Source organism: Andrographis paniculata, unplaced genomic scaffold, assembly GCF_009805555.1.
Source record: "Andrographis paniculata isolate CXL003 unplaced genomic scaffold, ASM980555v1 Contig65END, whole genome shotgun sequence".
Taxonomy (NCBI): Eukaryota; Viridiplantae; Streptophyta; class Magnoliopsida; order Lamiales; family Acanthaceae; genus Andrographis; species Andrographis paniculata.
Genome location: NW_026137601.1, coordinates 3,638,267 through 3,710,355, shown reverse-complemented (window position 1 = coordinate 3,710,355; position 72,089 = coordinate 3,638,267). Strand labels below are relative to the sequence as shown.

At 30.1% G+C, this 72,089-nt stretch overlaps 3 protein-coding genes across 5 annotated transcripts; 2 read left to right on the top strand and 1 right to left on the bottom strand.

The window, feature by feature from the left end:
• The first annotated feature begins 21,766 nt into the window (after positions 1 to 21,766).
• Positions 21,767 to 43,140, top strand: LOC127262142 (DNA-directed RNA polymerase V subunit 1). Its single transcript, XM_051290679.1, has 21 exons — positions 21,767 to 22,138; positions 24,691 to 24,794; positions 27,990 to 28,172; positions 28,583 to 28,709; positions 28,845 to 28,960; positions 29,464 to 29,517; positions 30,510 to 30,680; positions 32,192 to 32,350; positions 32,431 to 32,586; positions 32,945 to 34,579; positions 34,676 to 34,855; positions 35,457 to 35,516; positions 35,612 to 35,736; positions 36,227 to 36,378; positions 37,429 to 37,703; positions 38,442 to 38,615; positions 38,695 to 38,835; positions 38,912 to 39,157; positions 39,589 to 41,273; positions 41,637 to 41,745; positions 42,455 to 43,140. Exons 3-21 carry the CDS (start codon positions 28,092 to 28,094, stop codon positions 42,917 to 42,919), a joined length of 6,111 nt encoding a protein of 2,036 aa, XP_051146636.1. The 5' UTR covers positions 21,767 to 22,138; positions 24,691 to 24,794; positions 27,990 to 28,091; the 3' UTR covers positions 42,920 to 43,140.
• A 13,794-nt stretch (positions 43,141 to 56,934) lies between these two features.
• On the top strand, positions 56,935 to 62,169 carry LOC127262573 (uncharacterized). 3 transcript variants are annotated; one of them, XM_051291316.1, is made up of 8 exons: positions 56,936 to 57,297; positions 57,843 to 58,127; positions 58,303 to 58,362; positions 58,451 to 58,660; positions 59,017 to 59,135; positions 61,117 to 61,214; positions 61,521 to 61,636; positions 61,749 to 62,169. In XM_051291316.1, exons 1-8 carry the CDS (start codon positions 57,067 to 57,069, stop codon positions 61,926 to 61,928), a joined length of 1,299 nt encoding a protein of 432 aa, XP_051147273.1. In that variant the 5' UTR covers positions 56,936 to 57,066; the 3' UTR covers positions 61,929 to 62,169. The 3 variants fall into 3 exon arrangements, with proteins under 3 accessions (XP_051147274.1, XP_051147273.1, XP_051147272.1); XM_051291315.1 differs by having other exon boundaries at positions 61,746 to 62,169; XM_051291317.1 differs by lacking the exon at positions 57,843 to 58,127 and having other exon boundaries at positions 56,935 to 57,297; positions 61,746 to 62,169.
• A 2,583-nt stretch (positions 62,170 to 64,752) lies between these two features.
• On the bottom strand, positions 64,753 to 67,063 carry LOC127262031 (NADPH:quinone oxidoreductase-like). Its single transcript, XM_051290511.1, has 3 exons — positions 66,864 to 67,063; positions 66,392 to 66,580; positions 64,753 to 65,305 (listed from the first exon to the last, which is right to left on the bottom strand). The coding sequence occupies exons 1-3, from the start codon at positions 66,961 to 66,963 to the stop codon at positions 65,001 to 65,003; spliced, it is 594 nt and encodes a 197-aa protein (XP_051146468.1). The 5' UTR covers positions 66,964 to 67,063; the 3' UTR covers positions 64,753 to 65,000.
• Between the last annotated feature and the right edge of the window lie 5,026 nt (positions 67,064 to 72,089).

The following is a 72,089-nucleotide window of genomic DNA, read 5'->3' as shown; positions in this document are numbered from 1 at the left end:
TTATAGACTCATCCCACAAGTCAACCTGAGTCCTTCCAACGCACTTCTATCCTCGTTTATGTGCACCCTGAGAGACTTTCCAATAGGGCACGCATTCTCAAATTACTCTAGGACAAGCACGCTTAACTCTAGAGTTCTTTCAGTAAGGATTCCGAAAAAGAATGTGCATATTGTTGACAGTAATAATCTATTCAATCTATTTAACATTTAATCAACTTCGAATAACCTAATACCTATTCATCCATAGATGGGAGTTGGCCAAACAACGGCCCAACTCTGGGGGGCATCACATACATGTAATTACCTTATCGATTAGAAGCATTTTCGTAACTTCTTTTGTGATTGATTATAATAGTTTTGTCAATAAATGTCCCGATTGCTCAATTCTTTAAATTTCTTTTGGCCGAAATATTTCTAGTAAAAGGGAATATTCGTGTTTTCTCATAAAATATGCAATTTTTGTTACAGTCATAGACAATTTTAGCCACGACATATGGAAACATCACCTTAATAATGAATCGTTTAGTTTGAAAAGTCATAAAAGGTTCTATCTCCTCCGAGTAGTATCTTTTTGTCCATTTAGATAGATTGAACAACTCCTCATCTATATATACAATAACCAATAATATACTCCGAAACTTAAAAACATTTTGCTCACTATTATATTCTAATCTTTTTAGGTTGAATCTCAATCGTCGAGTCTTCTTTTTTTGTTACTGAGATAGAGCTTGATGACATTCATGTGTAGTTTGATAAGCCCTTGTTTTGCCCAAGTTCTTACGATTGATTTACTCACATGTAACTCTTTTTTGCTAAATTCCTATATGTGTCTTTCTTGTATACATGAAGTTTAAAAATTGTCTCTGTCAAATGACTATGTGTTATTGTAGACAAACATCTGATTATTGATTCATTAACCGAATAGACTCATCTGTGTCTTGTATTATGCTCCTCCTACATGTTGTGCATTCAGTTTCGGTTTATGCATTTGTGTTGCTGCTCCAAACAGTGTTGTTCTTCGACATTAATGCAATCATGGTGTTTTTTTTATTGTGCAACATTTTGTCTACACTTCGATGTGATTAAAATTTGATTCATTGATTTTCTTCTCTACAAAAATTTCAATGTGAAAAAAGGAATAATTATTGTATTTTTTTAAAAAAAATATGTATTATTGTGATTTTATACCTTAACTAATTATTTGTTTTCATTGAGGATTAATAACAGGTTGGCAAGACCGTGTAACACGAATTACCCATGAAATATCAAATTTTCTATATTTCGTCCCGTGTTTCTTTTAATTTAGTTCAGTTATGTTAAATTTAGTGGTGGACAAAAAAAGTGAACCGAACCGAACCGAACCGAATTTTCGGTTAACTGAGCAAATTCGGTTCGAATACAAATACTGCATATTTGATATTTGTTCGGTTCGGTTCAGTTTCGGTTTTTGATATTTTTTTCGGTTCGATTTATATTTATATTATTATATTTTCAAAATTTATATTAATAATTATATGTGGTTCGATTTTGGTTCGGATATATGAATTTTTTAAATATTTTTTATTTAATTAAAACTTTAATTATTTTTTAATATATTTTTTCTTAATTTCGGTTCGGTTCGAGTTATTTGCAAATATTGCAAATATTTTCGGTTAACCGAAACTCTAAACCCTAAACCTAAAATTCGGTTAACCGAAATTTTCGATTCGAATACGGTTCGCAATTTTGGGTATTTGTTCGGTTCGATTCGGTTATCAAATACCTGCATATTTGCAAATAACCAAACAGTAGCCACCCCTAATTAAATTTAATGTTCTATAAAATAACATTTTATTTAATTTATGTTTTTTCTTATGCAGTTTTATTATCTGATATGTAATTTAATTATTTATGTAATTATCAAATAATTTTACCATTTTAATTCTATTAATTTTTAAATATCTCATTTAATTTAGAAAAAAAATACATTAATAGACCAAGAAACTATAAAGGCAAATTTGTTTATTAACTCAAAAATTCACCCATTATTATTATTATTATAAAATATATTTATTATTTTCAGTCATTATACTTAATATTAAAAATATTCATATATTTGTATAATTTTTTTGATTAAATATCATTATAATAGTATTATAAAACACTGTATTTTTGTTATTTTCTCTTAATTTATACTATATTTTTATATAATAATTAATATTTAAAGATCCATATGCAAAAATGTAAATAAGATCTTAGAGCCGAACGGAGGTAGTATATCATGAGCCAGTGCAAGAACACATTTAATTGTCAATGAAATAATCATTAATGTATGATGATAAACATGGATTAACTGCATTTTCCGCTATATTAATTCAAGGAGCTTGTTCATAAGAAATGCTCTAGTAGTGTGAAGTGAATTTGTAATCGTGAAGTCAAATATAATTTGTCTTATCAAACCTAATTTGCAGATTATTAGATTTTGTTGAAAATTACTCAAATCATACGCGAAAAATAAGTAGTGTTCCTATACTATTTGATTGCAAAAATAGTTTTTAATATAATACTCCCTCCGTCCCAGATACCATGTCCACGTTGCTGTTTCTGTTTGTCCCATATACCATGTCATTTTCTTTTTTGAAAAAATGATTACACATTTTAATCTCATTTTAAATTTTTTTATTTTTTTTAATTTTAATTAAACTAATTAGTTATCTTAATCTTAATTTATAATTATTTATCTTATATAATAATTATTTTCACTAATACATTCTTAATTATCTACTAATTACACCCCTCTTTAAACACCGTGTCTACAGTGTAGCAGACACGATATTTGGGACGGAGTGAGTATAAAAAATAAAAAATAGATATTTGATTTAAAATTTTTGAAAATAAATTAATTGAACAGTAAAAAATTCACAAAAAATACAACTTATTAATTAGTGATTTTATTAAAAAGTTTGTTTGCCCAAAAAAAAAAATGCTTGAGACACTATTCCCAATATAATAAAAATATATATATATATATATTTTCACAACAATTAATATTCAATACAGAATATTATATTTTATATTATCAACATAATTTTTTATACAATAAAAAAAAAAATAAAAAAATAAAAAAAACTTAAAACTAAAACACTAAACCAACGAACCCAAATTTGGTATTTTATTTGAATTATGATTTAAATGTGACATTTTATTAGAAAAGTTAACATATTTTTATAATGAATGTGGAAATGAAATAGTTGAAAAAAATGAAAAAAAAAAAAAAATTGTAAAAGGGGCATACCCTTAAAGTTATATTTTTATTTTATTAAATACTAATGGTTATGTTTAAATAAGAGTTTTTGGATAGTTTTGAAAATAATAAAAAAATTAAATACTTTGACATAATATAAATAATAAATATTGAATATAATAATTAATAAAAGAATATTTTTTATATAATATTATAAATAAAAATATATATATTTAGATTGAAAATGTCAAAATTTCATAAAAAATATCAACGCATATAGTCATCTTTTGCTCCTCTAGTTCATAACAGTGACGGACCTAGAATAAAATTTGAGGGCGGCAAAATTCTTTTAATTTACAAAGTAATTTTTTATTTATAAAATAATATATTTTTATTTTATTACAAAATAACAAACTAAAACAATATATTATATATTATACATATTCATTTTGTATTTTTTAAAAAACAGTTATTAAAAAATTATTAAAAAAATTTAACTTTATAGAAGTTTCTATTTCTTTTTTTTTTTTCGCTTATTTTCTATATTTTTATATATTATATATACATATTTTAAAAATAAATAAAATAAATAGGGTATGACAATGTCTAGAAAGTAATAATAAATTTTACGAACATATTTTAAGGATTTTTGATAAAAAGATAAAAGAATATAATGAAATGAAAAGTGGGTCCTGTTCATGTTCCAATTATAAAATCAGTTGCCCCTTTTATAATAATAATAATAATAATAATAATAATAATAATTTTTTTTTTTCAATTTTTAAATTTTTAATTTTTAATTTGGAGACAAGATAAGTATCCAATCTCCCAAACATCAGAACATCATCATCAGACAAACTTTGTTGGATGCTCTTGTGTCGCAGCAGCAACATCATATACATAATAAAATAAAATAAAATTTTAATTTTAATTATATATATATATACACTATTATTTATATATGTGTGTGGTTGTGCTTCAAAACTTAGAGATATATATCTTCTTTGCAACTTAACTTGAAGACTGTTAAATATATTTAGAAAATATATATAATATTTACGATGCTTATCTTATTTAAGAGATTCGTAAGATTTTTTGTTTATTTAGATAATTTGTATATCATTTATAAATATGTACGTATTCTTATAATTGAAATAGAGAATTAATATACAAATTGTCTAAATAAGGAAAAAATCCAACGAATCTTTTAAATAAGATAACTACCGTAAATATAATTATGGTCGTTCCTGACTTTCGTAGGGTCCGGGCGGAAATAAAAGTCAGGGGCCCTTAAATATATATATATATATATAATATTCTTTACCTATAATAAAATATAAGTAAAAAAATATTTTTTCTAGCATAAATTTAATTTCAAAAATTTTCACATACTTTACAAATTGCGTAATGTTTTCTTATATTTTAACAAACACTATATAAAACCCCTTCTATGCAAAAGAATATAAATGAAAGGTCATCTTTTCATCATAAAAAAATATATAGAAATAAGTTTCATGGAATATTTTTTTAAAGTATAAGGGGATTCATACAATTTTTAAAGTATATAGAGGATTTACACTGAGTTTCGAAATTATAAAGGAGTTATTGATAATTTTGTCTAATAATAATAATAATTGTCTAATATTTATTATTTTTTAGTGCAATAAAATAATTAAAATAAAAATACAAGATCCCTAAATATATATAAATGATTTACTCCGATTTTTTTTTACCTATAATAGAATATAAATTATTAAATTAAATAACTTATTTTTAGAATTTTTAGATAAAATATCAATAATAGTATTAATATTAAAAATTTTAAAACAAAATTAGGTGCCCCTAAATATGTATAAATAATGTATTTTTTATCAATAATAAAATATAAATAATTAAATAAATAAAAAATTTCCTAATATTTTTATATACAAAATATCAATAATACTATTAATATTAACTTTGTCTTTTTTTTTTAATGTATAAAAAAATATTTTTAAATTTTGAAGATACTTGAATTTGAACCCAAAACTTCTAATATAAATAAAACTTAACCACCAATCTATTCTTTTCTATTAATAAATAATGTCAAATAACTTATATATATAAATAATGTATATATAATATAATTAAATAATGGACCCAATTTAGATTGGGTCTAAGCGCTTTTCGTCCGAACCCAAGGACGGCCCTGATATAATATATTGCTTTTAAATATATTTTAACACAGACTCGCAGTCATGTGCTTAAATTAATACTCCCTCTGTCCCCAAACTAAGTATCCATTTGTTTTTTGCACGTAGTTTTAGAAATATTAGTATTATATTGAGATATAGTAGGAATAAAATAGAAATGACTAAAATAACCTTATTAGTATGTGTGATATAAAGGTAATGGCATTTGTGTAATATATTGTAAATTGTAAGGGTATTTGTAATGTTAGGTAGATAGTACAGTTACTAAAAAAAATGAAATAGATATTTTGTTATGGGACGAACAAAAATAAAAAAATAGATACTTGGGAATCGGAGAGTATTTCAAGTACCAAGTAGCAGTAACATTAATTTTAATAGTAATATGATTTGGAATTAATTAATTAATTAAGATCATGCAAATGGCACTGTTACGTTTATTTATTTATTTATTTATTTGAGTTTAGACGTTTTCAAACTAAAATACTTTGGAGAATGTAATTTTGTTTAATTTAAAGGAAAAAACAATGGAGGGAAACAAAATAAACTATATCCACCATCTTCGTTCTTCATCTTCAATCACTCTCAATTAAAATAAATAGGGTAAACTGTTTTTTTAATCCCGTAACTAGATCCTCTTATCATTTTAGTCTCGTAAGTGGAGCTTGTTACAAACTAGTCTCATAAGTAAAAAATTTTCGCTGTTTTAGTCATCCGGCGCCAGAGATGCCCGCGTGGCTCGTCGGAGGTGACGTGTCCGCTAGGTGTCGCTGACGGGCGGACAATAGTTGTCGTTTCTGTCCGTCCCACATAACATGTCACTTTCTTTTTTTGGAAAATGATTACACACTTTAATCTCATTTTAAATTTTTAAATTTTATTTTTTTAAATTTTAATTAAACTAATTAGTTATCTTAATCTTAATTTATAATTATTTATATTATAGAATAATTATTTTACTAATACATTTTTAATTATCTACTAATTACATCCCTCCTAAAATACTGTGTCTACAGTGTGGCAGACACGGTATCTGAGACGGAGGGGGTATAATTTAAAAAAAAAAAAAAAAAACTGAAGTGTGCAAATCTGATCGACATGAAGCAGGCATGATTGTAAGCCAAATTTGCTGTACACTTTCCAGATGCTTCCCACTATTTACAAACATCGAACATCTCTCCTTTCTAGAACAACCTTATATACATACATGAATATATATATATATATATATATATACCCTGCATTGCACATACACTGAACATGGCTACCATATTCTGAGTGAAGAAAATATAAAAATAAATTGGATTCATTCATTTAAATTATATAAATATATATAATAGAATGTGGATTGTGGGATATATGTATGCAGTATGTAATACTCCTTCCATCTATACACATTTCTATTTTGGGATGTCTAATTACAAAGTAAACATTTTATTAAATACCTCATTTTTTTCTACAAATACTCTTATTTTACATCACATCATTATTTTTATACCAAAAGGTAAGGGCAAAAATGTCATTATACTACTTTTAACTACCTACTATAATTAAAATACTATTATTTCTTAAATACCGCACCAAAAGTAAATGTATACTTTATCCGTGGACAGAGGGAGTATGTAATACTCTTTCGTCCATAAACTAATATCCTACTTTCCTATTTGGGACGTTCAACAACTATTGTTCTATTTTCTTTTTCAAACACAAATTTTACATTTTTACCCTTCAATCATTTATTACTTTTAATTTCTACCATATACTTAAGGGCAAATTTATCAATTTATAACAAAAAAACAATTACCTAAAAAATCATGTAAATATACTTTAGTACAATAGAAATTGGACTTATTAAATAACGTTGATAGACATGACCAATCAGATCAGACTCCAATTTTTGTGACTTCCAACTGATCAACATGATACAAGGAAAGGAAAGCACTATATATACATATATACAGTATATATTATATTATACCATATTATCATTTTTGTCATATATTTATCTCGCTAGCAAAATATATCCTACATGTTTGCAAAAGTTGTTATTTATGTCATTTGGCCGCGTGTGACAATCACACCTTGCGCGATCACTTGCAACTAATTAAATGATAGAAATAGCTACTTTTACAAATATTATAGGACAAAAGTGATAATGGGGTATACACGTAATATATTTTTTGCAATTTTCTCTTGCTACGTATACCAAATTATCCTCCATCGCACGTATATATTCTAAAACTATTACAAAAAAAACCAAAAAGTTGTTAATTAACTCTAAAGTTATTTCCAGCAAAAGCTTATTATTCTTACACAGTTGGGAGCTATCAGTGTCTGCCAGTGTGTAGGCAACACATAGAGACAATATATATATATATATATATGCAGCAACACACGCACAGATACGTGCGTATGTGTCTGTGTGTATGTTTAGAAATGATGGTGCAAGAAAATGCATGCATGGACATTAATTAATTAATTAATGTATGTCTAAGGGGGATGAAGATAGAACACTACTACTAGCTACTTGAGTCAAATACATGCATTGCATGAACCCTTGAGTTCATAATACATATATATATATATATGTATATAGTGAGTGGAGATCATATATGGATTCTTGCACCCACACTCACAACTTTATTTTTAGGAGAGACTCACTCCGTTCAGTTTTAAGGGTCTTATTAAAGCTGGCAAAAATTAATCCGACACGACAATTCGATACAAAATAATTGAGTTTGGGTTAAAAATTTCAACCCGATTATGTATACGGGTTGACACGAACCCGACACGATAATAAACGGGTCGGGTTAGGGTTGAGACTCTCAACTCGAACCCGACACGACAACCCGATTATAATATATTAATATTGATTAATATATTTATTATATATATAAAATAATCATAATTTAATAATTTTTTCATAAATTAATTTAAACTAAGTTTAATTTTAAATAATTCAACCTAATTTACGCCCAAACTAATAAAAACTAAAAAAAATTATTTAATTTGAATCAAGAAATTAGACTTAATTATGTATACGGGTCAACACGAGTCAACCCGAACCCGACACGATAATAAACGAGTCGAATTAGGGTTGAGTAATTTAACCCGTTTAAAGTAGTCAACCCGACACGAATCGACCCTTTGTCGGCTCTAGGTCTCATTTATCTTTTGCGTTATTGTATTTAATATTAAAAATATTTTTATATATGTATAATTTTTTGCACAAATATCATTATAATAATATTATAAAATATTAATAAAAATATTTTTATCATTTTCCATTAATTTATACTATATTTTTATATAATAATTAATATCCAAATATTAAAATACAAAATTAAATACGACCCTAAGAGATAAACGATGAAGTATATAATTAGGATTTGTTTACTACTTTTTACTATGTTTTTGTTTTGAAATAAATTAATGTTCTTTAATTACTACAGTGTATCATCACATCTCACGTCATTTTAGTTTTTTTTTTTAAGTAGAATTAATTTGTATTAAATGTTCAACACTATTGTACTCATATGTACTATTTATAATACCAAAGGCTAACATATTTTAAAATGTGTAGATTTATTTTATATTTTATGGTTCTCAATATTATACTTCATTCGTTCCAATACAATAGTTATGTTTATCATTTTTATCCGTTCCAAAATAATAGTCTTATTTTCATAAATAACTATATCACCATAAAACTATCTCTATTTTTTTTATTTTTATTACAAAATTGCCGCTACTTTTTACACTAATACACAGAAAAAATCTTTTATCTATACTTTTTACCAACTATCAATATAATATCAATATTCTTTAAATTTCGTACCCAACACAATTAAAACTATAATTTTGGGATGGAGGAAATAGTATTGTTGGATTTAATAAAAAAATAAATTAATTTTATATGTAAAACAGATCAATTCAATCATCATTTCACCTAAAAACAACAAAAATCTAAACCCATACAAAATGAAAACCAAGCACATCCTTGAGATGTATTCTTAAGGGTGTGTTTGTCTTGGGGGTTTGAATTTTGAGTTGAGATTTGAATAGTAAAAATTTTGAATTTGAATAGTTGTATAATGTGATATAAATAGACGTTGATGTGATGTTTTGAATGTAAAAGTGATTTTTAGTATAATATAAACAATAAAAAATAGGTGTTTGATTTGATATTTTTTTTGGGAAAAAATGAGATGAATAGTAGAAGACCTCCAAAATCCTTCGAACAAACAAGCTTCAAAAGAAAGTCTTATAAGTTTGGTATTTCGAGGCGCTCAGGGTGCTAACAAGGTCAAGTCAGCACGATGCTAATTTGACCAAGTTAGCAAATTAATATGAAACAATTAACAAGTTGTGACAAAGCAGATAATATAGCATATTAATTTAAAATAATTATATATATTAATATTTGTTACCTTTTTAATAGATATTTGCCCGAAGTGTCAAATTACTACTTTGCTATTCCATAATATATTTTATAGCATGTAATTATATAATACATTATTAAAATTTATGTTATATATTTGTTGTCGTGAAAAATCGCCACCAACAACTTAATCGAAAAAGTCTTTCGAAATTGATTTGTTTGAAGGGTTCTCCGGTCTCTTCAAGAAAATGATCCGAGATATATCGCGATAAACGAATAAATAAAAATTAAAAAAAAAAACAAAATAAGATTGATAAATAAGAAAGTAAGCTTGAAATTAAATTGGAATTAATGGAAGAAAATTGTAAAAATTTGAAAAAAAAAATTACATGAATTGAAATATTACAGAGAAAATAATGAAGAATAATGAAAGAAGATGATGAATTGATGGAATGGCATCCCTCTCTGCCTCTTGGATCTTGATTTTATTGTTTTTTTTTTTTTTTTAATTTATTTGGATAAGATCTTATTTCACTTTTTTCTCCAATCATTATAACAACTTTCTAACAACTTCTTTGACCTTATTGGACCTCCTTGAACGACGGGCTAGACGGGTCAACAGATCCATCTGCTACTTTGAGCCTTATGTTGGACCGCGAATGTCCTTGGGCTGCACATACGCTAAGACGACCTCAATTAATTATTTGAGTGTGTACAATATTATATTAATATTTGCTATTTTGTTTATAAATATTTTCCGAGCAAATCAAATTTATACCATACTGATTTGACTCAATTAACACAATAATGAGACCGTATATATAAATATTTTTTTTAGAATGTATTTTCATTCAAACAATTTTTAAATTAATGTGAATTATTAGTGATTTTTTTTTTCAATAAATTACTTATTTATATTTGTGTGTGACAATTCAATATACATTCAAACAACTCTTACAACTCAACCCAAACTAAAATAAATATAGAAATAAATCATAGGCATTGCTTGTTTGGAGCTCTTTATTTTTAATTATTTTATTAATATTTATTAATATTTTTTTAAAAAAAATCAAATTAAGACGTATTTTTTTATATTTTATATTATACTAAATTATTTTTATATTTAAAATAGGATCATATTAATCCACATTAAAAAATTAATCGATTTCAAATTTTAACATTCAAAACTTTTAAAACACACCACTATTTTATATCATGTCTCGAATCTGCCAAATTTACGTATATTTTTTACTTGGACCTTTAACAATTGACCTTTAACAATTGTATAATAAACAATAAATACTTTTCTAAATATATTTGAATATTATTTATATAGTCAGATCAATCTGCAGAACAAATTTAAATCGATGAATTTACAATTACAAATTCACTTCAATACGATTAGGTCACATCATTTTAATGTTTTATAAATATAAAATAATTTTTATATGTAAAAATTATATAAAACAAAAATATATAATAAACCCTTATTTATTTTGGGCTTTAGGCGGGCATTCTTCTCTGTCTGGATTTAAATTGATGAATTTACAATTACAAATTCACTTCAATACGATTAGGTCACATCATTTTAATGTTTTATAAATATAAAATAATTTTTATATGTAAAAATTATATAAAACAAAAATATATAATAAATCCTTATTTATTTTGGGCTTTAGGCGGGCATTTTTCTCTGTCCGGATTTAAAACCGGCCTTGATAATAGTCCCTCTATCATAAAAATTTATGCATTATAAAGTGGATATGAATATTAAAGAATAATGATATTTTAATATCAAAATAATATAGGTTAAAAAGTAAAGTAGGGATATAATGATAAATTTATTAAAAAGTTAATAAAAAAAATAGTATAAAAAGTAGAAAATGTAGTAGTAAGATTATTATTAAAGTTTTTTTTAAACATCGGTAATAAATAAGGATGTGTGTGTTTGTAAATGAAAAGGGATTGAGTACTATTTTTTAAAATCAAACACCCGTGCTGATAGTAAGTATGAAAATCATTCATGTTAATTTGGTTTATTAAATTATATAATTAATATAATTATATATAAATAACATTTACACTAGGGTGTGTCTGTTTGAAGGTTTGGATTTTGAGTTCGAGATTTTAATAGTAAAATTTTTAAATTTGAATAATTGTATGATGTGATATAAATATGTATTGATGTGATGTTTTGAATATAAAATTAATTTTTAATATAATATAAAAAATAAAAAATAGGTGTTTGATTTGATATTTTTGGATAAAAAAAAAAGAATGAATAATGTATTTAAAATCCAATCCTCAAACAAACATACCCAGTAGGTGCTAATTTGAAAAAATCAGCTCCTAATATATGTATGTATTTTATATGTAATATATAGAGAGGTGAGAGACGAGAGAGTGAGATCAAATTGAAATAAAAATGGAATCATATATCTCTTATTTCTTTTCAAAGTGCCTATTTATAGGCAACTAATCAAGTGATTAGTCATCACTTATAATTACACGGCATTAAAATAATATGACACCTACGTCTATTTTATTTGTGATGTGTCATAATACTCTTCCTTATGTGTCATTAATTGCAATGAATACATCTCGTTAAAACTTTATTAGTAAAAAAATTCAGTGGGACAAAAATATTAGTGAAGGAAAAAAGAGTACGTAATTCATGCATTAAAAATATTCTCTCTTGTGTGGACTTCACTTGCCTTTGATGTGAACATCACTTGAAATCTCGCAATCGACGCATCCCGATGTTCTTTATCAATTTTTCGAATGTTGCAGTCGGTAGAGCCTTGGTCAATAAATCTGCTAAATTATTATTGAATCAAATCTGCAGTACATCCATTTCACTATTTTTTATGAAAATCATGTATAAAGAAAAATTTAGGTGAAATATGTTTCATTCTATATCTCTTGATATATCATTCTTTCAGTTGCGATATACAAGCCGCATTATCTTTGTATAAAATAGTTAGGAAGATTATCATTTTCATATCTCAAACCAAAATTCTTTAAAATGTGGTGAGTTATTGATATCAACGAGACGCATTCTTGACTACTCTCATGAATTGCTATTATTTCAGCATGGTTCGAAGAAGCTGCGGTTAATGTTTGTTTAGTAGATTTCTAGGATATCATTGTATCGCCGCATGTAAATATATAGCCAATTTGAGACTTAGCTCTATGCGGGTAAGAGAGATACCCGACATCTGCATAACCAATCAATTCATGTCGAAAATTATTTGAATATAATAAACCGAGATCAATCGTTCACTGGAGATAACAAAAAATATGTTTAATGTCTTTCCAATGTCCTTGTGTTGCCATTACACTAAATCTTGCTAATAAATTTACAACAAATATTATGTTTGGTCTTGTGTTGTTAGCCAGATACATTAGTGCGTCAATAACACTTAAATATAGTACTTCAGGATCAAGTGCTTCCTCACTCTCCCATTTTGATCTAAAAAGGTCTTTGATATGATCGAGAGTTCTAACGACCATTGTAAATAAATAGTGGTTGAAAAAGAGAGAATCACATAAAACAAAAGCAAAACCTCGAATTGAACATGTTGCAGTTCGAATCAAGATAAGGTAACTGAAAACATCACATGTCCTCCACAAAAATAGAAGAAAATGACTTATCGAAAAGTCGCTTGAGGTCGATTTAATGAGAGGCTGAAGAGAATGGATTATAGAGAAAGAGTGGAGTGAGAGAGTGAGAATGGATCAATGATGGCATCTCTCTCTACAGCTATATATATATATATGTGTAGGGTTAAAACAAATCAAGGGCCAGCATTAAAGCCCTAGATCCAACGGTTCAAATGTAGCCTTATAAAAGGATGCAGATCGGGGCAACAACCGCGGGTCCAGATAAGTGAGTCATGGGCGCAAGTTGCGTTGGGTTGTGGATCATGGACCAAGACCAAGGTTTATCTAGATTACGATTTTTGGTGTATATGTGTTTAATTAGGGTGGATCCAATTGGACTTAAAAAAACCCAACAATAATTAATGGAATTTGGAAATCAAAACACAAACAAGCACTATTTTACTTCCCTGTTCGTTTGTTTGCATATAGGGGTGAGCATTCGGATTTTGCCAAATTCAAATCGATCTAAAAATTTAAATTTTTGGCAAAAATCAATCTGAACAAATTCAAAATAATCGGAATCCAAAAATCTAAAATTCGAATTAAAAGATCCGAACCAAATCAAATAATCAGAAATAATCCAAAATTCTATATTTTTTGTTATTTTTTAAAAAATTTAAATTTTTATTTAATATTTTTATAATATTAAATATATGTAATAAATAAATATAAGTATATTAAAGTATAATTAATATTTTTTAGTTTTTTTATTAAAATACTCAATATATATAAAAATAAAATATTATAATTCGGTTTTTCAAGTATATCGATTCGAAAATTCAAAATTTATAAAATATTCCATTCGAACCAATTTAAAAATCCAAAAAATCTGAACTAAATTTTAAATTTCGATGTAGTTCGGAACGAATTTTTGAATTTCGAATAGTTTGTTCACCCCTGCTTGCAACAATACTTTGAAAAGAACTCCAAATTAATTCCTCCCCTCATCCTCCACGAACGAAGACAACACGAATCCGCGACCGTCGACGTCTTAATGACCGGACATTATCAACAATTGGAGGTGGCAGCTCTTCAGACAACCAGCGGCGGACGGTGATGGCTCCGGTCTCCTCCGAAAACTGGCAGATCGGCAACAACAGTGACGGCACAGCCTTGGAGACTCTTTCCCGAATAGAATCGGACAGCATCAATGTCTAATTCTTGCCGGTCTTCTTCCATTCTTGTCGATTCTTCTTTCAACTTTCACCGGAGATAGGGATGATATATTTCGGCTCAGCCTATGGTGCGTAATAGTCTTTGGTAACCATGTCTTAGATTGGAGCTTGGCTCGTCACTCTAAACGTCAATATTTTCAAAAATTTTAGAGGAAATTAATGAGAATGTCTCTTTATCATCAAAATATCAAAACAGAGATCTATATATAGAAAATATAAACAGACTCGATAGAATCAATTTAAGTAATCTAATATATGGATAATATCAAATCTAAATATAAATATACTAAATGTAAAATTGAATATTTAAAATATCTCAACAAATATCCACTGTTATCAGTTATCGGAAAGTACTTTTAACCTCACCGGAATCACTCAGAAACTCACCAAATTTCTCAAAAGTTGTCTTCTCTCTCCCTCGCAGTCAGATGAAAAATTGTTCACTTCCAAAGACTCTCTAATTTTTATATCTCTGTTTCTTCGTGTATTGCACACTCCCCTAAACTCTTCAATTTGTATCTAATAACTTCTCCGAAACAACCTAAAATGGTTGATTTACTTGTAAAATTTTATCTCTGATTTTATTATCTAACTTTTTTCTCCCCAAACTATAAAGTTAAATAATTATTTTTTATTTATTATATTATACTAAAATTAAAGGGGTGTATTCATTATTAACGATTCCATCAAATTTTGTTGGATTTTAAAAATTTACGTGTATTTAGTTCAGATTTTTTAGAAGTTTTTTAAAATATAAAAGTATTCAATTTAAATTTGTAAAAATCTTTTAAAATTCCGAAGTATTTATTTCGGAATTTTAAAAGATTTTTAAGTATTTATTTCGGAATTTTATTTCGTTTTTTTTTTAAATCATCAACTATTCAATTTAATTGAATTTTAATAGATAATTATAAAAAATTTGTATAGTAAAAAATCTCCTATGATAAGAGAAATTTTAATGGATTATTATTATTATTATTGTTGTTGTTGGTGATGATGATGATATATAATTGATAAATGCTATGATGATATATATAAATATTATTATAAATATTTAATAAAAAATTATAATTTAAAATTAAAATATATTACCAAATTATTATCATTTTTTTTTAAAAAAAATATGTGTTTTTATATTATTAATAGTATAATATTTAAAAAATAATATTATCCTAATAAATATCTATTATTGTCTCATTTTCTTTTCAATTGTCGAATATACTATACCGTCCTTAAAGTTAACTAGATATATATATTTTCTTCGGTGAATCGTTAGTTATATTTATTTAATTTTTTAGTTTTTTTCAAATTTTTTTCAGAAATTCTAAATGTTGTTTTTTTATTGTATTTATAAATTTATTTTTTATGTAAAAAATTATATAAATAAGAATAATAATAATAACTAATAAAAAAATATATAAATATATTGATATATTGAATGATAATATAATAAAAACGATAAAATAAAAAAATATTAATATACAAAATAGTAGTATTATATATGTTACAATATTTCTACATCATTAATACTTATATATTATTTATTAATATTAAATTTATTTTATAAAAATATAATAATATATAATAATTTTAATTATAACTATATTCCATTTATAAAACATGTATTTACATAAGTTTATATAATTATATAAATTAATAAAAAAATTATTCTACAATTTTACAAAATTAGAAATTCAATCAAATTTATAAAAATTTATCTAAATTAATTAATAAAATTTATGAAAATCTGTGTGAACTTGTACATAAATTCATAAATTTTTTAAAATAAAAAAAATCCAATAAAAATCCAAATCAATACATACACCTTAAATTTATATTTAGAACATCGTATTAATACATATTTATATCACATCAAATAATTATTCAATTGAAAATTCTACTATTTAAAAAAGAAAAACAAAACTAATCATATAAGTAAACACACCCCAACTAAATAAAAAGTTTGGGCTTGGGGTTTTAGTTTGGATTAAAAAGTTTGGGCTAAAGAAATAGATTTGGGTCGAGTCCAGCAGTTGATCAGGTTAAAAAGTTGGTCAACTTTTATATTTTTAGTATATCACACGTTCATTTCTACTTTGGTAAAATTTTATACATATTTAATAAATATAAATAAATTAAATTAAATTAAATTTCAAATCTTTACACATGAAATTCATTCAAAACTCGTTTATTTCTACGTCTCTTTAATAAACAAATATTTTTATTTGTATTTAAAATTCTTCATTTTTAAAAAATTAGTTTATATTCATTATATATAGATAAATAAATATATTTATTTGTTTATATTCTATAACATTTTATTTTTTATATATCCATATTCTATATATTTTATTGAGATATAGTGTTCACAATATTTTAGATACTTATTTTAATTTTTTTTAATGATATATTAACTTTTATTTTTAAAATAATAACACCACTTATATAAGTTAATGCTCCCTCTGTCCGGCTATCGTACCCATTTACTGTAAACACGAGAATTTATAAGGGGTATAATTAGTAAATAATTAAGAATATATTAGTAAAAATAATAATTTTCGTATAATAAAAATAATTTTAGATTAATATTAAGATAACTAATTAGTATAATTAAAATTAAAAAAATTATAAAATAAAAAATTTAAAATGAGATTAAAGTGTACAATACTTTTTGAAAAAGAAAAGTGACAGAATAAATGAGACAAACGATAAATAAAAAGATAAACAAAATAAGTGGGACAGATGAAGTATTATAAACTTTAATCTTATTTTAAATTTTTTAATTTTAATTATACTAATAAGTTATCTTAATCTTAATTTAAAATTATTTTATTAAATTATAATTATTTTCACTAACACATTCTTAATTATTTACTAATTATATTCCTTCTAAATTTTTGTGTTTACGATAAATGGGACATCATATTTGGGACGATTGAAGCATTATAATTACTTAATTACCTATTAAATTACACTTATAATGCTCTGATTTTGGAGTGTATAAAATAATATTATTATAGCAAATAAATATTTTTATAATATTTTGGGATCAAGAAATTAATATTTCGTAATAAATTTTATTCTTATTTTATATATTGATTATAATTGAAAAGATGTTAAACAAATAAATATCAATAAGGATAAATATAAAATATAATATATAATATATATAATAAAAATATAAAGATAAGGATAATAATAACGTTACTAATAATAATAATAATAATATAATATGAAGCAAAAGAAATGCAGGAAAGAAGAAAAGAAGGAAGGAAAAAAAGAAAAAAAGAAAGAAAAAATTTAGCGGTTTGATTTTGATTCAGATTTTGGTATTATATTTCTTGTTATACTTATGGATTTTAATATAAATTTAGATATTGAAGATATTAAATTAGAAATTCTTCAAAAAAATTTAAATTAGCTATTTGGTTATTTAATCGGCAAATTTCTTTAGCTAATAGCCTATTCGTAATCCTAGCATTATATTTTGAGAATTTCGTATTGATTCGAGTCGAATTGAAAACGGCAGTGTACTACACCTACCTGTTTATTCATATCTTTAAGTATTTTTATTTAATAATCGGGCGATGTAAATATTATGAGGTATAAGAGTTTTATAGCTAGAATATTATATTCTACTAAATATAAAAGTTTGAAATTCAACGAGCTAATTATAGAAATTAATTTTTGAATAAGCAGGTAGCTCCTATGAATAAGCATATAGCTCATCTGATTTGAGTAAATAATGGGACATGTGTACGTTGGAAAAGATTTGGGTGAGATTGCAAAAGCTAGAGGGTGTCGATAAGAGATAAGCAGTAAGGAATTAAATCTAATTTTAAGAAATTAGGTATGTATGTTGCATGCGATTCTGATTAATATGCTAATGTGATATTAGGTGAATCATTTTGTTAGGGCATGTATATATTTATATATATGTGTGCGTATGCATGTGAGAGACTTCACGATTTATGATATTTGATATACGTATTTGATCGCGTTGGTGAATTTATGAAAAGAAGGATAGGTTCATTGTCTCACCGGCCATTTTCGGTAAATTCACTTATTTGACATGATGCACACATATTGCACGGTTTATCGGATATGTTTTATGGATATATCGTTTAGTTGCCGTGTGCGGTAGTACTAGGCGAGGGCATCATCTGGGGTTAGGATATTCGACCCCGATGTGCCGTAACACTTTGACGATAGTGGACGATAGTAGTCGGACAACTGGGTGACTTAGTCGTACGGTCATTCAGGGATTAGACCCATTGTAGTTGAGACGTATTCGGTCTAATCATTCGTGTTCGGTGTTGTTCCACTCATTGGAGTAGCTACTAGTGAGGTCTACCGATAGTTTAGGATCATATGCCAAACTCCAAACGTGATCCTGTTAGGGCGCGCGAGGAGGAGTAGAGTTTTCGAGTTTCCTTTGGGTGATTTCAGGTTGCACGGATTCTACTACAGTACACGGGATAGGGCTAGTCAATGGGAGTCCTATCTTTGCTATCACAGACTATGGGGCATCTTGTGGTTAATGGTGACAACGTTCGGCTATCCATGTATTGATTGTGGGAGTCGTATGGTGAGTATATGGAAGTGACCGGATGACCGTTATATTATTATGGGTTTATCAGGTCCTTCCCTGAGCCGATGATTTTCTGGCTATTTATTGATAATGGTCTAGTGAGCTTGTTATTACGGGGCCGATGGTATTCCGACTGCTCACTTAGACAGATGTAGTAAGCTTATGATTATAGAGCCGAGGTTATTCCGGTTGCTCACTTCGGCGGATGTATATATATATGTGCATTGTTGTCGAGTTTGATATCTGTGCTGCATCATTTCACTATTGGCGTGACATGACACGTATTTTATGATTAACGGAAATTAGACTTTATTTTAAAAAGGTATGAAATGACATATTTCACGTTAGTTTTTAAAATAGATTTAATTTTAGACTACTTTTAAGAAAAATTTGTTTGAGGTATGCCTGGCACATCTGAGACAGGGGACGTATTGGGATATAGAAAGACGGGCTGAGTGAGTGAACTTACGTCTATTGTATTATATGTAAATTTTTAACCTGAAAAACCTCTCGTTAAGGAGTGTGTTTTGTAAATATTTATAAATCAGATTATGTTATATAATAATGCGCTTTTATAGTTAATTTTAGCCTTGACACTGTATTGTGGGGCCCGAAGTAGGAGATGACGACCTCATGATGCAGTGTGGCGATGACATTTCTAGTATGAGCCAACTGTGGGGTGTTACAACACTACTTTCTCCTACATCCAAATTTATGCATATTTTTTTTATTGTCATAATATAATATTTTAATTTAATTTTTTAAGTAAAAAATAATAGTATTATTTTAACTGCAAAATGATTTTTTATCCATTTTTTAGCTCATGTCTCGTAAAATGAGCATAAATTTCGATTACGGCTATAGAGTTTGTTTCTTGGGTTAATTATATTGTGTAATATTTCTTGTGTTAATATAAAGTTTGTAGAATTTTTTACATTGTTTAAAATTGATGTTTGGTTATAAATAAAGATATAATTGCGCAAATTTTATACAAATAAAAAAGATAAAATATTTTAAATATTTTTTTAATAAATTAAATAATAAATAATTGATCAATTATTTATTTTTATATATTTTTTTTAAAAATAAGATAACAATTTATCTAAAAAAAAACAATAAAACGAATGATTAATCAATTATTTATTTATTTATTTTATTAAAAAATTATTTAAGATATTTATATTTTTATTTATATAAAATTTGCGTAATTTAGATTTTTATTTAGAGCCAAATATCAGTTTTGGACAAGGAGGGTGTTTCGTGCAAATTTTACGTTAACATAAAGAGGTTTCACACAAAAAATAAAATACATAGTATTTTGTGCATTTTTACTAAAAATACAAGGGGTGTTATATCATTTACCTTTGTTTCTTTTGTCAATATTTTTCAACATATTTTTTCAAAACAAATTAATAGATTTCGTAAGCTTATTATTTATATATAACATACATAAGTTCCTATACCTCATATAAATTTTTTTCTTTCAAATCAAATCAAAACACAAAACAAACACTCCAATAGTTAAATATTACGAGTCATCCAATCATGTACTCAAATATTTGAACATAAATTTTAATAAAATAAATAATTATTATTTTTGTATACTAAAAGATACTCTCTCTCGTGCTAATTCAATTCAAAATATTATTTTTATCATTTTCGTCCGTTCTATTTTAAAGTATCTCTTTTTTATTTTAAAAAAATAATTATATACTAATATTAAAATACATTTCATTTTTACTTAAATTATAAACATACAATTACATATACTATATAAAGTTAAAGGAAGAAAATATCAAAACTTCATACATACTTATACTATTATTTTTTATTTACCATAAAATTCTAAAAAAAATCCCATTAAAATAGACCTAAAGGAAAACAAAAAAAATATATTATTTTATTAAAAAAATAAAAATAATTTTAATAATAATAATAAAAAAAGCGAGTATACAAAAATTATTGAATTAAAAAATTTAAATTCAATCAAAACTCTAACCTACTCCTATATTTTTATTCTGTAAATATTGCGAATATTTAAAGCATTTCCAACCCAACGCTATGAATTTAGCGTCGGTTTGCACCATATTTTGGCGTTGCTACGGTGCAACGCCAATTTTGGTGTTGCAATGTAGCAATGCCAAAAATATAAAGTTGCTTTTTTTTTTTAATTTAATTTAATTTTTCTAATTTTTTTTAAGAAAATATTTTAAATTGTAAATATAAAAAATTATTTAAAATAATAAAAAATAAAATATCTAAAGAATATTAGTGAAAAATAAAATTATAATTTAAATAAAAATACTGTAATATATTTGGAGTAAAAAATAGTATAAATGGAACATATAGACCAAGGCTACTCAAAATGACATCACATCAGCAGCTGCAGTACTCTACCACTTGGACATGGAAACTTTCTCAAATCTGCCCTTCACATTTGGGGCGCCACATCGCATCTCCAAAGGACAGAAAAGTAAATCCAGAACGTACCGTTCCAGTGAATTGACGAATATGCCCCGTACTGCAGGACCTGCTCTTTCCACCGCACCGCAGTTGTACATTTGGGGAGAGAAAGTTCTTTCGAATCAGAGTGCGTGTGGGAAGAAGTGCGGGGCTTGTGGTAGAGTGGAGGCACCTCAAATCACTTTCTACTACTGCATGCAGAAGGCACCAAGTGCACCAGTCAACAGTCTCGAAACCCCACTCTCTCTCACTCGCCGTCGTTTTCTCTCTCTACACAGGAGAGATGGGAAAGAAAAAACTTTGAAAAAAATTGGCGGACTAATTTTAGGAAAAGAGGCATTAGGTTCTATACGTTTTGCCTTTCTTGGAAACGCCGTCGTTCCGAATCCGTACCCCCATTTCGGATTTCTGGGTGCTTGAGGTCTCTATACTAATTGTAGTTGAAAGCATTAGGTATGATTCTTGTGTTTTATTTTTTTTGGTAGTTTTTATTTTGATTTCTTAGTCAAACTTTGGAACGAGGGTTTTTGGATTTCTGGAATTTTGTCTCTGCTTTAGTTTTACCTGGTATTTGTTATATTACGTGTTTGGTTTCTTGGGAGCCGAGAAGAGGAAGGGCTTTTTGAGTTTTTTCTTTATATTTTTGTATATATATTTTATTTGGGGGCATTGTTCTGAGTTGCTTGTGCTTGCTGAAGAATGCCATGAATTTCTGGTTTGTAGTCATCTCTTGCTCTTGCTTAGTAAGAGGGGGAAGCGGTAGAAAACTTCAGTTTGACTGCGGTAAAAATAGACATGCAAATTGTGGCTGTGTGTGTCGGTGAATTGCTCTTTTGAGTTTGTGAATTTGATCTATTTGCTGTGTTACACGTGCAGTTCTGTCTGTTCTCCATTAATTCTTGTTTGACTGTCTTGATTTATTTTATTTTATTTTTGGGATTCCATTTCTGCATCAGTTCGTGGAAGTTCCACTGCAGATTTTCTTATCTTTCTATTTCCCTTGTATGTTCTGTTTTTCCATAATTAGTGAATGAGGTGGTGTTAGGCATTCTTAAGGATAAGTTTGTGTTTTGTGTTTTTGCTTGTTTCATGTTTTGCCATTATTGAGCACAGGATTAATGGGTGATTTTAAGTAGCTCAAGGGTTTTATGCAAATATGTTCTGTTTCTGTTATTCATGGATACAAGGAGGTCGATTAAAATAGGGTTCAGTAGGCACGAGCTCACAGTGTTCATGCTATGTGTTTTATGTTCCAATTTCTGTAATTTATGAATGAGAGGTCACTAATTATTATAAAAATAAATATAGCATACAATGGAGAAGATGGGAGAGAGAGCATAAAGATATCAAACGCCAATAGAGGAACTAATTAAATAGCTCTAATCCATTTTCTGTCATTAATGATTGAGTAGTCTTTAGGCATTGCAGTTGTGAGCTCGTGCCTGTTAATGTCATGCATTTGTCTGTTTGAGTTGTTGTTAAGTGTTAACTATGGACATACGACTGTTAATGTTAGGCATTTATTTGTTCTAGTTGTCAAACATTGCTAATTATCAGTTCATGTGTGCAATGTATTTGTATGTTCGTCTCTCAACAGGGTTGTCAGTAATTGTTAAGTGTGAGCTCATGGGAGTTAATGTATTTAGTTTTTTCTTTAATTTATTTAGCAATTTTTTTGTCCACTTCGAGCTGTATTTATTGAGGATAAGCTTTTTAATACTTGGCGGTGCTTGTCATATATTAATGGAGATGATTTTTTTTACTCACTGTATGATGAATTTTGTGAAATGTTGATGGATGCTAGTGAGTTTTCTTAATTTGGCCTTGCATGCATAGAACTTCTTGTAGAAATTGAATCCATGTATTCATTAGTCCAGGAAAAATTTAGTCATAAGGATTTTCACCATCTGCTGCAAGCTGTTCATTTTTCTATCCCAGTCTCTTAGTTATCTTTGCTTTGTTAAGATTGGAAAAACAGGTTTCTTGATTCATTAGATATGCAAATTTTTTTAATAGTGATAGGCCCTAAGGGAGAGAATACAATACAATACAACATGAGGGTCAATCTAACAGCAGAAAGAACTGGAATCCTGTTTACTCCGCAGGGATTATGACCTAACTAGTTTTTCTTTGTTTCCCAGAGTACCCTGTTTTGCAAAATAGTTGGCTGTTTGATTTGCACTTGGAGAGATATGTTGAAAAGTAATGCAGGGAATCCTAGTAAAGTTGGCCATTTCATTTCACCTAGGTTCTCAGATGTCAAACTAATAAAATTTGATAAATGTGCATCGTAGTATCATGGGTGTCTTCTATCTCAGTTTCATGTGCTTTCATTTCTTTTTAGTTTGTTATTGTGCTAAAAACAGGTGGAAATTTGATGATATTGGTTATTATGTAAATTTGGTGCTTTTTGACTTGTTATTATTATTATTATTATTATTATTTTAAGATTTGGGAAACATAAAATTCTTGTTTTTGATTGAGTTGCATGAGATGAAAGTCTCATTTACAGATCTTAGCAGAAGATTTACATAGGGTGTGTTTGTTTGAGCGTTTGGATTTTAAGTTGGGATTTGAATAGTAAAAGTTTGAATTGAAATAGTTGTATGATGTAATATAAATAGGTGATGATGTGATGTTTTGAAATTTTTTTATGATGAATAGTATAAATTCAGGGAAATATGTTAAATGAACATCCATAATCTTTCTGAGAAAGTGTCTTCAGCATGGAATGATGATTCTTGATTGTTGTTCCATTATTTGATGTCTCAAGGGCAATAGCTCTAAAACAGACAATTGATTCCCAAAATTTAATCAATCCTGTGTGCTTATCTTTGTTGTGAATGTGAATGAGCCTTTTGATTTGATATTCGGTTGGGTACTTCTGAATTTGTTATTGGTTAACTCAGTTAACAATTACTTGGGTTGAGCCACCTATTATGCCTTGAGAGAAATATTTTGATTTGTAATCTTTGACATGAGACCTATTTCCATGGTTATGACAGGATGATACTTAATTTAAAGTTTTCTTCCTAAGTATTCTGTGGCGTTCTTTCTCCACCTCACATGATGGGATCAGATGAAAAGGGATATGCTACGATCATGACAGGTATGCTTTCTCAAGTGGGGGTTTATAGCATTTGCAACAAAGAAACCCTACTGCAATTTCTCCAACATTCCACACAACCTTCTCTTTGCCACTGCAGCAAGTATATATATTTTATATTTCCATAAAAATTATTGATTTAAAATAAATTTAATATAAGTATATTAATATATATTGTTTTGTAGAAAATGAATTTTTTATAAAATACAAAATAAATAAAAATAGATTTAATTACTACAAATGTATTTAATAAAGGTTTAGGGGGCAAGATGGGTTCCCTTTCAGAGAAATCATTTTGATTTTCAAATAATACTGACATGGGCAGAAACCCCATTGTGGATGGCCTTAGAGTTCTTTTAAATTTTTTTGTATCAATTCCCTGCAGATAATATTAAGTAGGCTTAGTAATCATATTTGTATGTTTGCAGCATTTGATGTCTAAAGCTCTCTTAAATTAATTTTGAAACTTTTATAGCAGTGCAGAGTTTGCTTCTAATTATTAGTTTCTCTTCTTCTTCTTCTTTTTATTTATTGTTTTATTTTTTTGTGTTGCATCTCTATAAGCATTCATTTTCTGCTTTGTTTGCCCTTCGCCTTGTTTGATTGTTCAGTGTCTATTCCCGTTGTACGAGCTTTAGTTTTCTTCTCTGGAAGTTATTCTTAAATGCTGTCATATCATTCCCACAATAGGTGAATGTTAATAAATCCAAACTGATTTAGTTTTATTATTATTATTATTATTATCATTATTATTATTACTCCCTCCGTCCCAAACAAGGTGCTTACATTTAAGTTGGGCATGGGATTTTAGGTGAGAAGTGTTAAGTAGGATAATTGAGTAATTAGGTGATGTGATGAAGAGAGAAGTGTATATTTTATTTTTTTATTAGAGGGATGTGATGGGATAAAGTGTGGGGATATAGATTAAATATAATTAATTATTTCCTAATTTAGAAATGTTGCACGGTGTTTGGGACGGAGGGAGTACTATTTTTGGTACCTAGTAAACTTGGGTACTCAATGAAGCTTTTTTTTTTTTGGGTCTTTCACAACTTCTGCTTGACTGTTCATGTTTTTGTTCGATTCAAATCTTCGGTGATACATGCAGTTTATTTTCATTTCCCATTTCTGCTATTGATGTGCTTGGAGTACCTATGACATTCCTTTGCCATTCTTGATCATTAAAGGAAACAAATTTTTAATTTTAAAGGGAAGCATATTGTTAAAATTCTTTCTTTCTATAGCTCTTTTTATTTCCTTTGACAATTTTCAGGTCTTTCTTTTTTTTTTTTTTTTTAAAACACTAAAACTAAAAATCATTTTATTGTAATTTTCCTTCTTTATTTGGGTGAGGTTTTTGGTACCTAGTAAACTTGGGTACTCAATGAAGCCTTTTTTGTTTTTGGGTCTTTCACAACTTCTGCTTGATTGTTCATGTTTTTTTTCGATTCAAATCTTTGGTGATACATGCAATTTATTTTCATTTCCCATTTCTGCTATTGATTTGCTTGGAGTACCTATGACATTCCTTTGCAATTCTTGATCATAAAAGGAAACAAATTTTTAATTTTAAAGGGAAGCATATGGTTAAAATTCTTTCTTTCTATAGCTCTTTCTCTTTCCTTTGACAATTTTCAGGTCTTTCTTTTTTTTTAAAAAAAACTAAAAATCATTTTATTGTATTTTCCTTCTTTATTTTGGTGAGGTTATATTCATACTCCTATTGTCTTTCCCCTTTCATCTAATAGGACAACCTCTAGTTATTTATTTATTTTATCTTTTGGGTTCATTTTCATTTTGGGCTTTTCTTTTTACTCAATTAAAAAGGATATGGAAAGCTTTTATTTACCATTCTTCACAAGTTTCTTCAACTCATTGCCGCTGTCATCAGCCCTCCCGTTTTTCATATCTCCTTTTTGCTTCTCACTTCTTTTCGAACTGCACTGCACCACCGGTCTTCTGCCAGGTAAGGCAGCCTGCAGTGCTGTTTCAGTTTTTCTTTTCTTTTTTTTTTTTTTTTTCCGGAGGGGGGGGTGTATTTTCAGGTTAGGGTTTGTGTAAGCTTTTATAGATGTTTTAGTTCTTTTTTTCTTCATGTATTTAGAATCTATACATCAAAGTTCAATCTTGACCTGTAAATTTCTTTTGGAGAGTAAAGTGATTTTATTGATAATAAAGAAGGCATAGAAACAATACAACATAATAGTAAGAAAGGAAGGGAAGAAGCTAAAACCAAACAGATAAATCAACATGTCCTCTAGCGCCATGCTTCCAAATAGTCGTCTTGATCGATATTATTTGTATTTAGTTATGTTCGTAGGGTTCGGAGAGTGGAAGTTTCTTTGAAAGTGTTAAATTGATTGTCTATGCATTTGTGTATTATGTATATTAGAAATCTATTTATAATTGTGCAGTGCTGTGTCATGTACCATTTACAACTATGCGTGCTTTTCCTTTTTTATGCCTTCCTGGAGATTTTCTTATTTCTTACCCATCCGTTTCTTTTTTTTTCTTTCTTTAGTATATGTTAAATTTTATATACCATCAAATTGCCTAGAGTTTTAAACATATTTGAAATTTTGCTAAATAGTGAAATGTGCCCTGTTTCTGGGTTTTTACGGTTTGGTTGAATTCTGAGATCAAAATGCATAACACTTTTTATTTTTTTTGTGCTTTTTGGCCGAGTGACACCTGTTATTTATTTATTTGTCTGTTTTTTATTAAAAAAAAAAAAGAATTCATACCAAGTCTAATTTGTAATGTACTTTCTAGCAAAACAAAATCCATAGGTTAATGCCTTTATATCTTTTATTATAATATGGACTTTGCTCATGTTATATTTTTATGAAAATGTTAACAATAGAATGAATTCCCTCCCTCCTCAATTGTTATCAACTTGTCATGCCTCACCATTGTGTGCTTCTTACACAGCATCTCTTTAGGGCCTTTGCTTCATGGTGCGCTATGCACTAAATGTTACTATCTTGATTTCAGTTGTGTGAAATTGTGTGGTTAGATGTTTCTCCTATGGTGGATTCATCATTTAATGAGTGGGGATGCAGTTAAACCATCCTACAACCGAGATACGTAGCTTAGAGTAATTGTATGCAATTTTTGTAGTGCACAATCTGCATTTGCCTAAGCTCTGATACTTCTTTGGTAATTAACTGTTTTCACCTCTTGGATACTTGTTTATAGCCGATTACTAGAGCGGCAAGCCATCCCCTTCCAGACCAGTCCTTGTTGAGCTTGTAGCAGATTGTAGACCACATTTGATCTTATTAGTCCAAGGGGTGACAAATGGAGGGTTCCTTATTTACCCCAGCTTTTGAGGCAAAGATAGAAAGAATAAGATTTAGCTTGGCAACTCATCAAGAAATTGTAAGTATAGAATCTCAACTTTCAGCTCTCAATGTTTATATGGGATCATTTTAGTTTATTTTATTTTTTATTTTGAAAAATTAAGGCTCCTCAGAAACAATCTTAATTCTTATTTGAATTTTAAAATTTTGAACAACTTGATTCCCACTCTACACTGCAGAAAGAATTTTGATCACAGTAAGTTTTTGTCTTGTATATGATTGTGGTGAGGTTTAGATCATTTTTATTAATAAATATTATGTTAGAAAATAGAAATAGGGACTTTCTCTTCCCCTTACTCTTCCATCAATCCTTCTAGCCAAAAGAATAAGGAAAACGGTAAATAGATGAAAGAAAATTGTAGAATATCCGGGGTAGTACCTTTTTTCTTTTAGTTGAAGAATGTTGATTGACTCCATACTTTTGATCAGTGTAAAGCATCAATCAGTGACTGTCCTATCAGTCATGCTAGTCAACTTTGCAATCCATTTCTTGGGTTGCCCCTTGATGTCGGCAAATGCGAGTCCTGTGGTGCTGGTGAGCCTGGGCAATGTGAAGGTATGCACATCTATTTTTCAATTCCAGTGTTTTACAGTATAGTAAAAACAAAAGCATGAATGATGTATGATAATATCTTCCTTGGTTTAACTTGTATAATTTCTTTCAGTATCACCTTACTTGCTAACATTTCAGGTCACTTTGGATACATTGAATTACCCACTCCAATTTACCACCCTGACCATGTTGCGGAGCTTAAAAGAATGCTTAATCTGTTGTGCTTGAAGTGTTTAAAGCTTAAAAACAGAAGGGTAATATCCCATGAGATAAGTGTATTTGGATATTTAGAATAAGTTGTTTCTTGAAAAGTTTTATTATATTTCTTGGTAATGCTGTTTCCCAAGCAAAGTTCCATTGTCTCCCTGCACCAATGTTCATGCCTACGGTTTCTTATTTGGTGATCGTTTAGTCAAAAGAATAAAAATCATATTGAAGTTCATTCTATTTGCTGCCTATCAAGATATAGATATCCTATTATTAAGGTTATCTTATTTTGAAGCACCAAGAGTAAGCTAAAATTTCTCCTGTCTTGATGGATTAACTGAAACTAAATGCAGCATAGGGAAATTATGTATAATCCTGCTCGAGCTATACTATCCCCATCCTTTCTATAGTATAAAAGTGGCCCTGCATAGATTAATTGTTGTTGGATTTCTGGAATTTTAGTGTTGGTTCTCCTTCGTGTACAAGTGCCACTGATATACTACTGGAAATAATTATTTCTTTAATTGCATTCCTCTGTTGGTTACTCCAGCTTCCAGCAAAGAGTGGTGGAATCATTGAACGGGTGCTATCTGCATGCTGTGAGGTATTTATATTTACCCATTTGATTCATCTGTTGTTGATGCATGATTAAAACATCTGTTTCGAGAAACATGTGATGGCTTATTATTTACATTTCATTTTGTTTCTTTTTCCTCGTGTGTAAATTGTATTTTTTGGTTCTTTAAACATTCCACTAGCAATGTAAGCAATCCGATGGCTGAATGTAGTGAACAAATCTTTCTTCCCATATATTCTCACTGGAAAAAGTAAAGAGCTTGATACTTCACAGGGCCATATAAGGTTATTTTAATTCCATATATTCATTTGTCTCAGATTTTTAATTTTTGCTTATAAACCTGAAGCTTAACACAAGCTGTGTTATGTAATGGCAACATTTTATATGTTGGGGTAAATAATGGAACAATCCTATCCTGCAAAGCAAGCATACGTAATGTTTGACGATTGTGTTTATCTATGAAGATGCATTGGTAGCTGCAACGTGTGAAATCTTGTCCAATGAAAAATATTACCGCAACTAAAAACTGCTCAACTGGTCCAACAACCTTGTACTACTTTCTTGTCTTTTAACAGTTTAACCATATTGAATATAATTGTCATTTTTAATTGAAATTATCTGCTTAGATATGTAAAAGTTTAGGAATTCAACTTTTCTGTTTCATGTTCCCTAGTTAAAATCTTTCCATGTTATGCACTATTGTGTAGTCTGCTTCTTGTTCCACTTTGATCTATATTTTTACTTTTATATCTGCATGCGAAGATTTCGTATGAAGGCACAATCCACTATATCCCCTAATTTTACGTCAGTTGCAAAAGAATTTTTTTCTAATTTGGAAGATTCTCTAATCTCAATGACCTGGACATGGTTCTGTTGAAGTTGAAACCATAATGTATGGGGCAATCAAACTAATTTACCTGTTAAATTGGTTTGGATTGCAGTATGTATCATTTGGAGATGAATGTTGAACTCTTTGAGACAATTGCTGCTATACTATAATTGTTTTGTCAAACATGCAGGAGACTACACTAATATCCATCAATGAAGTGAAGACCACTGATGGGGCCTGTTATTTGGAATTAAAAGTGCCAGGAAGATCAAAACCTGAAGATGATCGCTGGAACTTTTTGGAAAAATATGGGTTTCGGTATGGAGGTCATTCACGTTCTAGACCATTGCTTCCTTCGGAGGTACTATTGAGCACACTTCATTTTGAACATTGATTCAATCTGCCATTCTTAAAATCTGTATGAAAAAGGAACTCTATAGTCTCTTATGAACCCCCCCTCCCACCCCCCCTCCCCCTCTTTTTTTTTTAGGGTATCAATAACCTATTTATATGACTTGATTTTATACCGAACCATTCCATACATCATTGTGTTTAAGCTTATATTTAAAGGTGTCTTTGGTTAGCGGTTGATATTTTGAGTTGGAAGTTGGGTTGGAAGTAATTTATTTAATTAATATTTGATTTATGATGTAATATATATAAGATTAAAAAAATTTAAAATGTGTATTTAATTATTTTAATGACTTAATTTTTAATAAATATATACGATATGAATATCATTTTGTAGAGAATAAAACTTTCTATAATACAAATAAAAAATATATATAAATATTTATTTATAATTAAAATAAAATAATTTTACAAATAATTAAGGAATTTATTTATTGAAGAGAGACATAGAAAAAAAAAATTGAATAGATTTTGAATGGGTCCCATGTGATATAATATTTTAGAAAAATAATTAGGAGCATAGTACCAACCCACCATGAGATGCTAACCAAACACACCTCTAGTGTCTTGAGTTTGGTGTAGTATGTAGTCTGTCAACCAACCTATATAAAAAGATGGCTGCCTAGAGACAGGATCAGCTAAAATATGGTTCCTTGCAGACATGCTGCATGCAGATATCAAGTAGATCATTCTATTTTTTAACCCCGAGGTGTATTTCTATGATTTTGTATTTAGGGTGTGTTTGTTTGAAGGATTTTGGTGGATTTCCACTATTCATCCAATTTTTTCCCCCAAAAACATCAAATCAAACACCTATTTTTCATTTTTTATATTATACTAAAAATCAATTTTACATTCAAAACATCACATCAAACCCTATTTATATCACATCATACAACTATTCAAATTCAAAATTTTTACTATTCAAATCCCAACTCAAAATCCAAACCCCCAAACAAACACACCCTTAATGTAAACTTAGTTTAGAAAAGGATGTAACTTGTTTGAAGTATATTGTAATGTTGAACAACTTAATACATTTGAAGTGTCATAAGTTTGACCTTTATACCATCTGGGTTTGATTTGCACATCCTGTTATGTTGCTTTTACTCCTCTGCAAGACTTGTTGCATTCTCTATGTTAGTTCTTAGTTTATTTTTAGTGTTCAAATATTTGGGAACCATGTCAAACTGATGATTGCTTGCCTCTTTTTTGATTCTTCATTGTGTGTCTGGTTAGAATGCACCTAAAAATGTACCTTTCCTGGGTTTCGCTCAGTATATTTCTGCCAGAAATAGGACACAGAAAGTAATGCATATAATTGGAGCTGTTAATTTTTTCCTTCGATAGAAGTTATTTGTGCTATGCTGTTTGTTGTTTGCTTGGTATACAAATTCTTGTATTGCAGTGTGCTTTTTTACTCTTAAATTAATTTCTGTTTTCCTTCCTTGCATTCACAAGGTGATGGAAATGTTAAGAAAACTTCCTCAAGACACCAAGAAAAAGCTATCTGCAAAAGGTTACTTCCCTCAGGATGGATATCTCATCAAATACTTACCTGTTCCTCCAAACTGTTTGTCAGTGCCTGATATTTCTGATGGAATCAGTACAATGTCTACAGTAAGACATGTTATAAAGTCCAACTCTATATCTATGATTTTGTCTTTATCAGCATGCTGATGCACTCCTGTTGATTCCAGGACCATTCTATATCACTGCTTAAAAAGGTGTTGAGACAGGTAGAGATTATAAAAAATTCAAGATCTGGGAAGCCAAATTTTGCATCACAAGAAATTGAAGCCAATGATTTACAAGCAGCTGCCGTACAGTATCTTCAATTTAGGGGTACTGGCAAGGTATTTATTGTTTCTGTGCGCTCCACTCATTTCTGGGGGAAGATTCTGGAATTCATTATTATCTTGGGTGTGCACAACTGTTGCAACTTCCTATGTTTTCATCTTTTGTAATTATTGTTCTTATCAATCACTGGTGGGTGATTGATAGTGTGCGTCTGTATGGCGTGCTTCCTTTCATTTTCTGCATCTTAAATTCTGTTTTGTCTATTACCCTTGTGGTTATAGCTAGCAGATGTTATGTCTAGTGTTCATTTTTTTTCTATGATTAATTTTTCACATCTTGAACTGTATAAATTTTATCTGACTCTGAAATTTTGGCTGTCTATTATGCTCCTCTACTTTGGTTTTTCTTTATTAGGCTACCCGCGATGTGGATAATCGTTTCGGCGTGAATAAAGAAGTAAATGCATCATCTACGAAAGCCTGGCTTGAGAAAATGAAGACACTATTCATCAGGAAGGGGTCTGGCTTTTCTTCCCGGAGTGTGATCACAGGTGATCCATTTAAGGAAGTGTCGGCAATCGGACTTCCATTTGAAATAGCCCAGAAAATCACATATGAAGAGCGAGTAAATGATCACAACCGTGAGTTTTTACAGAAGTTGGTGGATGAAAAACTTTGTTTGACTTATAAGGATGGGATGTCAACCTATTCATTGAGAGAAGGTTCTAAAGGGCATACATTTTTGAAGCCTGGTCAGGTAGTGCATCGGAGAATAATGGATGGTGACATTGTATTCATAAATAGACCGCCAACTACACACAAGCATTCCCTGCAAGCCTTGTCCGTGTATGTTCATGATGATCATACGGTCAAAATCAATCCCCTCATTTGTGGTCCACTTAGTGCAGATTTCGATGGAGATTGTATTCATTTGTTCTATCCACAGTCACTTGAAGCTAAAGCTGAGGCAATGGAGCTTTTCGCGGTGGAGAAACAGCTGCTTAGCTCTCACACTGGAAATTTCAACTTACAGCTGGGAACTGACTCTCTTTTGTCACTTAAACTTCTTTTCAGTAAGTGTCTTTTGAGAAGAGCAGCAGCAGAACAGTTGGCCATGTTTGTGCCCAATGTGCTGTCTAAACCTGCAGTACTGAAGTCAGACGTTGGTCCCCTTTGGACTGCATCACAGATTTTGGAGATATGCCTACCCCCATGCTTTGATTCTTCTGGAGAGAGGCATTCTATTTCAAGAAGTGAGGTATTAAGGGTGGACTATAGCAGGGATTCGATGGCATCAATTGTCAATGACTTAGTGACCTCTCTGTTCTTTTTGAAGGGACCAAAAGAGGTATTAAGATTTTTTAATTCCATACAGCCTCTATTGATGGAAAGTCTTTATTCACAAGGATTTAGTGTCAGCTTAAGAGACTTTTTCATACCTTGGGATGTGGACAGTACTCTTGAAATTAGGCAGAAAATTTGTACTAATTTCATACAGAAGTCTTCAGCAATTGGCTATCTAATTGATTCAAAAAGTGAATCTGCCCTGAACAAGGTGATCCAGCAAATTGGTTACTTGGGGCTGCAGATATCAGATAAAGGAAAGTTCTACACTGAAGCACTGGTGAAGGACATGTCCTCGATGTTCGTTAAGAAATATCCATGTGATAATTATCCAATTGAAGGCTTTGGCTTGATTGATAGACCTCTTTTTCGTGGATTAGATCCATATCAAGAGATGGTGCACTCTATCTCAAGCAGAGAAGTAATTGTTCGGTCAAGCCGAGGACTGACAGAACCTGGGACGTTGTTCAAAAATCTGATGGCCATTCTTAGAGATGTTGTAATGTGTCAGGATGGGACTGTACGAAATATGTGCAGCAATTCAATTATCCAATTTGAATATGGTATCAACAGTTCGAATGTTGCAAGTGAATTTTGTGCTGGTGATCCTGTTGGAGTCTTAGCTGCAACTGCCATGTCCAATCCTGCTTATAAGGCTGTACTAGATTCTTCCCCTAGCAGCAACAACTCATGGGAGATGATGAAGGTTGCCAATGTTTTTTAAATATATGATCCGTTTCTTCAAAATTTTGCCAAATTTGCTTCTATATACTTACCTATCTTGCCCTTTATTCAAATTCAGGAGATACTGCTTTCTGGAGTCAACTTCAAGAATGCTGTTTCTGATCGCAGACTAATTTTGTATCTTAATAGTTGTAATTGTGGGCAGAAGGATTGCCAAGACAATGCTGCAGTCTTAGTTCAGAATCAGTTGAAGAAAATCACCCTGAAGGATGTAACCCATGAGTTCCTGATAGAGTACCTTCCTTTCTCTCTTTTTATTTTTCAGAAGCAATAGCACAGTACACGTTTGAATCAATCTTACCGTTATTCTGAGATTCTTTTGCAATGAACATTAATGCTTTAATGTTGTGGTGAGGGCACTTGGAGACTTACGTAATTCTATGATTCCAATTGTAGAAATATATTGTAAGTAGTATGCTTTTAATTGACTGCTTGATTCCATAGACATTGTTTGTTGATATCCTTGTTTCCACACATTTTATAAAATTATCCTCACCAAAATTGAAATTATTAGTTCTTTCTTTGTGCCCCACACAAGTAAAGAAGGGGGGGGGGGGGGTTGAAATTGAAAGGATGAATGGTGATTGAGGACTTGAATGTTGGTCGATTGGGTCTTTTTGGTTCATAAGGACCTTGATGAAGGGAGTTTATATCAACCTATCTATGTATGGACAACCTTTTATCAGCAAATTTAATTTTTGCTTCATTCATTGCACGATTCCTTGTCAATGTCAAGTTAAATTGTTTGAATGCCGATTCTAGGCAATATAATTGTGTTCCTAGAGACTATAGAATATGCAAATGGCATAAAACTCATTATTCTCACTTTGTGCAGGTACAGGTCGCCTGATAGTTTTGACGCCAATCCTGGTCTTGTTGGTCATATTCATCTAAATAAGGTGGTTGTATTTTCTTGAGAACTTTTAAATTTGACCCTAGCTTGTTTCAGAACTTTTGTACTGATTTTTCATTCTAATGTTGTCTGGTTGTACAGAGACAACTTCAACAATTAAATATTAGCATGGATGTCATTCTGGGAAAATGTGAAGAGAAACTCAGTCTTCATCAAAAGAAGAAGAAAAAAGATGGGATCTTTAAGGGAATATTTTTATCGTCCAGGTTAGGTTTGATGTTCAAGATGAACGTTAATTCTGTCACTTATATAATTTAGTGATGCTGCTTTTTCCTACTTAATGATTCTAGGAAGGGGCTTGTCTAAATCAGAACTTTATCCATTGGTATTGTTGTGCCATATCTGTAAGAAGATTATAAGCTTGTAGTATTTCTCTATTTATGATACATGTGTTGTCACATACAGTGGCCTGGTAATGTTATGCTTGCATGCATATTAAGGATTGGGGCTTTCTTGAATTGCTTAACATCAAGTTGAATGTTTGGTGGCTTTTGTCATTGTTGTGATATACATGCTGTATGCTACATTATAATTGTTTTTGACCACATGGTGTAATCATTGAAGTGATAAAGTTCTAGACTAGACACTTCAATTTATTTGTAAATGCATTAGTATTATAAAGTTGTTTGCATAATGTTCATGTTGAATAATATCATTTTGTGAAATATATTTATGTTCTTTTCCATATTCTTGCAGCGACTGTTCTTTTTGTCTATCCTCGAAAAGTGAAGGGCCCGATACTCCATGCATCCAGTTTTTTTGGCAAGGGGCAATTGATGATCTTTCAAAGAGGGCTTCCCAGCTAGTTGATACAGTTTCTCCAGTGATATTCCAGACAGTCATTAAAGGTAAACATATATTTTATTTTTGGAGAATCAAATAATTTTATTGATATGAAGAAATTTTTTTAGCTACTTAGACGAAAGACCTGAAAAAAACCTAAAGGTAGACATTGTTTCCTGCTTGAATTATAGCTTGACAATAGTATTAACCTTTTCTCACTCCAATTTTTTATAATTAAATTTTTACTCCCAAATAGTGTTGCTTTATTAGTCTTTGCTTTCTTTTTCCATTCTACATCTTGTTACTTAATCAAAATTCTAGAGAGCAAATAGGGTAAGCTAAACCCTGTAATTTTGATATCTAATACCTAACTCAGGGATTCACGTTAATAATAAAATATTGTATCATATCTGTAAAAGTTGAATCTATTCGCACAAAATTTTTGATTACACAAAACCTTACATAATATACAATAAATACCTGAAATACCATGAACAAAGTTGAATCTATTCACACAAAAATTTTTTTACACAAAACCCTGCATAATATACAATAAATATCTAAAATGCCCCTACACTACACTTTAAAATACGAAAAATCTCTATACAATATTTCTAACACTATCACTTCCTCTCAGGCTGGGTCATAGATATTAAGCATGCCAAATGTAACACAAGTAGGCAACCTGTCACTGATTTTAGTTTTTTGACGAAACCCTTTGGAAATTAGGTTAAGTTGTATTTTTTCAAGGACAGAGTGGTAGCCAGCATTTTCAACTGCAAACAAATGTGTTTTACGAGTACTTTGAGATGCCTGTATACCAAGGTCTTTTGTCTGAAACTGGTCTATGCAACTTATAAAACTTATCATCAGAAAATGCTTACTGCCACTTCAGAAATACAGGTATTTCGAAGTAGAGGAATCTATATACCAGTTATAAGAAATGCTTCAAACACACCAAGGTCTCATAATCCCTATAGCCTGGGATTTACAGTATACAAAATATTATCATAATGCTTCTATTGTTGTGGATTGTGGAGTAAGTACTGGATAATTAAGGTGCTACCGTGGATTCTCTATTCTGAGAAGGCTATATGTTATCTTGTGATGTATAGGTGATCCTAGAGTTTCTAGTGCAAATAAAGTTTGGGTAAGTCCCCAGACGGAGAACTGGATCAGGAGCCCATACACGAGCTCAAAAGGTGAGTGGGTACTGGATGTTATCCTTGAGAAAGAAGCTGTGAAGAAGAGTGGGGATGCATGGAGAATAGTGATGGATTCCTGCATTCCAGTCATCCACTTGATAGATACTCAACGTTCGGTCCCATATGGTATAAAAGAAATACAAGAACTGCTGGGTATCTCTTGCACATTTGAGCAGGCTGTTCAGGTATTAAATTTTTTATAATTATGAATATTTGCTGCTGCTTTCTGGTGCTCTATATTTGTTTTGTTCTTCCTATTTATTTGAAGTGGCTACTTGTTGAGGCCAATCTCCTTTTCTCTGCCTAAAGGTCTATGTATTTATCGATTTACACATTGACTTATAGTTTAACAGAAATGCATTCTTTTTCTATGCTGGTGTTGTGTGCTAAAAGTATGGACTTAGAACCTGAAATTAACAGGATACGTTGACCATGTTGACTGATTTAATTGTTTTAAAATTTTCTCTTCTACATGAGTTTCGTGCTTATTGCACTGTGAATGGTGCCTTATGGGTTTGTTCTTGTTATAGAGATAATTAGTCTATCAAACTGTGTCTTGTGTTGCCATATGATTAGAAGAGATTTTTGAAGGCTACAATCGTAGGAGTGACAGTTGCATATCTATATTCTGATTTTCTGATATTGATACATTTTAAAATTGCACTCGGATAATAAGGATGGCAATGATCATTCTGTTTTGTTTTTATTCCATATATTGGTGTGGGAAAGGCCATTCTTCCTGTAATTGATTTTAACTTTGAATGTTGTTTGTGTAATTGTCAATTTTCCTAGTATATACCTGCAGAGGTTCTTAGCTTCAGCTACTTGATGCATGCAATATTAATTATTGCTAGTCAGTAGTCACCTTATTTAAAGGTTATTTTTTTGAGGGGACAAGATACTAACATTTCAAACTGCTGCAGCGTTTGACAACTTCGGTGACAATGGTAACAAAAGGTGTTCTAAAGGACCACCTCCTGCTATTGGGTAATAACATGACTTGCACGGGAACATTGATTGGATTTAATGCTGGTGGCATCAAGCACTTGTCAAAATCTCTTGATGTTCAAGTGCCGTTCATGAGTGCAACTCTGTCTGTAAGTAGTTGCATCCACTCTATTACCTGATAGAATGTATTGCATTTCAATCTTACCTTTTGTTTTTCTTTTCTTAAAGACCCCTAGAAAGTGCTTTGAGAGAGCTGCTGAAAAATGCCATGTTGACAATTTATCGAGTATTGTGGCGTCTTGTGCCTGGGGAAAGCATGTTTCCGTAGGTACTGGATCTCCATTTGAGATTCTTTGGGACACCAAAAAGGTATTTGTTGCTTGAAATCTTTGTGGAACATTTGATTATTACACATTAATTTGGATACCTTCTTATAATACCTTAGGCGGAGTTGAACTCTGAGAAGGAAATTGATGTCTATGATTTCCTTCGAGATATGAGCTGTGGATTAAACCTGGAAGGAGACACTGGTTGCTTGGGTGCAGAAATTGAAGATTTGGACCAAGCAGATGAATTTATGGAATTTGGCTTGTCGCCAGAGAGAGAACCTGGCCAAGATAAACCAACTTTTGAAGATGGACCTGAAATTGGGGTCATTGATGGATGGGATACTAATGGTTTATCCAAAGAGGTAACATATATTTTTTTTTGTCAAGTTTTATGTTTATGATCAGGATGAGAGTCATTCCTCATATCCAACATTTTAGCAGATCTCTGTCTTTTTTTGTTCATTCTTCCATCAGTCACTTTGAATATAAGTAATCGTATGCAGTTTTTTTGCAGCTACTTTTATTGAAAAATCCTCCCAAGTATTGAGATTGAATTTTTCATTGTCATTTTTAGTCTTTTGCATGAAAAGAACTGCAAGAGTGAACGACATTAATTGGCCTGATGCTCCAACACTTCTCATCCAAGAATTTCTTAGTATTTGATGTTGCTGTGACATTTTTGAAGTGATTTGCTCATGCTTTATATTTTGCAGCTTGTAATTTTACCCAGTTATGGACAATGGTTGTATCATTATTTTCTTTTTTGTTAATTTTGCATTATTTTTGTGCATAGGATGCTGGTTGGTCTTCTTGGGGTAAAAAGGATGATTCCCAAGTCGATGATTGGATAAATAAGCAGGAGCAAAGCGCTTGGGATAAAAAAGCCAATTTCGAAGAAAGTGATTGGGGGAAAAAGGCTGAGGGAAGTGATTGGGGGAAAAAGAGTGAAGAGAATACTTGGGATAAGAAAGTAAATTCTGAGGAAGGTGACTGGGGGAAAAAGGCTGAAGATAATACTTGGGGTAAGAAAGTCAACTCTGAGGAAAGTGATTGGGGTAAGAAAGTCAATTCTGAGGGAAGTGATTGGGGAAAAAAGGCTGAAGAGAGTACTTGGGGCAAGAAAGTCAATTCCGAGGGAAGTGATTGGGGTAAGAAAGTCAATTCCGAGGGAAGTGATTGGGGTAAGAAAGTCAATTCTGAGGGAAGTGATTGGGGGAAAAAGGCTGAAGAGAGTACTTGGGGTAAGAAAGTTAATTCTGAGGGAAGTGATTGGGGGAAAAAGGATGAAGAGAGTACTTGGGGGAAGAAAGTCAATTCTGAGGAAAGTGAACGGGGGAAAAAGGGTGAAGAGAGTAGTTGGGGTAAGAAAGTCGGTTCTGAGAAAAGTGATTGGGGGAAAAAGGGTGAAGAGAGTAGCTGGGGTAAGAAAGTCACTTCCGAGGAAAATGATTGGACGAAAACGGGTGGAGAGAGTAGTTGGGGTAAGAAAGGCAGTTCTGAGAAAAATAATTGGGGTGATGAGGATACTTGGGGCAAGAAAGGCAATTCAATTTCGAAGGAAAGTAGTAGTTGGGGTGAAAAGAGCAAGTCAAAGGAAAATGAATGGGGGGTTAAAAATGCTGTTTCTGAGGAAACAAAAAGCAGTGATGAAAACACTTGGGATAAAAAGAAAAAATGGGAGGGAAATGCTTCCAAGGAAGATGCCTGGGGGAAAAAGGTTAGTTCTGAGGGAGGGGGAGGAGGACCCGAATGGGGTAAAATGGCTGAGTCTGATCATGGGGATGATAGTGGATGGGGTAAGAATGCTACTTCTCAGGAAAACAACAGTTGGATGAAAAAGGCCGACTCTGCTGCTGATGCTGCTTGGGGTAACAAGTCTGCGTCAAGCACTTGGGGGCCTAAAAACGATAGTGATTGGGGAAAGAAACCTGAGCAGCAGAGCACTCGAAAAGATGCGTCTGCTGCAAAAACTCAAGATGGTGATCCATGGTCAGCTACTGGAACTCAGAACAGTCTGGATGCTTCAGACAATCCTTGGGACTCCAAACTGACGACTCAAGCAACACCTTCTAATACTTGGGGGGGCTCGTCTAATGACTGGAGTAAATTTGATTCGCAGTCTTCCCCTGGGAAAAATAATAAAGAGTTTTCATCTGATGGTTGGGGTTCTAGTCAGAAACAATCTGATGATAATCAAGGTGATAATGATTCACGTCCTCAGTGGGGTCGTGGTAGGGGTAGGGGTCGAGGTCGAGGATGGGGGCGTGGTGGTGGTGGACGCTCTAGAGATGGTTCTCAAGGGAGGGGTGATGGAGAAAGGAAACCTTGGAGACCCCGTCCTACAGATGATCCCAGTGCCGCAGGACTTTTCTCAGCAACAAAGAAGCGCCTGGATTCATTCACAGCGGAGGAACAAGATGTTCTTTCTGAAACTGAATCCATAATGAAAACAATAAGAAGAATAATGAATCAGTCGGGGTTAGTTATTTTCTCTGTCTCTGAAATATTTCATCTTAGACAGCTATATCTAGTTTAGTGAGTGTACAAGTTACAAGTAGATAATCGAAAATTAATCATCTTATCAATCATGGATAGGGTAATACTGCTTGTCATGTTGTTATCATGTCTGCTTTAAGTAAATTTGTAGCAATTTATGTGCATTTAGAAGTTCCTACCGATGCCCGTAATTTTTTAACGGTGCATTGGTATGATATCACAACTTTCTAATACTTATAATCTTGCTGGCAATGAAATATTAAAGGCATTTCTATGCTGGTGCTTGTTGGCTTTCATTTCTGGTGGGGCAGTGACTTATTTGGTTTTTGTGTGAATATTATACAGTGATGGCGATCCCTTGTCAGCTGATGATCAGAATTACATAATTGAGAATGTGTTGAACTATCACTCGGACAAGGCTGTGAAGATCGGAGCAGGAATCAAGCACATTATGGTAAGTATATACATCTCTTTCTTTCTCTCTCTCTACCAATGTGATAATCTGGCATTGGAGAAACCACTCTACTATAGCTTTCAAACCAACAATTCTTGCTTCATCCTTATAAATCCACATGCTTTTGACTTCCTGTTATAGGTAGGTTGTTGTAAGTCTTATTAAATAAAACATCACATTGATGGTGGGTGTTTCTAAACCAACATTTCAAAATAGGCTTTGGTATAGAAAATAAGTTGATGGAATATTTTATATGACATTTAGGGTGTGTTTGTTTGTGTGTTTTAGTTTTTGGGTTTGGATTTTTGAATAGTAAAAAGTTGAATTTGAATAGTTGTTCAATGTGATATAAATAGAGGTTGATATGATTTTTGAATGTAACATAAATTTGTAGTATAGTATAAAAAAAGAATAGTAATTGTTTGATGTAACATTTTTTAAGGGAAAAAGGAATTTGGATAGTAAAAACCTGTAGTAAAACGCACAAAAGAACACAACTTGGTTTTGTTTAGATAAGAGTCTTGTAAGTTTTGGGGCTTTGGAAAATGTCTAGAATAGTAAAAAGTAGGTATTTGATTCCATATTTTGTTAGAGAAATGAATAGTGTCGAAAGTGATTTGAAAATATATGTATACACGGCGGAGACTATGCTTTCAGAGAAAGGTTTTAGCCCTGACACCCAATGCAATCCTTTTCTTTTTGTCCACAGGTTACTAAGCACGAGCTCTTCCAAGATAGTAGGTGCTTCTACGTTGTCACCGTGGATGACACCAAGAACGATTTCTCCTACCGTAAATGCCTGGAAAATCTAATCCGTGAAAAATTCCCCGACAAGGCCGAAACATTCATCTCCAAATATTTCCGAAGGCCACAACCTCGCCAGGGCTGGACTCGCGACCCATCCCAAAATGATGCTGCAAAACCCGGGTGGCAAAGCGACTCCGCCCCTACTCCCAATGATGGCGCAAAATCCGGGTGGCAAAGCGACTCCGCCCCTACTCCCAATGATGGCGCAAAATCCGGGTGGCAAAGCGATTCCGCCCCTACTCCCACTCCCACTCCCGGTGATTCTGCAAAACCCGGGTGGCAAAGCGACTGGGCCCCTACACCCAATGATGCTGGTACCCCAAGCTGTCCCGGCCCGGACGACGCCGGAACTCCCGGGTGGAATTAGCCCCAAGATGAAGTGCAGTGTGCAGCTCTCAGGTAATTTTCCATGTAAGTCAAGTGATGTCATTTGTCTTGAATGAATTAATATAATATTAGTTAGGTTGGATCTTCTGGACTGGATTGGATTCACGCAATGGGATCAAGAATTTGGTTACATTTGTAGTAGTAGTAGTAGTAGTAATGAAATATGCAGTAAGTAATACTTGGGGGAAGGTTTCTCTTTAAGCAGTAGCTGCATTTCATTCTACTTTGCTGCTGTGTTTATTTGAGGCATTCTAAAAGATTTTTACTGTTCAATCAATTTTATTTATTTTTTTCTTCAAAAAATTAAATTGAATGTTTATTTTTTCGGCAAATGATTTTAAATCCCTCCATAAAAATGATTTATGCTCGGTGCCTGCATTTTCTTATCTCCGATGAATACACAACTTATGGGATTGAGTCAACTCAATATTGTCTGTTTTGGGCTCAATTTGCACGAATTTGTTTTTCAATTTCTTTAAAATGATTTCATAATATTGGAGTTTATATGTACTTCCAAGGCGATAGATGGGACTTGGGGTTTCCACCCAACAAAAACAAGAAATCTCAATGTTCTAGCATTTTGAAAAGTTTGTTTCTAGCATTTTCAAGGTATTGTGGAGTGTCCAAACAATTTCCTTGTTTTTTTTTTTTTTTTTTTTTTTTTCTTTTAAAATCTTTCCTATCAAATGGTGAATGAATTAGTTGTTTTTTTTTTTTTTGTTTTGGAAATAATATAATGTTAAAGGAAAAGATTTCTAAAGTATATAATTGATTTATGGCAAAACAGAAAAAAAAAAAAAAAAAAAGAACCCGTGGTTTACCAAATATACTGAAAATCCCCTGTAGTCCTAAAATTTCAAAAAATTTACTTGTGGTTTGTAAAATGTTGCATACTCGCCCCTCTTTTAAATCACACTGGCGTCGTTAAATTTTAGCTTTATCAAACCGTTATGCCCTGTGGTTTCTCTCTCTTATGTTCTTTCTTCTTGTCCACAACTTCTTTCTTCTATTTTCTTTTCTTCCCCAAATTCTTCTTTCACACATTTTTTTTTTCAACTTTTCTCTTCTTCTTCTCTAATTCTTTTTCAGGTCATAGCAGTTCTACCCACTTCTTTCTTTTCTTCTTTTTCCTAAATTTTTCTCTTCTTCTTCTCCAATTCTTTTCCAGGCCATAACAGTTCCAACCGTTTTAACCGTTTTTTTTTTTCTTCTTTTTCCCCTAATTTTTTTTTCTTCTTCTTCATCTCTAATTGTTTTTTAAGAATGAAGAATTACAAAAGAATAAGAAGAGAAAGACGATGACGAACAGAAATGGCCGGAACAGGGAAGAAGAAAGGAAGAAAAGAAAGAGAATAAAGAAGAGAAGGGAAAGAAGAAGAGTAGAAAGAAGGGGTTGGACATCAATGTTTTTTTTTTCTTCAATTTTATTTTTCTTTTTCTATCTCTTTTTCCCCAATTTTCTTTCTTCTTTATTTTCGTACATGGTTGCAACCAGCAGCAAGTTCTTTCTTTCTTCTTAAATTGATTTCAAATCTTGATGTCAAATTGAATTTTTAGATTTCTGGATTTGATAAAAACAGAAGAATAAGTATTTCTGGGTTTGGTAAAACAGAAGAAGAAATCGACGGTGAATAATAACTTACGCATTCTCATCTTCATCTCCATGTCCGGTCAATTAATTGTGATAAATTTGGTAAAATTTATGTTGTGTTTAGCGAATTTAAAATAAAAAAAAAATGAATGAGGAAGAAGAAGAAAGAAGAAAAATAAGGAAGAAGAAGAACGAGGAAGAAGTTGTAAAAAGTAGTCAATAAGGGTATTTTAGTAATTTTATACAGAAATATATCACTTTATGGATAAAAATCGCATTTTAGGCGTGTGATATACAACATTTTATAAACCACGAGTAGGTTTTTTGGAGTTTTAGAACTACGGAGGATTTTCAGCAGATTTGGTAAATCACGGGAGAGTTTTTTGTTGTTTTGCCTTGATTTATTGTGAAAAGTTTTGCGCCTAGATTAATATTGATTATTAATTTGTAGCTTGTTTTATATAATAATAATATAATATTGGTAAGTATAATATATATATATATGTGTATGTGTGTGCTTGGCGTAATGTTATGTATTTATGTATGTAAGTATGTATGTCATAATATGTATATAAATATATATACTAATATATTGATGTATATAAGAGAGAGAAAAATGAGATAGAGAGGGGATGAAGTATATGAATGAATTGACTGTTGTTTACTGTAAATTATAGTCTATATTTATAGGCATTTGAGAGTACAAATTGTGGCACCGAAATAGGCCAAGTTGCATCCACAACACTAACTACACAATATATACGTGTACATTAGTTGTACTGTAGCTTGTTATCATTTTAATTGTGCAGCATATATTAATAATACATTTGTGTGAATCCACTATTGATTAGAAAATAAAATTTTAGATAATTGGTAAACATGATTTGTGAGGTGATGATACATTGAATTGATTCTATTTGACTAATTGTCTAATAAGGTATTGTTTGATAGCTTCAATTGTTTTGAAGTAAGCTACAATCGAGCTCGAATATTATAATAAAATTGTTTTATTTTTGTAAAAACAAATGTTTGGTTATGTTATGTAGATCTTTTTCAATTGGGATGCAATTAGTTCTTTATTGCATATTTAGTTTTTGTTTGGTTTGTGAAAGTCTTTTATTTTGGATAAGTGAAGGAATGCAGTTGGTTTGACATAGTTAAGTTATTCTAGATTTAAAACTGGTAATATGACGAAATTTTAGTCAACAAATCAAAATTCAGATTTTAACTAACTTTTATTTTGCGAACGAAGCGATTTCCTTGAAGCGATTTTAGAGCTACCACCGATTGCCTCCCAGTAAAGTTTTCAGGGGATATTTTGATTGCAGAGAAAAAAAATTTGATTTTTGGAAGAACTTGCAAATGAAAAAAAAAAAAAAAAAAAAACAAAACAAAATTGTCCATAACTCCCTCGTGATTTCGAAACTCAGCGTAAATTCTCCCTCTACTTTAAAAATTGCATAACGCCCCCTTATACTTTAAAAAAATGTTGCATGAAACCACTTTATGGTTTCAAAACTTAGCATAAATCCTCATTTTACTTTAAAAAATTGCATGACGCTCACTTATACTTTCAAAAATATTGCATAAAACCCCTCTGCCATGCAAAATATATAGATAGAAAATCATTTTCTTATCACACGAGGAAAGTTTCATGGTGGTGGGGTTTCATGCAACGTTTTTTAAAGTATAAGGGGGTACCATGCAATTTTTAAAATATAGGGAGATTTCACGCTGAATTTCAAAACCATAGGAGAGTTATAAGCAATTTTACCAAAAAAAAAATTGTAGAGTTCCTGTATCTCCTTTTGAAAGCTAATTGAGATATATATTTTTAGAAAAAAAAAAACAATTAGGATTTTATTTTATATTTTAATCTATTGAGGTGTCTCTCCCACTTAATCTACTCCCACCTTCCACACTTATGTGTCCGTTCTTGTCCGCTACGATCTCTTCCGTCACCTTGTTGACTCCGTTTTTTATGAGTCTCACGTCATCTTCTTTAAACTCTCGGAACATCCTCTTCGGGCCCGTCCACGTCTTCACTCCTTGTTGAGATTTTTCTAGGTTGGATATGACGACTCCTACACGACCTTGCCAATGTGTTGAAGTTAGTTGCAACGTATTTATTTTATTTGATAATTGATTTTAATACGTCAATTATCAAAATTAGGTCAAAATGATTTCTTTTTTCCTTCTTTCGTTATTAGGCTGAGCCCACGAGCCCAAGGGCCAAGCCCATCTTTGATATATATATATATATATCAAACATCCAAGCCCAAGCATGCATATCCAAGCCATGCAAGCCTAAGTCCAATTTTTCATTTAATATGGAAGGACCACATAATCTATATAAAGTTGAGTAAAATGTATTAAGTTTCCAATGTGGGATACTTGGTACTTTATCTTCTTTCATCTTTTGAAATACAAACCAAGAAATCCTCACATGAAAGAGGAAAAAACGAAGACTTGATGAAAGAAGAGAGAATTCTGCATAGGATAAATATGTATGTTTTTGAATTTTCCTTTGAACAATATGCAATATTTACCAACTATCCAGTGGACGCTTTGTCTTTGGACTATTTAGTTTCTTAGTAAATGAATTACATGCCAACACATAATCCTTGTTCTTTGTTCGGTTCTCATAGTTTGGTTTGTTTTGGCTATGGAGTCTGTCATGGTTTTGCAAGAGTTTCTAAAGAACTGTGCCTAAACAGTTGTCCTTTGAAGCGGCCCAATTTCTCTCTCACATAGATAATTTTTCTAAGTTTATGAGTGATACAATACTTACTTAAAGATCATTAAAGCAATTATTTGGTATTCTCCTTACTCTGTCACCGTTTGTTGACATGAATGAATAGAGGTTGTTAGCCCCCACAGGGACACACATAAGTCTTATAGTCAGGTTGTTCTATTGAACCTAGTTATTGAGATCTTCAGTCTTTCTAGGTTTGGATTTTCCTTTATAAAACTTATTTTTCAGCAGACTTAATTCTCATTCCTCTTGTCAGTTTATAAACTGTATCAGGGTTTAACCCTTTGGTTAGCAGATTCGCTAGGTTATCCTTTAACGCAACATGGTCTATGACAAGAACCTTAGTCTTGATCATTTGTCTTATGGAATTGTGTCGACGACGAATATGTCGACTCTTACCATTATACATTGTACTTTCTGCTCTACCAATAGTAGATTTACTATTACATTAGAGGGTAATAGAAGATACGTGTTTATCCAAATTTAGAATATCTGGATGAAGTGGTGTATCCATTCCGCCTCTTCTCCAACTTTATCTAACATAATAAACTCAAATTCTATTGTGGATTTAACAATAATTATTTGTTTCGAGGATTTCCAAGAGATTGTTGCACCAAGTGTAAACACATATCCATTAGTTGATCTTGAATTAAGAGTATCAGATATCCAATTTGCGCCTGAGTAGCCTTCTACTACATCTGGATGTCTGCTATAGTGCAGTTCGTAATCTCGAGTGTATAGTAAGTACCTAAGTATGCAAACAATGGCTTTCCAGTGCTTGCGACTAGGATTACTTGTATACGTGCTAAACTTGCTTATTGCATTATGTCAGGACTGGTACAACTCATTAGGTACATCAAATTTTCAATTATTCTAGCGTATTCAATTTGGGATACTTCATCTCCAAGATTCTTGGATAAATGAATGCTTGTGCCCAATGGGGTTTTCGCTATTCCCGTGTCATCTTTACTGAATCTTTCAAGAATTTTGTCTACATAATGAGTTTGACTTAAAATTAGACTATTTTCAGTTCTTTTGATCTTAATTCCTAAGATTACATCAGCAAGACCCATGTCTTTCATGTCAAATTTAGAATTTAACATGTCTTTAGTGGATTTAACGATGTTGTCGTTGCTACCAACAATAAGTATATCGGCTACGTAAAGAAATATAATCATATAACCTAACACAATGGTCTTTACGTATATACATTTATCGCATTAATTGATTTTAAAACCACTCTCCATCATGGTATGATCAAATTTCTCATGCCATTTATTTGCAGATTTTAAGTCCGTACAATGATTTCACAAGTCTACAAATCTTATTTTCTTTTCCTGCAACTGTAAATTCTTTCGGTTGTTTCATGTAGATCTTTTCATCAAGATATCCATTTAAGAAGGTTGTTTTTACATCCATTTAATGTACTTTAAGATTCCGCAGAGCGGCTATCGCTAGAATCATTCTAATTGATGTTATTCTCGTGACAGAAGAATATATATCAAAGTAATATAGGCCTTCTCGTTGTCTGTAACCTTTGATAACAAGTTTGGCCTTGTACTTTTCTATTGTGCCATCCGATTTTAATTTCCTCTTGAAGATCCACTTTTATCCGAGAGGTTTTGAGCCAGGTGAGAGATCCACAAGTTCCCAAGTGTGATTCTGGAGAATAGAATTATTTTCACTTTTTATGGCTTCTTTCCAGAGAGGCGCTTCAGAAGACCTCATCGCCTCAGCATATGTTTGAGGCTCGTTCTTAAGAAGATAAATGAAATAATCATTTTCAAACGAATTTTTAACGCGTGCTTGCTTGCTTCTTTTGAGATCAGATTTCTGACCTGGTTCAGATTCAAATTCATTCATTTCCATTCGATCTTGATCCACTGTTCTATGTTCTCGCTTGGACAAACTAGATTCAACGCCTTTTTTCAGGCAACACGTTTCAAAGAACGATGCATTATTTGATTCCATTATTGTATTCTTTGGGATATCCATAATTTTTTAATCGAATACAAAGAATCAATAGGCAGCACTGTTATGTGTATATCCTATGAAAATGCAATCTATTGTCTTAGAACTGATTCTCACACGTTTGAGAGGTGGCACCGTTACCTTAGCCAGACACCCCTACTCTCAAAGGTGCTTGTAAGATAGTTTTCAACTTTTTCAAAGCTAATATGGGGTCTTCTCCATATTTTTCCGAGGTAATAAGTTAAGCAGATAATTACTGCTTAAAATTGCCTCCCCCCATGTTTTGGGGTAGTTTACAACTTAACATCACATTCATCATTTCTTTTAATGTGCGATTTTTGCGTTTAGCAACGCCGTTTGATCCGTTTGTTAAGTTGATTTTATATTCGTGAATTATTCCATGTGCACAAAATTCACTTATAGGAATTTTATATTCTCCATCTCTATCACTTCGAATTCGTTTAATCCGTTTGTTAAGTTGATTTTCCACTTCATTTTTGTACAAAATTAATTTACTTAATGCCTCGTCTTTGCCTTCAAGTAAATACACATAACAATACTTTGTACAATCATTGATATATGTAATAAAATATTTATTACCACGTGTTTGTACAAATTTAAAATCGCATACGTCACTATGAATTAATTCGAGTGGTTCAGTTTTACAGTCAATCGCTTGGAAAGAGGATCGAGTTAGTTTTGCTTCAACACAAATTTCATATTTATGTTAATTTAATTCAAATTTTGGAATGTGGTTCAAGTTAATTAATTGACGTATAGAATCATAATTAACATGACCCAATCGATTATCATAAAGTAGATGACTCAACAATATAAGCAACAAACTTATTATTATTATTATTTTCAATTACTGTCATAATATAATATTTTAATAAACCATCATGTATAAATCCCTTGCCCACATACACTCCTGATTTACGCAAAAAAATTATCACCATTTATGTTAATATTAGAGTCATGTTTCATCAAAAGCATCCCCGAGACCAAGTTCTTCATCATCGCCGGCATGTAAAGAATATTGGTCAGCGTCACAACTCTTCCAAACGTCATCTTCAGAAGCACTTTTCATCTTCCCTTGACTTCAATAAGAGCAACATTCCTCATGTACATCATTTTTCCATCGACATGTTCGAACGAGGAGAACTGATTCATGTCCATACATATGTGGTGTATTGCTCATATGTCGAGCCACCACTATTTCTTGTTTGAACCTACCAGGTTTGCCTCATAAACAACACATGTGAGGTCGAGTGGCTCTTTCTCTTTAGCTACAACATGTGTCTATTTCGTCTATTTTTTCTTTTCGGCGCCTTGCAGTCTATCGAACGGTATCCGAACTTTCCGCAATTGAAGCAAGTGTCTTTAAAGGTACTTTTTGCTTTTTTAACGCCGTCAGATGGCTTCAGCTTCTCCTTACCCTTGTCTGTGGGCTTCTAGTTCTTTATAGGCAGCTCATTGTTCCTCGAAGCAGTCTTGAAACGAGAGCCTTAGCCTTTGTGTTTGACTATATTGGCCTTGTTGCCGAGCATCATATGTCCCCTGCTTGTCAGGTTCGATTTATGCTCCTTTTCAGTTTGGAGACGATTGATCAGTCTCACCATGTCCATTTCCTTCTGTTTGTGTTTTAAGTAAATCTTGAAATCACCCTAACTAGGCGGCAATTTTTCAATTATCATCGCCACTTGGAAGGCTTTACTCAACTTCATCTCCTCAGCCTAGATTGCATGCGGAATCAGCTGAAACGCATCAAGTTTCTTTGTAACATTTTTTCTGTCCACCATTTTGAAATCCAGAAATCATCCCACTATGAATTTTTTGGCACCAGCATCCTCGGTTATGTACTTCATCTCCAATATCTCCCACAACTGTTAGCCGTTAGCGCATGCCAGGAGACACTATATAGGGAGTCACTCTTAAAAACTGAGCGTTTTCAAGCTTTTAGAATTTGTACTTTATATTCTTCTGAGGATCCTTCATGCACAACATGTGCATCTTCCATCAGCCAGTCTGTCTGGTTCAACGTGGTCAGATAAAACAACATTTTTTGTTGCCGCAGCAATAGGCTGCCTGAAGGTTGCAGCAACAACCGGTTGTATACCCTTCAAGTCGTCTAGTTACTGTAGGCAGACGAGACCCTGCGCAAGTCCTGCAAACATATGCTGAGGACGAGGCAGAACAACAACATACTATCTCACGTGGGTATCAACGGAATCCTATTTTTTTTTCCAGCAACAGGCTGGTTGGAGGTCACAGCAATAGGTTGCGCCTTCTCCATCACGGTCTTGAAGGCCTGTTCTTAGGCTGTCTTCACAGCTTTCTTGGCAGCACCCCTCCTGGCTGCCTTACGCGCCTCACGTTTATCAACTGCGATCGGAGCAGCCTCACCAGTTGTGCGGCGTAGTTGAGATCGTGGAACAGAGAGAACAAACGTGTGAGACTTGTTGGATTTAACCTTCTTGTTCTCCTCCTCTTCTGCACCAATTTGAACGTCAGCGTTTAGATTTTTGGTCGCCTCCATCGCGCATAGCGCTGATCATTTCTTTATCGTCAGGTACGTTCTGGGCAGCGGTGATTCGATTGTGAATTTGGGGAATTTCGTTAGTCATCACATTTTTTCACGAAGTTTGCTTCAAGATTGTTAGATTTTAAACTGGCAAATGTGAGATATGATGAAATCTGAGTCCACAAATTGAAAATCAGATCTGAAATGGAATCCGAGCCACGCGAATGACGCAATTTCCTTGAGCAGCTTCGGCCGGCCGCAGCCGATCGCCTCCCAAAATAAAGCAAATTGAACGGAATTACAAATTTCACAAACCGAAAATTTTTCAGAGGATATTTTGATTGCAGAGAAAAAAAAGATGATTTATGGCAAAACTTAAAAAAAAATTGCAAAAAGTTTTTCTTGTGTGTCTCATTTTGAAAGCTAAATAGGATATATATTTCAAAAAAAAGATAAAATTAAGGTTTTGTTTTGTATTTTAATCCAAGGGCCAAGCCCATCTTCGAGATATATCATAGGCCCAAACATGCATGTCCAAGCTATGCAAGCCAAAGTCCAATTTTTTATTTACCAAGGAAGGATCACATATTCTATATAAAGGTGAGTGGAGTGTATGGGATAGTTGCTATTTTTGTCTTCTTTCTCTTTTAAAATACAGACCAACAAGTTCTACCGGGGAGAATGTGTTTGCAACTGGTAATCGTCTAAAGGTTACGGATACACTTCTAGCTACGAGATATTGTATGACTGTGTTAGGAAGGTATATATAAGGTATATATATATATATATATACATATATGTTCTAAATTAGTAGGACAATAATATCAATTTTACAGGGGGAATGGATAAATTCTAGGATTCGTTTATTTTATATTCCCTCCGTCCCAACTATCGTGTCTTATTTACTATAGACGCAAGAATTTATAAGGGGTATAATTATAAATAATTAAGAATGTATTAATTACAATAATTATCGTATAATAAAAATAATTTTAGATTAAGATTTATATAACTAATTAGTCTAATAAAAATTAAAAAAAATTATAAATTAAAAAAATTAATATATGATTAAAGTGTATAATTTTTTTCAAAAAAAATAATAAAATAAATAAGACAGACGAAAATGAAAAATTTGATAATATAAATGAGACGGAGGTAGTAATCATTAGGCTATTTAATCTAATGCTATATATATATATATATATATATATGAGGACGGCTGCTAAGTAATTACATGTGATTTTCTATTCTTTTTTCAAAAATTGTTTAATGGATCCCTCCACTTAGTATATACTCTCTCGTCCACAAATTAATTTTAATGTTTTTTTATTTGAGACGCTCAATAATTATTGTTTTATTTTTTTTAAACATAAATTTTATTTTTTTTTCCGTTTATTCATTTATTATTTTTAATCTATAAAATCAAATTTGTTTATTCATAGTAAAAAAATAATTACCTAAAAAATCGTGCAAATATACTTTAGGACAATAAAAATGGACGGAGCGAGTATTAATTAATATATGTTATATTAATATTATATAGTGATTTTTTTATGATTTTTTTTTTCAAAAATTATTTGGTGGTCCCACCACTTAATATACATTATTATATACATTAACTAAATATATATTATATTAATTTTATATGTTATTATTATTACTATTATTTATTTTATTTATTTGTTTTGGTATATCTTTAAAATAGTATAATTACAAATTAAATAATTAACTGTAAATCAACCAAATCAAAATCAACGGCCGAATCGATTTTTTGCATGATAGAAAAGAGACTAAATTGCAAGAAATCCAAATTGCCAAAACGTGTTTTGATATTGCAAAATTAAAAAAATTTTAAAAAAAAAAAAATCTGTTTTGTTTACTACTTGTTTGGAGATAATTATTTAATTTAAAAAATTATTATATTAATATGTATATATATTTTTTTAAAAAAAAAAAAAAAGTAAATAGGCACAGTAGATGGAATTTCAAATAGCTACGGCTAGGTTAGACTATTATCAATTTATGTATTTTCATCATGTGGTTCTTGTGCTTGTTCAAATTCTATTAAATTTATTTAGCCAACTCACATCTTGTTAGAATTTATTTATTTATTTCAGATAGCGTGAGAATCCGCAGAATTTATTTGTTTTTTAGTTATGATATTTTACCTCTAATATAATTTTTTTATTTGTAGATCTCACAAAGTCGACATTTAAATATTAACTTTTATTTAAAGGTTTTGAGATATATTTTTAAATGAAAAAAAGTATTATAATTGTTAAAAATATATTCCAAGCGTTTACTAATTATATACTATTTGACTTGAAAATGACTTTTAACAATATAATAACTTTCTATTTATAAAAATATGTTGGTATGAATTAGATATAAATTTTAATAAATATAATAGTATTACATCAATATATTGCCATATAAGTAAAAATATTTTAAAAATATGTATCAGTAAGTTAACGAAGCGAGATTTTTTTTTTTTTTTTTAAATTGAATATGTATATTTAAATTTATAAATAAATATAATATTGAAGGTATAAATTAACAAATGCATAATACTCTCTCCGTTCCACCACAATTGACACTATTTTTATTTTTGTTTGTCTCGTAACAATTGATACCTTTCTATTTTTGGTAAAAATTACTCCCTCCATCCAAGCTAAAAGTATACAATTACTTTTGGCGCGAAGATTAAGAAATAATAGTATTTTAATTATAGTGGGTAGATGAAAGTAATAAAATGACATTTTTGCCCTTACTTTATTTGTATAAAAGTAATGATGTGATGTAAAGTAGGTGTATTTATGAAAAAAATGGGGTATTTAATGAAATGGTTAATTTATAATTGGACGTCCCAAAATAGAAATATGTATACTTTCTAACTGGACGGAGAGAGTATTAAACTAAAACATATTTAACAAATATAAATCAACTTAATTAACTATATAACATACAACATCATAAATGAACCCACTCAAAACTCTTTTATTTCTACCTCTCTCCTCAAAAAAAATAAATATAAAAAAAATAAATATTTTTATCTATATTTAAAACTATACATTTTTTATAAAATTGATTTATATTAATTATAAATAAACAAAAATATTTTTTATTTACTTGTATTATAGAAGATTTTATTCTACAAAATGATATCTATATTGCATATATTTTTTTAATTGCTATATAATTTTTAAATATTAAACATATATTTTAATTTTTTTAATCATATATATTAAATTTACTTTAAAACTATTTTGCCATTTTAGTCTTACCAGCAAATGTATCCATTTTTTTTTAATAAATGTATCTTCCACTAAAATATAAAATTACCTCACCCTTTATATAATTGTTGATGCAATTTTTCAACAATAAAAAGTAAAATCCGAAAATAGAAATTATCTTCGAATTTGATAAATTAAATGCCTGAGATTAGGAATTCCTAGACATTGTAGGATACATAGATAAACTAGGGAAATAAAAACTACAACTGAAAAGTAAGTGGTGATCCCCAAAAACAATTCTCTTGAATTTGATGTCGACCTAAGATGGTTTTTTAGGTCATGAACAGACCTATTTAAAACTCATGTCAACCGCCATTATCAAATCGTGCCTCCATACCCGCTCATCGGTTGAAACTTCCTTCAACCGCCCAAAACTGCTTTTCGCCCGACTTGTGAACCTACTGCTCCGTCTCCTAGTGTCTATCTTCCACTTGTTTGACCCCGCATCAATTATCTCTTCGTCTAACTTCATTTTGCCCGATCTATATGCCGTCCGACCTGGACGTATACTATTTCCTTCATTTGTTTTCTCCTTGTCTGACTTCATTTCACCCGACCTACATAACGCCCGACCTTATCAGGTCCACCCTCCGTGTTCGACTTTATTACGTCCGATCTAGACGCCCGACCTTATCGCGTCCGACCTCCGACCTGCGAGCCCGACCTGATCACGTCCGACCTCAGTGCCCGACCTTATCAGGTCCGCCCTCCGTGTCCGATCTTATCACGTCCGATCTTCCTGTCCGACCTGATCACGTCCAACTTCAGTGCCCGACCTTATCACGTCCGACCTTCGAGCCCGGCACGTCCTACCTCAGTACCCGACCTTATTACGTCCAACTTCCGAGCCTGACCTGATCACGTCCGACCTCAGTGCCCGACCTTATCACGTCTGACCTTCGAGCCCGGCACGTCCGACCTCAGTGCCCGACCTTATCACGTCCAACTTCCGAGCCTGACCTGATCACGTCCGACCTCAGTGCCCGACCTTATCACGTCCGACCTTCGTACTCGATCTTATCACGCCCGATCTATGTGTCTGACCTTATTATGTCTGACCTCCGTTTTCTCCCGATGAAGCTTTTTCCTTAACAGCACTCGGACTTATATTTGGACTCCTTTTGAAGATCATACTACTATTAACAAGCCCACTAAACTCTACACCAATCCTTAAACTAATTTAATAGGCCCATTCTCGGAAACCCTACACATCATTTTTTGTGCTCAACAATAATATTACACAAATGTCATCAAATAACACCACTTAATACCGGGATATAATAGTCTTTATGTATATCAATTGTATTACATATCAATATAATACTAATATACTAAAATCTATATGTAAAAAGTAAACGGATACATAGGCTAGGCAGTGGATGAAAAGAGTATAATAATATCATAACTAATTATTACTCTCTCCGTCCAGTTAGAAAATATACATATTTCTATTTTGGGACGTCCAATTACAAAGTAACCATTTCATTAAATACCCATTTTTTCCACAAATACCCTTACTTTACGTCACATCATTATTTTTATACCAAAAAAGTAAGAGCAAAAATGTCATTTTACTACTTTTATTTGTCCACTATAATTAAAATATTATTATTTTTTAATCTCTGCTATTACTTTAAGCTTGGACGGAGAGAGTATTAATTAATTAAATATTATTACTGTGTCTCTAATAATATAAAGGTTTACTTTCTAATAATAAAAAGGTTTAATTTCGGTGGGAATGAGGGATTATATTTTTTAATTATTTATTGAGAGTGTACTTTTATCCTCCAGTATTACAGTGTACAGAAGTAGACGATACGTGGGGACGAGTGGAGTACTTATTTATTATTTATTTAAAAACGTTATTAATATTTCCGGTGGCGAGGCAACCAGACAGACCACAGCGCCTGCCTGCCGAGCTAATCGTTTTTCCGATCATTCTTTGTGTTTCCCAACAAAATCCCTCCTAAAATCTGTCTGGTTTCCTTCACCCATGGCTTTCGCCTTGATTTCCTCCAAAATCTGCTCCTCCATTTTCTCCTATACATCAACTTCATCGTCGGCTCCAAATTACTATCCGTGGAAATTTTCTAAATTCCGCATCTGTCCATCGCCGCAGACTTTCAGTTGCAGGTGTAAGCACGAATTATCAGCTGTGGATGAGCGGAATTTCGTGCTTCACGATGCTCTGGATGCATCTGGCATGGATACCACTCACGCACGGGTATGAGTTTTCAGTTTGTGTTGTGATTAACTGATAATTGCTAGAATTTTTCAGATTTAGATCATTGATCTTTCTTAACTGAATTTTCAGTAGCTTTCTTAGTTAAACTGTTGTGTGCCTCGAACTGGCTGGGATATACATACTTACCACACAATTAGTGGTAAGGGATCGTAGTTAAGAATTGCACTCAGTTTTGGTGATCACCATGGATGTTTATTAACAGCTTTACTATTGATGTTGTATGTTGTAACACTTTGCCTTGAGTTTTCTGAAACTGTTCAATTGCTAGATTTCACTCTCAAAATTATTATGCCAGGCAATTATTATTCATACAAGACATCACAATCGAACTACTATTCACTTGGATGATTAAGGAAAAAATAACACTTAAACAAATCAAGTTAAAGGAAATACGTTTCTTCTTGGATGAGGTTTCGGTAGCAAAGTAATGAAAGATACTACTAGTATTAAATATGTTTCTTAGAGCTTACAATTATCCATGGAATAAAATAGTAAATGGCATCATCCTTTCTCTGTTTGAACAGGCTGCCAGAGTTGGATTTTGCTCGCAGATTGAAAAGTTATGTGACATTGAGAGAGAAACAAGCATAAGTGTAAATAGAAGGGTTGATTTGGGTAGAGCAGCTCTTCATATTGCGGCTGAAGATGACTCTCTTATATCACACTCTTCTGTTCCTCTTCCTATAGATGATTTTATTGAAAGATTGGATAGCCTTTCTATGGGTTATTGCTCTCATTATAGTTCTTCATATAGATCCTCGCCCGAGAATTTTCTGGAGTGTTTAGAAAGATACCTATATGTTAATAAAGTAAGTTAATCTTGTATGCTAAGTTTATTAGAAATTAGGTTGCTGCATAACAAAAGAGAATTTCTTTCAAAGTATTTGCTCTTTGTGTAGCTTAGTTTATCATTATTTTACAAATTTGTTTACCTAATGCTGAAATGTAGATTCCCAACTAGAACATGGCCTTGTCCTTTTTCAGGGATTTCGAAGAACAGCCGAAAAAACCCACATAGAGCAGCGTGCCTTGTATCTCAATTCAGTTTGTATCTAAGCTTCCACAACTAATAAATTTTGGTGTTAGACTAAGTTATGGTTCATTGCTCCTGAAAATTGCATTTCTTGTACAGGTCTTGACGCATCGCTCAGGTTCTGTCTCGATGCTCTCAATTATTTACTCAGAGATTCTAAAGATGCTTCGCATTTGGGGTGTCCTAGATTTTGATGTGGAAATCTTCTTCCCTCATGATTCTCATAGTTGTCCCAGGGGCTATCAAAAAAAAAAGAGCACAGAATCTGATCAATTACATATCATGACCACACAATCTTTATTGGTGGAGGTAAAATGTTAAAAGATTTATTTACTAAATTGTAGAATACTTATGCCATCTTTCCTCAATTGTTAAATTCAATTTCATGTGTCTTTCCTCTGTGAATATTAGATTCTTGGATGTATTTCTCTAATTCATGTCATTGTCGCTTGTATTCTTAACTAATTTTGGCCCTGCCAGTAGAAATAATCTCAACAAGTTATTGAGGTCACATTATAGAGCTTCTAGAAGGTCAGATACTTCATTGTAATCTAGAGCTTGACTTGGTTGGCTCAAGAATTTGCCTAAACTGGCATTATAAATCCTTTTTATAATGTGTTTCCTCATGTTGGTGGGTACTTAATCTGTCAAATGTATTGATGCAGATGTTGAAAGATTTAAAAAATGCTTTCTGGCCATTTCAACTCGATAATTCTAGAAGTCCATTTTTAAGCGCAGCACAAGCTGCTCAGTGTTTCATCGGACCAAATAACACTACCGAAAGGTACTTTCGAAATCTTTTAGATATAATATTATTGAATTGCAGATGAAATGTTGGGAAATGGTAGACACAGCACAAGACAATGAATAATACAAGAATTATGGGGTTACACAGTGATGAGGGACTGCTCAAAGGTTACATCGTATTAGTCCTTTTTTGACAAAGTTCCATTATAATACCTAAATTTTGGGTACAACATAGAGAATTACACATATTACAATTTATATGAGTTTATAAGAGCTTAGAATAATGAAGTACTTTATAGTTTACTATTTTTCATTAATCATTTTTAGCTATCACTATATTGGTTTATATAAAAAATTATTATATAAAAGCTACTTTGATCTTTAATATATAATTTTATTTTTAATTCATTCAGTTTCTTGTGTTTAAGTCCAATATTGCAACACTTTTTAATGATGCCTCCTTTATAACGTTTCTGCCTCCTTTTCTCATGTGCACTGCCCTTGAAAATTATTTCTTGCATCTGCTAAGGTGGTGGACATTTTACATGGTATTTGGATGTTTATATTTCAAATTTCACCATTTCTGATTTACAGAAAAAAATAAAAAAATGTTTCATGTGCAATTTTATTAAAAAACCTTGTGTGAAGAAGGGTGTTGGAAGAATTACATGTAGTTTGCATTTTTTTTAAGCTTAATATTTTATGTGTATTTAGTTCAATAAGGCATTTTAAGTCTAGAAAATTTCATGTTCACTTTAGATGGGTAAAATAAATTGGCCAGCCAGTTTAGTAAATTGTTTGAAAAGATATTTTTTTTCGTGAGATATAGAAAATTGTGTAATTAATATAAAAATAAGCGTGTGTAATATATTAATTTTTTCGGGGAAATGTGTTTTTGGATATTGGTGAAAGAACACACCCCATTTTTCATTGGAATTCTAGTTTTGATTTAAGCTTATAAAGCTATAAAAGTGTAGGTGTAGGCCATGACGGCCTGGGCCCATGCTAAAGGGCCCGTTTTATAAAAAAACTAAAACAAAAAATAAGAATTATATACATAAAAATAAATTTTTATAAACATATGTAGTATAATATTAGAAAATATAGTCAAAACTGCACAAAACCCACATGTGATTTTACGAAATTACAGCCAAATCCTTCGTATTTTCAAAATTGTATCAGATTCTCTCATGATTTCATAACTTTTTGTCTAATCCTTTTGGCCGTCTGTTTGATCTGTACATGTTGAAACTGCATATGAGTTTCAGAATCTTTATTTCTAAACCAATTTACAAATATAATTATTCTTTCTTATATTTAGCCTCAACAAAAATTAAATATACTGAGAAATAGTAGTTTGCCTTTGGTTGTATGAATTTTTTAAGTATTCTTTAAGACTAAATATAAAATGAATGAATATGTTTTTAATTTGAAGATTTTGAAACTTATTTGCACGATGCGTGCATGTTAAACATTCTGTTAAATAAAGATGGTCTAGGGGGGTTAGATGCAAAGTTTAGTTTGACCCAATTTAGTGAAATTGGGTTTTGTGCAGTTTTGCCAAATATATATATTAAAGTTTGATTGGTATGAGTTTAAATATGAGTTTTTATTTAAATTTTGGTTTAAAGAGTATTTAAATGTGATATTTAATAAGAAAAATAGTACATATTTTTATTGAAATTGAATAATAAAAAATAGTTTGAAAGCAAAACCAAAAAAAACCCAAATTTTTATTAAATAATCAAATATATAATTTAAATTTATTATTTTTATATTATTCATACATAAAAAATAAAGTAAAGACTTTATTTTTGCTCCAGACCCATCAAAAGCACAGTATAGGCCCTGGGTGTAGTTGTTACGCTTTATAAAATAGTAGGAAATACCTCTAGTAATGACATATGCTTCAATGAGACTATGGAGTTTACATTGATATCATATAGTTACCTGTAATGAAGTATGTTCCTCCTCTGCATGCATCACTAATTTTTACTCGACTCCTTTGTCTGATGTAGTGCCTTTGAACTTGCATCTGCTAAAGCTGCTCGTCATAGGCTGCAAAGAGGTGTTTGGACTAGTGTTCGATTTGGTGATATACGGCGTGCACTAGCAGGTATGCTAACTTGTAGTATTTGTTTTCATGGATTGAAGAATAGACCAAAGAGTTTGTTCCGAGGGATGGGATTGTTTATCCCCTGTGTTGAGTTAGATTAGTAATCTTCCAATATTTTAGTTGATTGAAAATGATAGTATAACTCTTTTACTAAAATACACAACTTAAATTGATTTAATTTATAGTCGATTCCATTAACTTTGATTGCAGAGATGAGAAAAATGATTTAGAAGGATAGAATATATATTGGAAAAGTCGTAAATTTTGGTTTGTTCTGATGTATGTGTGTGATGTCACTGATGACAGCATGCGAGCGCCTTATCTTACTGAAAACTGATCCCAAGGAACTAAGAGACTATGCAGTTCTCCTGTACCATTGTGGATTTTATGAGGAATCTTTGCAGTACCTTAAACTTTACCAGGTGGATGGATCTTCTTATATATATATATATATATATAATGCTTTCTCAAGTCTAGGTAGGCTAGCTAGCTAGTAACATAAATATGCATATTCCCGACAATTTGTATCAGCAGCAAGCAGGCTTAGGCTCAAGCGATGAGTTGGAGGGGGAGGAAGACGGTGCTGCTGCTGCTGCTGCCGCGGTGGAGGAGTTAATAATTCGGTTGAAGCTGATTATGATGGAGGAGGGTTGGTCTCGGCGGGGGCCCCAAGACAGCAAAAGTATCCTTTTCAACAATTCTGAACCCTGGTAATATCTTCAAACCTTTACATCTGATTAATCATCGTTCATGTAGCTGTAGAGTAGACAATTTACTTACGTGTACATATATATATATACATATATATGATAAGAACAACCATGGTTGATACTACCCTACCCTACCATATGTATATATATTTATGCATGTATATCATATGTATGGTGACAATGAAAGAAATTTTGTGTTTAATTGTTAATTTTCCTTAGCGAATAAAATATACATTATATATATATATATATTGTATTAATGTGTATATATTTAAAGAGCTAGAAAACAAGTGGTATTGTTATGTTTTTTTTGTTCTTGTTTTTTGGAAGATGGTTTTTATGGATTTTTTTCATTTCCAAAATATTCTCTTTTATATCTCAATATTTGTATTTTGAATTTGAAATGATTTGCATTCATTTGGGGTGTGTTTGTTTGGGGGATTGGATTGGATTTACACTATTCATCCAATTTTTTTCTTCCAAAAACATCAAATCAAACACCTATTTTTTATTTTTTTATAATATATTAAAAATCAATTTTACATTCAAAATATCACATCAAACACCTATTTATATCACATCATACAACTTTTCAAATTCAAAATTTTTACTATTCAAATTCCAATTCAAAATCCAAATTTCAGACAAGCACCCTTTATGTTTTACTATAGACATGAGCAGAAGTAGGGGGAGGGGAGGGGAGGGGAGGGAGGGAAACCAAATAAGATATGTAAGTTGACATGGTGTATATTGATAAATTTTATATAAGCACAAACAACTTTGAAAAAAATAATACTATCTCAGTTCACTGTCATCCATTGTCAATCTATCTATTTGCATTTAGTTCGTTATTGTTTTTAACATTAAAAATATCCTTATATTTATATATATATATATATATATTTTTACAAATGTCATTGACAGTATTTTTGTCATTTTTTTTAAATTTATATAATAATTAATATTCAAAGATTAAAATGCAAAAAGTAAATGGATAAATTGACAGTGACGGAGGTAGTAAAAAAGAAACATTGAAGTATTTTTAAAATTAAATTAATTATTTTATATTTAATAATAATAATAATAATAATAATAATAATAATAATAATAATAATATAACATAAAATAATTATAGTGTATATTATATTGAAATTAATTTTAAAAAATATAACAGATATGAAATTTTAAAATTATAAATTTTTAATTTATACTAGATAATATATATTTTTTAAAATATAATTTATAAAAAAAATTAAATAGATTGTAAAATACAATTAATTAATTTAGAAGTAAATTGTATTTTTTAAAATTGCATATTATTAGTTACATGTTTTGATTATATTTATTACATGTTTCTATTTTTTACATTTAAAATATATTTAATTAATTAACTTTATAATATCATACATAGTAAAATTTACTTGAAATTCTTCTATTTCTATCACAGTCGTTGATTAAAATGTATTTTTACCTATATTTAAAATTTTTTATTTTTTTTATAAAATTAGTTTATATTAATTATATAATTTTTTATTTATTTGTATTATATAAATTTTTTATCTCTATTTTTTTATAAAAAAATCATATATTAATTTTTATTTTAAAACTACCAATAAAACCACTTATATAAAAAATAATAAAATAATACTCCCTCCGTCCAAGCTAAAAGTATACATTTACTTTTGGCGCGGAGATTAAGGAATAATAGTATTTTAATTATAGTGTGTAGGTAAAAGTAGTGAAATGACATTTTTGCCTTTATTTTTTTTTTTTATAAAAATAACGATGTGATATAAAGCAGAGGTATTTGTGAAAAAAATTGGATATTTAATGAAATGGTTATTTTGTAATTGGACGTCCAAAATAGAAATATATATACTTTCTAGTTGGACACGGAGGGAGTATTATAAATTACTATAGTTAACTTACTATATTTTAGTACCTTAAATATGGTATGACTAATCTAACATGTCAACTGTTATAAAAAAATAAATTAATATAGAATGAAAGGAATATATATTTTTATTTATAAAAAATAAATTAATATAGAATGAAAGGATTATATATTTTTATTTATAAAAAATAAATTAAAATTTTAAAATAAATTATAAAAAATTAGTAATAACATATATTCACATTAACATGGTTGGGCTAATTTAAAAAGTATTTCAATTCATTTAAATATAAAATCAAACAATATATATATATATATTTAGAAAGAAAATCACAAATTCTTCTACTTTTGTTTTTGTTGAATTTTAAAATGTATTCAGACATTGCGTGAAGTGTGGGCACCACAATTTTAAATCAACTTTAAATTTGGGCGGATGAAAATAAAAAAGATGGACACATAAAAGAATGAAGTATTAAAGTTATATAATTAAAAAACTATTTCAGAGACACGATATTTAGAGGTGCAATTAGTAGATAATTAAGAATACATTAGTGAAAATAATTATCCAATAATATAAATAATTATAAATTAAGATTAAGATAACTAATTAGTTTAATAAAAATTAAAAAAAATAAATTAAAAAGTTTAAAAATGAGATTAAAGTGTGTAGAAAAATGACATGGAATATGAGACGGACAGAAACGACAACGTGGACATGGTACATGGGAGGGAGGGAGTATATCAAAAGCACACATAGCAAAAGTGGTATCTAGCAAGGAATGGTCAAACCCCGCTTCTAGAGTAATGACTCCTTTTCAAGCCTATTTTTAAACGCAATTTTTTCATACCTGGATCGGATTTTGGAGTGCCTATTTTTTCCGGCTCTAATTACTAAGAAGTGGAGTATAGGAAAGAGCAGAAAATAAGCAATGGATTTGAAAATAGGGCAAGCATGCATTATTAATTTATTGCATTATCCCATTCCCACCAATCCAATCAAATATGCGAGTGAGCCTTCAACTTCAACTTGGAGAATGTGCAGCAACAATTAAAACAGGCGAAAGCAAAGGCAAAGGCAAATATTTTTTCAAATCCATAAAAAATGGAGTGTAATTTTGCAGCAGTAGGTACGCACCTGGTGATTATATTGCTGGCTATAGAGATATCTGCATCCATTAATTACTAAATCTTGCCTTGGAGTCGAAGAGTGAAATTGAGCAAAGATAGGAGGACCTCCTTCAAGTTCTCCTTTGCTGATTCATCCATCAAGTTCCCACTTTGGTCGAATTTTGGAGGATTTGAGAATGCATAGAGGGAAAACTCTGGCTTGTTGATGAAATGTAGATCGAGGAATACACCCATCTGCCGTAGTTGATACTGTGCCAGTTGCCCTCGGGTACCTCCAGCTGTGCTCACCATTGCAGCCGCTTTATTAGCCCAAACGTTCGGCGGCCTTGATGCCCAATCAATTGCATTTTTCAGAGGTCCTTCCTTGCCCAAAACCCAAACATTTTAGCTCAAGTATTACAGGTAAAAGTACGCCATAATTCAAATATGTAACTTTAGTTAATTAAATAAGGATTTGTATGCAGCTGCAAGCAAGAAAGCAAGCTGATAATTGCTGCTTCTAACTCTATCAAAGTTCTACAACCCACAAGAATGATTGAGAATTTCAAACCAAAGTTGGGAGCAAGCAAGTTATGACTTCTGAGATTAACCCATTTAGAAAATGCTCTAAGCTAAATTTAGGAGGGCATTGTTTTAATATATAGTTAATCTAATCATTGATACAAAAATATATCTTCCAAGATCATAAACAAATTAATAATTTTATAATTAAAGTTGAAAGTGTCCTTTAACAAATAATACAAGGTCTAAACTTGACATTCTTTTTTTTTTTTTGGTGTTTTGTTTTTACAAACTCCAACAACTAAATATATACAAACATTCAACTACTAAATAGCCTCAATGTTTCTCTTTTTGCCTGTTTTAATTAAACTATTATCAATAAATTAAGAAGCTTCTGCACAACACTGTCTTAATGTAATAAAACCATTTCAAAATGTGCTGCTGTAGCAACAAATTTTCTATTGTGTGTGTTCGAGGGATTTCCCCAAAAATCCACTACTCATCCAATTTTTCCACGTAACATCAATCAAATACCTATTTTTCATTTTTTATATTATACTAAAAATCAATTTTACATTCAAAATAGCATCGCCACCTATTTATATCACATTATACAACTATTTCAATTCAATATTTTTACTATTCAAATCTCAATTCAAAATCCAATACCCAAACCTCTGCTTTTTGTTTTGTTTTTGTTTTTTTTTTTTTCTTTTTTGGCTTATTTATAATAAGTACATGAAAAAAGTTCAATTGGACAAACTAACAAACTAACCCCCCTGAGTTAAATATATATACATTAAACTCACAACACAAGAAGGAAATGCAGTGGAAATATGAACTCTGGAAACATGAACTAGGTAAGCATAGATGGAGCAGATATGAAACAACACAAAAAAAAAGAGCTTCAATTATCTTGGAAAGAAGTGTATTGGCTTAAGTACCTGTGATAGAGTAATTATAATCCGGCGAAGCAAAGAGCACAGCATCTGCAGCAAGGATTCTCTGTCGGAAATCCTCTACCACCGGCGGATATGTCCCTCCCACTTCTAAATCCGTGTTCAGAAATGGCAATGGTGATATATCAACATACTCAATCTCCAAACCATCGACCGACTTCGATATATCCATCGCTACAGAACATCAAAACAGACCAGTTCATAACATATTAGATAATTGAAAACTTAAAAAGAAGAACTCCACACGTTTTTCTCTCAAAACAGTTTCAGGAAGCAAACAGTTTCCAAAAAACTAGGGTATTTTCATCCGAAATCGATTGCCGACAGTAACAAGTGTGATTCAGAACAGAACAAATTTTTAAAAATCGGAGGAAAAATCACAACAATCAAATGGAGAGAAGCAAGGAGAACGAAGGTTCAGCAATTAAGCAGTAATAGTAATGGGTGCAATACGAACCAGCACGGAGGAGACCGCGGTTGTAGGAGGCTTTGCGGAGAGAACCGCAGAGAGCGACAACTCTGACGACTGGTGAAGAAGTGATCGCCGGCGCCGCCATATCGTGGGTGAGTGATGATGAATCCCTAACTGGTACTGGTTGGTCAGACCAATATGATATAGCCTGCTACTGCTGCACTGTCATTCTACTCTATATACACATAAACTTCCTCCTGCCTTATTATTATTGGGCAGGCGAGTTAAGAGCTGTTCATGTATCAACGGTTTTATTTTTTTATTTTTGTCTGTTTTGTATAATTTGTAAAAAATATAAATATATATTTTAATTATATTTTAAAATTTATAATTTTTTTTTTTATTTTAAGTAAATTAATAATTTAATTTTAATTTATAATTATGGGATGGACAAATTAACTGGGACAAAAAAATAGTATTTCACAAAATAAAAACATCCAAATTTGTTGGATTGTTTGGATTTTTTATTTATTTTTTTTTTTTACAGTTTCCTATGTCACAATTTTTTGTGTTAATTCTTACATGTTTTACATGTTATTCTTTTTTAAAACGTACTCTATTCGTTCTTTTTTTTTTCCTTTTTTTTTCTTCCACTTCAATTGATATGATTTTAATTTAGTAAAATTTATTAAATTTAAATATACTTAATAAATATAATTCAAATTAAATAACTTTATAATATATACTTCACATGTGATCCACTCAAAATCCTTTTATTTATATTTCTGTCATAAGTTAGCAAATATTTTTATCAACTTTTAAAACTCCACCATTTTTATAAAATTAATTTCTCTTAATTATAAATAAATAAATATATTGTTTTATTTATTTGTATTATTTAAATTTTATTTTCTACAAAAATAATATTATATTTTAATGACATATAATATTTAAAATATTTAAACACATATTTCAGATTTATTTTAATTATATATATTCATTTTTATTTTAAAATTAATAACAATACTACTATTATAAAAATATAATAAAATAATATAATAATTTACTATTATTAACTAATTAAATCAAATTAATTTAAATAAAATAACGTGTACTAGTTTGTAGGGTATTAAGTTAAACCGGATGTTTACCCAGTGTGTATTTTAGAACAGCGATTGTGAATTTCCCATGTTATCAAAATAAAAAAATGAAAAATAACGTGTCTCAAATGAAGTGAGCCCGTTTCATTTGGAACGGAAAAAGTATTACATATTTTAATTATATTTTTAAATTTTAATTATATTAATTAGTAATTATAATTTGAATTTATAATTTTTTATTATATAATAATTAATTTTATTGATATATTTTTAATTATTTATTAATTATATATTTTCTTCTAAATTTTCGTATATATTGTAATTATGACCGCATATATATATATAAAGAGAGTATTATACTAATTATTTATATATATATATATATATATTTTTTTTTAAATCAAAATCATACTCATACACCACCTTAAGTTAATTTTATTCATTTAACGTTGGTAATAGAATTTATCTTAATTACTTTCTCCATTTTTAATAATTATGTCAATTTTCACTTTTTAATTTTTTAAAGTTACTTAATTTTATTTATTTAAGAGGGTGTATTCAATCTAAATTTTGTAGAATTTTGTCGAATTTTCAAAATTTGAGTGTATTCAATTAAAATTAAAGATATTAATTCAGATTTTTAAAAATTATTTTACAATCTTGAGGTATTAAATATAGATTTTTAAAAGTGATTTTGATGGATTTTAAAATTATTATTATTATTATTATTATTGGTGGTGTTGTTATTATTTGTTCTTGTCGTGTTCTTGTGATAAATAATACGATACTATTTATTAATATTATTATAATTTTAATAAAAATAATAATTTAAAACTAAAATATATTAACAAGTTATTATGATTTTTTTTAAATATATATTTTTATATTATAAAAGTAATTTTAAAAAATATTATTATCATAATAAATATGTATTAATGTCGTTTTTTCTTTTCAATTATAGAATATAATATATTGTCATTTCAGTGTAATTCTCTTTTTTCAATTATCGAATACACTATATCATTATTCCGATGACAGTGAAATAGATATTTAAATATATATATGTTTTGTTAAACCTTTAATTTATATTTATTTATTTATCATTGTAATAATTTTTTTTCAAAATTAGTATATTATATTTTTTATTTTATTTATATACATATTTATTTTTTATGTAAAAAAATTATATAAATAATAATAATAATAAATAATAAAGAAAATATAAAACTAGTTTGATATATTGAATGATAATATAAAACTAAAATTATAAAATTAAAATTAATAATCTATAATATAATAGTGTTACAAATGTTACAATATTTCTCCATTATTAATAATTATTTATTTATTAATATTAAATTTTATTTTGTTAATAATTATATATTATATTTATAAAGAATTTGTTGGATATAAATTTATATAATTAATATATATCCATAAAAAAATTAATTTACAATCCTACGAAATCCATGTAATTCCATAAAGAATTAAATAAAATTTGTAGAAATCCATCTAAATCAATTACTAAAATCCATCAAACTCATATTAGACTCCCACCCTAAATCTATACACTTTTTAAACTCCCAAAAAATCCATTAAAATCTCAATTGAATACACCCATTAACGTTGATAATAGAGTATATTTTAATTATTTTATTTATTCTTAATAATTATGTCAATTTTCACTTTTTATTTTTATTTTGTTACCACCCCATTAAATTAGTAACTTATTTATTTATTTATATATTATTCTCTCCGGTCCGTCACAGATGATCTCTTTTCTTTTTTTTATGTCTCAAGATGAAGTCTTTCTATTTTTAGTAAATTTATTTATCTTAAACATACTTAACAAATATAGATCAATTTAATTATATTTCTATCTTTTTTACGCGTAAAGTCCACTAAAAAACTCTTTTATTTTTATCTTTTCTCAATAAACAAATATTTTTATATATATCTTTAAAACTTCTCATTTTTTATAAAATTAGTTTTAAGTTAATTATAAATAAATATATATATTTTTTTATTTATTTGTATTATATAAAATTTTATTATCTAAAAAATGATATTCATATTGCATATATTTTTTCGAAATATAATTATAATAAAATTTAAAATACCAACAAAATTATTCATATAAAAATAATAAACTAATATCATAATTTGTTATTAATGACTTACTAATCTACACAATCTAAAAAATCGTGTCTCGAACAAAAAGGCTCATCTTTCGTCGGACGGAGGAAGTTCAATTTATTATACTTGAATAATAATTATTTTGTCATACTTTGTAATTTATTAATTTTCAATAAAGTTTTTCATAATATACTCCCTCGTCCTATTTCAACGGGCTATTTGGAGTTTTCTAATAAATTTAAAAATAATAATATTTTATTGGTTAGTAAAAGTATGTAAGAAGTTTTGATATTTTTGCCTTTTGATTTTACGTATAAAATAATTATATTTGTAATGATATGTTTGTAATTTAGGTAAAAATTAAGAGTATTTGCATATTACTTTTACTAAAATAAAAAATGAATATTTTAAAGTGAGACAGGCGAAAATGGTAAAAATGTTATTTTGAGTTGAGACAAAGATTGATACTAGTGTATGATTACTTTTATTAAAATATAAAATAAATACTTTAGAGTGGGACAGACGAAAATGGTAAAATGAGTACTTTGAGTTGGGACGAAGGGCGGTATCATTTTAAGTTTTATATAATTTATTTTTGGGTAAATTATTTTTTTAATACCATATTTAACATTCTTTATTATTTTAAATTTTTAAATGATCATATTTGAAAATAGTTTTGCAACTAAATGTTTATTGCTGAAATAGTCCTCCGATGTCGGATTTTCCACTATATTTCGCTGGTGCTAATATCGATGCCACATCAGCGATACCTAAAATTTTCTAATTTTTTTTTATTTAAAATAAAAAATTTAACTGTGGTTAAAATTGGACCAAATTGTGATACAATTTATCAATCGTAATTGCAAAAGAACTTTTGATTATTACGATGAATATTGATTTTTGTCAGAATCTAAAATTTTTTATTGAAAAAGAAAATTTTGAGTAATCCTTTTTACAGCTTTAAGTGTATGACGTAGTGCCGATATTTCAGTCATGTCAGCATCGGCGAGATATGGTAACAACCATTTCTTAATTTTAATGCCAACAAATATATATATATATATATATAAATTTTGGACAGGAAAAATATTTTATTGGATATGGAATAAATAAAAATTTAAAACTTTTCATGTTGAATATTTTATTTACTAGAAATTAATTTAAAAAATAAGTAGTATTATATAAATTATACTTAATACCTGCAATTAAATAATAAAAATAAACAATGAATTTTAATAATTAAAATGCAATTAATACAATAAAAATAAATATAATTATAAAAATTCTAATTTAAGCAATATTTTATATAAAATTCTTAAAAAAAAATTAGCCAAAAGATATTTGATTAACTTTTCTCATTACTCAAAACTAAACGACGAATGTGAAGGGTGTATTTGGTACATAGAATTGACAAGCAAGAGAAATATCAATTTTCTTGTTTGGTTGAGTAAGAGAAATGAAATTTAAAAAATAAATTATTTTATTTTTCTATTTTTATTTATCTCTCATATTCAGATAAATGGAGAAAAGTAATATTGCACTATATATATATATTTATCTTTTTTGCACTATTTAAGTTTTATAGATTTTAAAATTATATTATTTAAATTTTACAAAAATTATATTTCATTTATTATTCAAGTATTTAATTATTACAATTTTTTTAAAAAAATTGTACTAAAAATATGATCTTACAAAATCTCGTATATAATTTATGATTTTTTTTTAAAAAAAAGTCAAAAAAAAATACTTTTTTTTGATAAATTCTTTTTTTTTTTTTTTTACATTTCTCAACGCAATTCTTTATTTTACCAAACAACAAAATTAATTCACCGTTCTCTACTCAATTCTCTTATCTCTAATTCTATTATCTACTTTTATTTATCTGCAATGCTATTTTATGTACCAAGCAGCCAGACGCCCACGAGAGTGTTCATTTTTTATTTTTAGATGAATATATATTTTATTTATATATTGTATTTTTTTAAAAAAAATAATACTCCCTCCATCCCAAACACCATGCAATATTTATTTT

Bases quoted from the DNA above. Each gene is read 5' to 3' on its own strand.
- LOC127262142 (XM_051290679.1), top strand. From the start codon at position 28,092: ATGGAGGGTTCCTTATTTACCCCAGCTTTTGAGGCAAAGATAGAAAGA. The intron at 30,681-32,191 runs GTACTATTGAGC...TGCATTCACAAG, and splicing joins GACCATTGCTTCCTTCGGAG to GTGATGGAAATGTTAAGAAA. The intron at 41,274-41,636 runs GTTAGTTATTTT...AATATTATACAG, and splicing joins AGAATAATGAATCAGTCGGG to TGATGGCGATCCCTTGTCAG.
- LOC127262573 (XM_051291315.1), top strand. From the start codon at position 57,067: ATGGCTTTCGCCTTGATTTCCTCCAAAATCTGCTCCTCCATTTTCTCC. The intron at 58,661-59,016 runs GTAAAATGTTAA...GTATTGATGCAG, and splicing joins CACAATCTTTATTGGTGGAG to ATGTTGAAAGATTTAAAAAA. The intron at 61,215-61,520 runs GTATGCTAACTT...CACTGATGACAG, and splicing joins TATACGGCGTGCACTAGCAG to CATGCGAGCGCCTTATCTTA.
- LOC127262031 (XM_051290511.1), bottom strand. From the start codon at position 66,963: ATGGCGGCGCCGGCGATCACTTCTTCACCAGTCGTCAGAGTTGTCGCT. The intron at 66,581-66,863 runs GTTCGTATTGCA...GATGTTCTGTAG, and splicing joins CCGCGGTCTCCTCCGTGCTG to CGATGGATATATCGAAGTCG. The intron at 65,306-66,391 runs GTACTTAAGCCA...TGGGCAAGGAAG, and splicing joins TTATAATTACTCTATCACAG to GACCTCTGAAAAATGCAATT.